Here is a 72,089-nt window from a genome sequence, read left to right on the forward strand (position 1 = left end):
CGTAAAGTAAAAGTTTTCTCAGTGTACGAAAGGACGTTCGAAAAATGGGAACCGGGACATAAGTCGAGTGACGACGTACGACTTATCGGTACAAAAACTACAAGTTAACTAGGCACATGAATATAATATAATATATAATTAATTAATATAAATTATATATATTATATATTAATAAATAAATATGTCAACGAGGAAGAGTTAAAATACATGTGTGAGCTGGAAAAGGGATCCATGTGATCGCATGGAATCCCCTCACATTAGTCGTGCGATCGCATGGCAGGGGATTTCAGGACATCTATAAAAGCTCGATCTGGTTCCAGTTTCTTTCCCCATTCATTTTACTACGTATCATTTAAATTATTTATATTATTATTATTATTATTATTATTATTATTATTATTATTATTATTATTATTATTATTATTATTATTATTATTAAGATTAATATTATTATTAATCCTATTATTATTAGTAGTATTAGTACATAAAATACTACGACGAGGCCATGAGCGGGTCACTTTTGAAATGGGTTTTCGAGCGGGATAGAGCTAAGGAAACTATGGGTTATAGCTATGAAGGTTATGGGTATTGCTTGGGGTTATGACCATGAGTCAAAGGTCAAACCTAGTGTTTACCATCTCTGTTGCGTCTACGTACTTTCCTGCAATATTGAATCACAATATTGATACGTGAGCATTCATATCTTATCTTTTATATATTAATTGTGTATCCATGTCTAGTGCTCGAGTATATATATTTATGCATGCTTGTATGCTAAATTCGTCGTTAAACAGTTTATGATGAATCACGAATTAAATACATATATTACTGATAAAAGGTATATGATATGCATGTTTTTGGAAAGCTGACGAAAAATTAATAACTTTTCATTTAGAAATCGCGTAATTTCGGTAAACGAATTAAAAGATATGATCAACTGAATTATGATTGACATTAATTAAAATTGCTTTTGAATCTGCAATTAGTATTTAAACAACTTGTATGTAAGATTGATAAATTGGATTTTTGAATATTACCAGCAGAGTAAATGAATCCTTATATAAGGCACGTCTTGTTTTGTTGAACAATTGTTAAAATTGATTATTTTATCATATTTTAAAGCCTTATAAAAACTATAGTCTAATTTTACAAGAATTGAGAAACTATGTGAAATGTTAAAATGTTTCGATTATCATAATCATTCAACTATAGTATTGAATCAGATTGACTATTTGAAATGACTTTTGATAACTTTTGTATGTCAATCTCGAGCATTAGGATTATGATACACTATGACCTGATCTAGCTTGATAGACATTTATTGACCAACATATGTTCTCTAGGTTGAGATCTACGGTTATTTGGTAATCCGAGTTTCAATCACATTTTGGTGAACGACTTTATATGATGCTAAGGTGAGTTTCATTTGCTCCCTTTTTAATTGCTTTTGCAATCTATATTTTTGGGCTGAGAAAACATGCACTTTATTTTAAACACAATGGATACAAGTACATACTAAATTCTACACTGAGTTTGAACCGAAAATCCCTTAGCTTTGGTAACTAGTAACTGCCAGTTATAAGAACTGGTGGGCGCGAGTAGTAGTATATGGATCCATAGGGCTTGATATACCCGTCCGAGCTAGAGCGCTAGCCTTTTAACGAACGTATGCTATTTGAGAAGCGTACACGTTGGTTTGCGTGTATTATTAAGATGATTATACAAAGGGTACAAATTATATATACGTTAAGTTTAGTTACCAGGGTGCTCAATTTCGTAGAATATTTTGATAAACGTTTCTGGATGAAACAACTGAAATCTTGTGATCCACCTTTATATACAGATTATACGATACATTAAAACTATGAACTCACCAACCTTTGTGTTGACACTTGTTAGCATGTTTATTCTCAGGTTCCCTAGAAGTCTTCCGCTGTTTGCTTATATGTTAGACAAGCTATGTGCATGGAGTCTTACATGGCATATTTTTCAAGGAAACGTTGCATTCACCAAATCATCACCATGTATCTTATTTTGACTGCATTGTCAACAGAAGTACTATTGTAAACTATTATTTACGGTGATTGTCTATATGTAGAAATCATCAGATGTCGAAAACCTTTTATTTAAATATTCATTTATGGTGTGTCTTTTCAAAAGAATGCAATGTTTACAAAACGTATCATATAGAGGTCAAATACCTCCCAATGAAATCGATGAATGACGTGTTCGTCCATATGGATTTGGAGCGATCGTCATAACTTATCACATTGAGGTAGTTTTTCTAATATTTCTATTATTATTATTATTATTATTATTATTATTATTATTATTATTATTATTATTATTATTATTATTATTATTATTATTATTATTAGTGATTGTTATTAATACAAGTATTATAGTTATAGTTATTATTATTATTATTATTATTATTATTATTATTATTATTATTATTACTAAAACAAGTAGTTACCATTTATTGTTATTATCATAATTATAATTACAAATATGATTATTATTATTATTCATGTTGTTACTAATATTATTATCGTCATTTAAAATATAATCTTATCATTTTTATGTATCATTTTTATGTATTATTATTATTATTATTATTATTATTATTATTATTATTATTATTATTATTATTATTATTATTATTATTATTATTATTATTATTATTAAGAGTATTGTTATTATATATTCATTAATATTGTTACTATTATTATTGTTATCTATATAAAAATCAATAAATGTAGTTTTATTAAAATCTTAAAAATTATTAGTATTATCATTACTAATATTATTATTATTAGTGCTATTATTATTGTATTATTACTGCTTGCATTATTATTATTATAAATATTATCATTTATATTATTATTATGAATTTTCATTATAGGTATTGTTACTACTAAAAGTTATTATCTTTAATATTTTTTTTACTAAAACTATCTTTTTGTAATCCTTAAAAACTATCATTTTCATTATTATCAGTAATATCTATATTATTATTATTATTAAAATAATTATAATTATGAAAATAAAAGTTTAAAAGACATGATTAAGATTATAAGTATAAAAATTGAACGTTATATATATAAAGATATATTTAATATACACAACTTAATTATATTAAAATTATTATGTACAAAAATGAAAATATATAAATAAACAATGAAATTTATAAAGTAATACATATACAATTATATTACTAATAATAATATATATATTTGTTCGATTACAAGTATATGTTTTAATATATATACAAATGATATAGGTTCGTGAATCTGAGGCCAACCCTGCATTGTTCAGTATCGTCGTATGAATATTTTTACTACAAAATATTGTATTGTGAGTTTCATTTGCTCCCTTTTTAAATGCTTTTGCAATATATATTTTTGGGACTGAGAATACATGCGCTTTTATGAATTTTTACGAAATAGACACAAGTAATCGAAACTACATTCTATGGTTGGATTATCAAACCAAATATGCCCCTTTTTAGCTTGGTAGCCTAAGAATTGGTGTTTATGATAATTGCCACCAATTGACGCGAATTCTAAAGATAGATCTATTTGGACCAACAAGCCACATTCGAATTACGGATGCTTTAGTACTTCGATTTATCATGTCTGATGAGATCCCGGAATGATGGGGATATTCTATATGCATCCTGTTAAGGTCGGTTACCAGGTGTTTAATTCATATGAATAATTTTTATGCAGATGCATGATATTTATGAGAAATGAAATGAAAATCTTGTGGTCTATTAAATTAATGGAAATGATTGTTTATGATAAACTAATGAACTCACCAACCTTTTGGTTGACACTTGAAAGCATGTTTATTCTCAGATTTGAAAGAAATCTTTCGCTGTGCATTTGCTCATTTTAAAGATATTACTTGGAGTTATTCATGACATATTTCAAAGACTTGCATTCGAGTCGTCGAGTTCATCAAGATTATTATTAAGTCAATTATAGTTGGATATATTATGAAATGGTATGCATGCTGTCAATTTTCGATGAAATGAAAGTTTGTCTTCTAAAAACGAATGCAATGTTTGTAAAATGTATCATATAGAGGTCAAATACCTCGCGATGTAATCAACTATTGTGAATCGTTTATAATGTATATGAACGGGGCATTTCAAATCTTACTTTCTCCTGATACGGTTTAAAATTCTTCATCATCTCCTTACTAGGATTAGCGTGGAATGATGCACCTGAATCCATGATCCAAGCTTCAACCGAATTTTCAACGCAACACACCAAAGCGTCATCCGTATCTCCAGAAGTAAAGTGCACCCTAGCGATATCCGCTTTTGGATTCTTACATTGAATGCTAAAGTGACCCTTTTGATTGACATTCCAACAAACCGCCGATTCTCGGTCCCTAGAGTTATACCTATTCTTGAATTTTTTTACCCTTATTCGTACCATTATCGTTCTTCCTGCCCCTGTTGTCAGTATTCAAGAGTGACCCTGACGATTCCCCGGGATTCCTCCTACGAGTATCTTCTCCAAGAATCAAATCCCGAATCCCCTCAAACTTGAGTTTGGAAGTTCCCATAGAACTACTAACGGCCGTAACAGTACCCAGCCAACTTTCAGGCAAAGACGAAAGCAAGATCAGTGCCTGAAGTTCATCATCAAATACAATCTCCACCGAAGCAAGTCTTGAGATGAGATTGTTAACATCATTGATATGATCCATAGCACTAGCACCCTCCTTCATCTTTGGTTGAACAATTGACACATGAGAAAAACATGATTGGCAGCATTAGGTTTCTCATACATGTTTGTAAGTGCGTTAATGCACCCAAACGTAGTCTTCTCGTTAATAACGTTATAAGCAACGTTTCTGGCAAGAGACATCCTAACCGCCCCCAAAGCTTGGCGATCTAGTAGATCCCAATCCTCTTGTTTAACATCATCAGGTTTCTTCTCCTTTAAAGGTAAGTTCAGTTTTTTTTATACAAATAATCCTCTATTTGCATCTTCCAAAACTCGAAATCCTTCCCATCGAACCGATAAAATCTAAACTTTCCTTCGTCCGCCATTGTGACCTTTAATCGAACCTATGCACTAGATACCAGTTGTTGGGAATTTATGGACCCAAACAACAATCACCAATTCAGATTTGGTGATCCCACAAACAACAAACGAACGATAATAAAGAAAAGTAGAGAAACGACACAAGAAATTACGTGGTTATATGCAATCGGTTAGATTGCTTTAGTCCACGGCCAACTAGAGTGATTTTTATTGATATTTCCGTGCATACACTTTAGGGTTACAATAAGATGTATTTATAGGCATAAACTAACAAAGAAACAACGTAGGGAGCAAGAAAACGCATTTTTCCTCGTCAGACTCCCGGATAGGCTTAAGCCGCGCCGCGGCTAAAGGAGCCGCACCGTGGCTTAAGGCATGATTTCGACCCCGACAGCTTTGCACTTTAGAACCTCAATCCAAGTGTTAAGTCGCGACGCGACTTGAGGAGCCGCGCCGTGGCTTAAAGCTGCAGCAAAATTCTTCTTTGTTTTGGATATCCTTCACACATCCAACACAAATAAATCAACAAATAAATCAATGTTTATGAAGGACAAATTCATGGTGACAATTAATTTATCTAAACTTTGATTATGCATTCGTGGTTGCGCTTATTGAGATTATTGAAGCTATGAAGACCTTTGATGATGTAAATGATGAAGATGTAGATAACATTGTTTAAACCATTGGAGTTATGGATCAAGGTATTAGTACAACCTTTTCATAGTGGTTAATGCGTATACAAGAAGATGCAGTCTTGTTGGTTGCAATCAAGCAATAGTCTAAATTGTATCATAAGTGTATCAATAATCCTTTACATAGTGCATTAGTGCTTAGGTAAACTTTTACTTAGTGGTTACGTGTGAATATGGCTATCAAAGCTTAGAATTTCATTAAGATTATTTAGGATGCAAGTAAACTTGAGTATTTCACAATTAGAATGGGAGTCAACTCCTAGAAGATTTGGTTTCTGTGTATTTGTAAATGGAATTAAGTCGTGTTAATTATGTTCTGATTTCATGATGAAAATTCAGACGATGATGCATATCATAAATTAATCGAATGTTAACCACCGATATATGGTTGAAAAACAAATTACAAACACCAAAATTCAATAAACGAAACTTGTTTATATTATTCCGAAAAGATTGGGTCCTTTTTAATTTAGTTAATGTATGCTTGTTCAAGTTATTTGGAGAGTAGCATATTTTTACTCGAATGATGGCGTTATTGTGTCATTTCATTATCATTTTCGACCACCCTAAGATATACTACTAGCAAAGTTTGAATCTTTAACTCACCCTAAGATATACTACTAGCAAAGTTTGAATCTTTAACTCTTGTGAAAATATACCCCAACTACTATATACTACTCGTAGATGATTACATATCAAAACTAATAAAACTAAATTTACAAATGCCAAATAGTATATCCATTGTTTTTTTCTTTTTGTACTAATAATATACAGTAGTACGATATATCTTGTTTGACATTATTATTAAAAGAGGCAGTTAGTGGGCAAATGGAAACAAGATTGTGATTGCAAGTAAAACACTTGTTTGTGGAGTTGGGTTCGGATTTCTATCCACCACAATTTTAATGAAATCTTCAAAGCAAAGATTGCATAATGACATACCTACAACAAGAATCGCATTACTTGATTTCTTAATTTATTCATTTATTTTTCTGTTTAACAGTTGTTTCATTTCAAATAAAGTGCATAATCATTTGTTAATATCAAATGGGTGTATATATGTATATAGGTTTATTTACTGTTTTGTATGTACATGGCTTTTATTGTTATGGACCTTATGGTACATCTTTCATGGTTTATTAGGTACCTTGTGGTTTATCTTTATCAAATTCCAAAATTCATCAAATTACTTTTTTAGAAAAACATAATATATTTATTTTTCTATAATTATGCGATAGTATAGACTATAGAGTACGTCAAACAAGGTATATACAATCCATCTATAATGCATTTTTTTACCTGATATACAGTAATGATATTTGATAACTTAATACACGAACACTACGTTTATACACTATGCGAGTACTAACTCCATACACGAACACTGCAAAAACTCGACACTTCCAAAGCCAATTATCAAACTATTACATCATCACTTCACCACAATACTCTATAGTTTTACAGCTATTGCTTCTTTGCTTGTTGTAACAACTTACATAGGTATATAACCTACTAAAATAAGGACTAGAAGCATCATTCAATTTATCTTTATTACTCCCCGTTGTCCTATTATAAGTGTACTATTTTAACTTTTGAAAATTTTTCTACGTTCTTCACTCTACATGTCCTTTATTGGTTCCAAATTCCAATTAGCGACTAAGCTGGAATTTACTAATTTAGGTATATGGACTTTGTGATCATAAAGTTTTTCTACTTTGTTCACTCTACATGCCTTTATTGGTTCGAATACATCATAAGTTTTTTTTTTTTTTTTTTTTTTTTTTTGTAATATTCATGGGATCCTCACCATCAAGTTCCTCTATTTGAGTCAACTACAGTTTATTTATTTATTTGATCATCTGATTTGTTGAGGAATCGGGTGAATAAATGTGGTCAAGCTATTTCTACTTATATAGATCGAGAATTTAATAAGAACTAGGTTTAGATTGAAATATCTTTAAAAAAAAAAAGGTTTAGATTGAAACGAGTGAAAAAATAATTCACACGTTGCTTTGAGAAATGATTTCGTTCGGTAATATTACCTTATTATTTTTACCTATTTATTGAATCAGAATATTAATTTGGGTCAATTCAAAAAGAAAAATTGAACTATTAAATTACGACGAACATAATACAATATTTAAATGTAGAGTATGAAAAAAAGAGAAGTTATTATTCTATATTATTATTATTATTATTATTATTATTATTATTATTATTATTATTATTATTATTATTATTATTATTATTATTATTATTGTTATTTTTTCCAATTATTATTATTGTTATTGTTATTTTTTCCAAAGGTAAGAATATATTAATATCACTAATTATATACACATGAAGAGTATATCCTTACCCAACATGACTTCAAACATACCTATACAATAAAAAACAACAACTAACACTAAATCAACTGCAATTTGTGATCAACCGACTTCAAATCACACATGGATGCAGCCTTTGTAACATTCTTATTATTTTTAACCTTCAAGTTGGTCATCTTAACCCGAATAAAATCCGTAACCTCCTGGCATACAACATCCACAAACTTCTTCAAATTCATGAACAGTCTCTTATTTATTTTTTTCATCCAGACAAAATATACAGTTGCAACAACGTCTATTCAGAACATTCCTTATATCCTTCAAAGCATGGTATCTTGCAATGTTATTGTTATTATTTATTTTTTAGCATTATTGATTTTTATTAGTATAAAATAAATTGTACCCCAACTTTTGTAACTAAAATTAACCAAGCACGGTGTGAACCGTCAATATTATCACAATCGAAAATATTCACAATAACCGTTACTTTAAGGGCTAAAACGTCATTTGACAAAAGTACAAGGGCATAAACAGATTTAAAATCATACACAAATAAAATAAAAATACAGTTTTTTCACCGAGAAATCATTCCTTCTCTCTCTATACATATAGCTGTATATTCATTCCACAATCCACACCCTTCACTCTACTTTCTCTCTCTAAAAAAATTCCTTCAATTCTTAAACATTTATGAACTAATTGAAATGCATTCTAACAATTGATCAACATAATGATATATACATGTATATATGCGTACACATGTAGATATAGCCTGTGATTATCGAAACTGTATAGACATTAAAGATGCCGATGACTAGATACGAGATAAGAAATGTATATAGTTTAGCTGATCCAGAGCTTGTCAAAGCAGCTGATAAAGATGATCCTGAAGCTTTGCTTGAAGGTGTTGCCATGGCCGGTCTCGTTGGCGTTCTTCGTCAACTCGGTGACTTAGCAGAGTATGTACTAAATAATTTTAATTTCATTTCTTATCGATATTATGTTATACGTGTATCATTGCAGTAATTTGTTTCGTTTTGATAATTTATATAACATTGCAATGGAGGCGTGAAACTAGGGTTTTATTTCTGTTATTGAGTAAATAGAATTCAGTTTGCTTAACGTTCGTCAAATTTACGGTGAGAAATTGGAGTTGAAGTAAGATATATTCGAATTTGAACGTAATGCGATTTAGTTTCGATATAAAATCATGAATGACGTGAATGAGGAATTTGTGATATGGAGTTCTAAGTTCTTCCTTTAGTGATACGAATTTAGCTAAAATAGTGATATATAATTAAGTAGAATCAAGTGTCGGATTTAGGTACGAAAATCTGTTAATTATGTTTAATCAAGTCTACTTAGTATTTAAGTTCTCACTAATGGAAATACAATTGAGCTGACAAACATTTTAACTGTAAGATCAAGCTCAGAATTGTTGTCTTGTAGGTAGAAATTCTGCTAATATATTGAATTAAGTCATTATTTGGATTTCACGTTTTGAAGTGTACTGAACTAAATGTAGCTGAATGTTGAATGACATGGTATGTTAAAGGAAATAATCGTACTTTTGATTTATAAGTCTGGATGTGTGTTAGGGTTCATATCTTGTATGAAATCAGAATCGTGAGAGACATTTGGTGAATCGAATTATGTTTCATGTAGAAAGCTATTTTGATACTCTTTAATTGGACTCGAGATTGGGGAGTGTAGCAGCTTATGGTATTTCGTTTTCTCATAGCCTTTGTGTATCGAAATGAGGTAATATTAGCGTTACAGTGTGAGGTTGTAGATTTCAGATATTAACATGGATATAATAAATTAGATGTAGCTTTAAACTCCTCCGTTCTCTTGGTACGGTATTCTACAAAAAGTCCATTTCTGATTAGTAAGTAGAAGAATGATATAACTGATTGTTCTTCGTTACAATTGCTTTCCCCCAAGAAATTGCACGTGAGTATAAAGCTTGACGACTTTACTAAAGATGATAATGAGTATCTATTGTTTAATAACAATGGACTTACTATATCATCAAAAGATTTTTGGAAATTTATGGTAGCTAAATCAGGCAAACCATGCTTCTTAAAACCAAAAATTGAGTATCGTGATTAGGAAACAGTTCTTGGGGATCGTAAGGTCAATGTATACTAATGTTAAGAAACCAAAGAACTCTAATGGTTGGGGTGTATACTCTAGATAGAAACAATTGTCAAGGTACACACATAGTGCATCTAAACTTAATACTCCATGTTTAACAACCCCAAGGGGTGGCCTAGTGGTTGGATGCTTGAAAATTCAAAGGAGACCCAGGTTCAATCCCCACTAACTACACTTTGGGGTCTTGCTTTTCAAATAAATAATAAATAAATAAATCCATTTTTAACATCATGTAGCTTGGCTCAATTTGAAAGCATTAACAGAAGCATTAGTGCACTCTCATGGAAAAATCAGTGGGGCACAAACTTGCTGCAACTTCTATAGGGCTCCTGATTATAGCCTTTGTAGGTGCTAGTACAAAGTTGTAGCAGACTTGCGACAAATTATAGTTTTTATAAGATTGTAGTCACACTAGACTGAGATTGTAGTCACACTAGACATCATATGAGTATGAGTGTTGTGGCCTTTGTTAGTAATATGTTACTGTTAATCTTACGTAAGACATTGTAAAAGAGCTGCAATGAGGAAATGTGGTGTGGGGTCAAACATTAATCCAAGAGTGTATGTAATTACTACAAGCCTGATTGTGTTTTAGAGATGTTAAATATACTTTTATCATTTACTGTACTTTCATTTATCCTATGAGTCTAACAAAAGCTCACATCAATTTCTGGAGGTTTGCTGCTGAAATTTTTCATGGCTTGCATGAAGAAGTTATGGCAACAGCCATTAGGGGCCATGGTCTACTGGCACGTGTTCAGAAGCTTGAGTCCGATATCCCTTCAATTGAAAGGGAATTTCTGTCCCAAGCACCTCATTCAGACTTCTTTCTCAATTCAGGTAAGATAGTTGCTCCCAAATTTCTCATATACCGTCTTATCTTGAAGTGCCACCTCCAACTCTCATATTTTTCTACTGCTATTTCTACCAACTTCATCGTTAAGGATGTGCGCTTATCTTCTTATTTCTAAATTATGTAGTAACTTCAAATAAGTGGATCAATGTCTTTGCTTTCTTACAAATGAAATCATGTTTAAAACAATTTGTAGTTGGTTACTACTAAAATAATCTAATATTTACTGATCATATCAGACACACTTCTTAATTATAAGAACTTCAAAAAGTTGACAAAAGTTGTTTCTGGTCAACGAACCCTACCCAACCTATTTTGACCCGTATTAAATATTGCTGGTTTTGACTCGCCACTCGACCCACCCATTTTACCACCTCAACCTAAAAACTGCCTAGTATTTAGCATTACCAGGATGCTGAGCCATTTGATGTGAAAAATTTACTTAGTTAAAAGGCCATACTTTACGTGACCAATTCCTGTGAAAATTTTATGCTACAGGTATTGATTGGCATCCTAACCAACAGTCACAACAAAATCTTATCACTAAGGGAGATGTACCTCGATTTATCTTGGACTCTTATGAAGAATGTCGTGGTCCACCTCGATTATTTCTTCTAGACAAGTACAGTCATTGCCCCTTGAATATTCTGGCATGCCTTCTACACCTTGCCAAATTTACCAACTTATGCGGCTCTTAAACAGGTTTGATGTTGGTGGTGATGGGGCATGCTTAAAACGCTACACTAATCCTTCGGTGTATAAAGTGGACCCATCTTATGAAAATGAAACTGCCGCATATCAAAGTGATAAAAGGATCAGAAAGACAGAGGTAAGTTCAGTTGAAGTCAATATTTTGTCTTGGACTTGCTGGGAACGGGAAATTATTCATAGTCTTGCTTCTTATTTTATCTGTGAAGCTAAGCATTAGGTAGCTATGGAAGCTTCCACGCATTCAGGCATTCACTTATGACCGGGGTCTATTTTCGTTTTGATCACTCTAATCGGTCAAATGGCTAAAAATAACAGTCAAACAGGGATAGTTCAAACGTCCTCCAAAACGTATATTCAATTCCTAGTAATGCAATCCTACAGTTATACCTAATATCCATAGCTACCTAATTAGTTAAATAATTGCTTGGAATGCCTATCAGTCGTTTTTTAGTGAAAGCATTTTACAGAAACAACTATTTATCTCATACTCAAGTATTTATTAATACTGAACAGAAAAAAGGATCAAGATGGATTGGGGGAGAGACTTCAGATGCTTCACATGCCAAGTAAGACTTTTATTTTCATATTTTCATTATCCCCAATCAATTTTGCTACTCAAGTTTATGTTTCATCTCAGTGGATCAAGTATAAGAGCTTAACTTTAAAGGAAACAAGTCAAATGGGTCAAATATCCCACAAAATGTTTTTAATGCATAAAACCCCCTAAATCTTTTCATCCGAGTAATTAGAATAATGTTTAATATTATATCTATATGATAATACCTTGATGGACTAAGTTTTTGTTGAAATATTTTGATTTTGGACATATGTATTGTTGGTCAGCCCATCTTGACCTGTTAACTCGCCTGCATGATCCAATCAATTATTTTTAGTATTTTATGATCTACAAGTCTTCCTGCATGAACCTAACTTATTTGGAATTGCAATATAGCAGACTCCATCAGTTATTCCTAGAGGAACGAGTGCAGACTGGTCCAACCGTACCTGCACGTCGTGTAAAACTGAAGAGAAGGACGCACAAATCTCCATTGGAATCTGAGTGTGGAGAAAGTTATGTGAACAAGTTACAAAGTTCTCCATTAGACTCTGAAAATGGAGAAAGTTGCATAAAAAAGTTATTCAACTCTCCATTAGACTCGGGAAGTGGAGAAAGTAGAATAAACATGCAATCAAAATATCCGTTGGACGATAAACATGTCCATGCTGTTCCTTTTGGTGAATCATCTTTGACGTTAGCTTCTGATGCTATTAATGAATCAAGGCCTGGAGTACTTGATAATATGATGAGTGCAGCTTTGGGTTCACCAATGCAAAGTAGAAGTCCATGTGTGTTCTCAAATCTGCAGAAAGCTGCATGTGAGGGTTCTACTAAAAATCATCAGAACATTAAAATTCAGGAAGAGGTAGATGAGAAGCAAATAGTAGTTGAAGAGGAAATTAAAGCAGATGCTCTTCAAAATGGTTTCTCATCTGATGATGTAGCAAGTGAGACGGATAATTACATGGATGCACTAGCTACAATGGATTCAGATACTGAAACGAGCATGAATCAGGGAACATGTTCTGATGCATACAAAGATCAACTTCAGTCTCAGTTATCAGATTCTAAATTTACAGAAGACTTGACTGCATCTGAGGTCGGGAATAACTCAATCAAGCAGAGAATAACTCTGTCTGTGGATTCTGATACAACAAGCACTTCAACTGATATTGCATCCCCAGTTGGTACTGAATCTCCTCCACGACCCTTTGCATGTTCCGAAATTCCTTTCCATCCACGAGTTCCTCCACTTTCTGAAAATACTCCAAAAACCAAACTTTCAGAGGGTGATGTCATGTTAGATACATGTAATGATGCAAGAAAGGAGCCAAATGTTAGCTCGGATATTGGTTCAGCTCCTGAAATTGATCAACTAGCTATTTTGGAAGAAGTTACATCAAATGAAAGAGATTCAAATCCAGTGTCCTTAAACCATAATGAAACTATTTTCAGTCCTAGAAGAAGTGAAGGTCATCAAGCAGATCATAAAGGAACTTCCGATTGTACATCTGAACAGTCAGAATGTCTTCCAACAGCTGTTCATGGTCTATCTTCATTCTCATTTGTTAGAAATCTCAAAGGCGATGTAGACAACAAGCTTCTTAAGGACACCTCTATCCCTATGATTCCTATTCCCCACATTTTGGACCCAGATAAAGTTGATTATGCAGAGAAGAATCATAGTACTGGTTCCGTTGTCAGTAAATGTAGTCCACCGCATGCAATTATTTCACATGAGCATCCTAGAGACGTTCATGATGCAGATGTAGAACCTAATGGAACTTCATTTACTGATGATGTTCCTGTAGCTGAAGAGAATGCAAAAAATTCTGACATGTATCCTCTACCTGAGTTGCAGATAAGAGAAACGGGTGATGGGGTCTTGTGTGAATCTGACTCGGTGGAAGAAACAAAGTCAAATAACTCAGAAATTGAAGTTGTCACTCGTGCTGTTTCTGGTCTTGCTGTCGAAGTGGAAACAGAATTAGATTTGAATGAAACAGAATCAGTCAACATTGTGTCTGTCCCTAATAATGTTGATAAAAATGATGGTAAAGATCTTGAAGAAGATGCAGAATTGAAGAGGGTAGATGAAGACTCAATTAACTCGGAAATGGAAGCTGTTGTTCTTCTCTCTAGTGATTTTGATAAGGATGAGGATAATGGTCATTCTACTTTTGAGGATCACTCAGTTATTAACCAGTTATGTATCATTCAAGAATCCATTGAATCCGGTGAACAAGTCAAAGGCAACAAGCTTTTGGTTCCTTCTGAGACTTGTGATGATCTGAATAATGTTGTGCATGTTCCTGATAATGTCGGTAAATATGATGGTGAGGATCTTGAAGACGACACGGAATTGAAGAGGAGAGAAGAAGACTCTGTTAAGTCGGAAATGGAAACGAGTGTTATGGTTCTTCTACCGGTTGATATTGATAAGAATAAGGGTAATGATCATTCTACTTTTGAGAATCACTCAGTTATCAATCAGTTATGTATTCATGAATCCATTGAATCTGGTGAACATGTCGAAGGCAACAAGCTTTTGGTTCCTTCTGATACTTGTGATGATGATTATGTCCTTAGTAATGTTGATAAAATTGATAATAAGGATCTTGAAGACGGTACACATTTGAAGGGTGGTGTAGATGAAGACCCTCTTAAATCGGAAATGGATACGAGTGTTGTAGTTCTTCTACCAGTTGATATCCCTAAGGAGGATGATGGTCTTTCTACTTTTGAGAGTCACTCAGATATCAATCAGTTCTGTACTTTTCAAGAATCCACAGAATCTGGTGAACATGTTGAAGGCAACAAGCTTTTGGTCCCCTCTGATGTTTGTGATAATCTGAATAATGATGTTAGTAGCCCATCTTCAAATCAAAAAATCCTGTTGGGAGATGGTCGCTCCTTTTTTGCTGATACAGAACAGGTTGTTATAAATGATTTGGGCTCTCAACCTGTTGACATTACACCTTGTGATGTTTCAAATGTCAAATTGATTGATAGTACTTCTGAATCAACTTTGTTCAATGAAGCCGATCATAACGTAGAATCTAAGTATCTGGAAGATAAGATTGACCAACCAAATGATCAGATTGATAATATTGAGGCTCTAGAGTCATCCCCTCTAGAAGGTATAGTTGACCAACCCAATGGTCAACTTTGTGCTGGGGGCTCTCAGCTATCCCAGTTGGATTCTCCGGACCATTTTGTTTCTCATATGAAGGGTATAGAAGAAGTCACTCTTAAATCGGAAAAGGAAGCGAGTGTCGTGGTTCTTCTACCAGTTGATATCTGTAAGGAGGAGGATAATGGTCTTTCTACTTTTGCGTCTCACTCAGATATCAGCCAGTTCCGTACTGTTCACGAATCCGATGAATCTGGTGAACATGTTGAAGGTGACAAGGTTTTGTTTCCCTCCGATGTTTGTGATAATCTGAGTAATGATGTTGATAGCCCATCTTCAAATCCAAGAATCCTGCAGGGAGATAGTCATTCCTCTCTTGCCGAAACAGAACGCGTTGTTTCACATGATTTGTGCTCTCAACCTGTCGACATTACACTATGTGATTCTTCAAGTGTAAAATTGATTGATAGTACCTCTGAATCAACTATCTTCACCGCTGCCGATCATAACTTAGAATCCAAGTCTCTGGAAGTTAAGATTGACCAACCAACTTATCAGTTTAATATAATTGAGGCTGCAGAGTCATCCGACAAACCCAATGATCAACCTTATGCTGGGAGCTCTCAGTTATCACATTTGGATTCTCTGAACCATTTTGATTCTCATACCGACTTGGAACTTACAAGCCAACATCTAGTACAGAATGATAATCAAGTGATACCGATACATGAAGAAGACTTGCAATCCACTCCTGAATCTTATTCAGTACCAGTTTCTGAAATGCCACCTACAATGGAGTTGTGTCAACCAGGCAGTCATGACATCAACCTCTCTGATCAAGCCAAAAGACAATCAACTCCACCATTTTTGGGTTTTGGCATACTTCCTCAGATAGCTCCAGTCAAACGGGTCAATATGCCACCATCACCCCCTCTTCCACCTGTGCAATGGAGGATGAGAACACACCCAACAGATGGTGATCAACATTGTGATGATCCATTCGCATCAACCAACGTAGAGCCTCAAGAGGTAGGTCACTCAAAAGTAGACGAGATTGGAAGCCTGTATGGCGACAGTCAGAAATCTCAACATGATGTGGTGATATCGAGTCAAATGTCATCACCAGTGTCTTGCTTACATACAGAAGATCATGACAACTCATCTGTATCATCTGAAGCCATGGCCCCACAAACAGACTCATGTAGCATCCCAACAACTTGTGAAGGAAAAGTATTTTCGCCATCTGCGAACACTTATTCACCTCCCGTTGCTGATAAAAAACCTGATAACATCCCGCCAATTTATCCATCTACACCCAATGAACATCCCGAAGTGGTTGATCACTCAACAGAAAATCAGACATTTGAACATGGTGAAGGCAGTTCCAGTAAAATGTCAGTGCCCAACTCCAGCTTACTCACTGGAGATCATGGTAATTCATCTGTTTCATCAGAAGCCAAGGTGATACAAGCAGCAGTTAAAATCGAGCACTCTAGTATCATTACAACATCTGACCAAGAAGTGTTTTCGCCTTCCTCTAACCCTAGTTCACTTCTTCCTGTTGTAAATAAAATGCATCATAACCTCTCACCAGTTTTTTCATTTCCACCCGCTGAAGATCCCCAAGTAATTGCTCGCGCAACAGTAAATCAGATTAGTAATCTGGATACAAAAAATCAGAAATCTACCAGTCTCATGTCATTACCCAAGCCCAGGGTGCATACCGAAGTTCATGACAGGCCATCTGCATCATCAAAAGCAAAATTTGCTGAAAACTCGGTGCTGCAAGCAGCTGTCTCAACCACCTGGGGACAGGAAAATATTTCGCCGTCATCAAACCCATATTCATCTCATCCCGTCATTGATGAAATGCCAAATAATATTCGTCTTATGAAGATACAGCAACCTCGTAGTCCTCTCATTGTCGACAAAAACCAAGTAATACCAATTTTTTTAATAGTCAACAAGCTAATATTTAGTAATAGATCTTAAACTAGTTTGCTTTGATATGAACAGTTGAAGAAGGTCACAGATGGAGCCATGACACTGACACCACCAAAGGTAGAGGAACATGACTCGATACTGGATCAGATACGAGCAAAGGTTAGAAACAGTTGGAAAACTCGTTTCATTCTTTCTAGAGGTGGAAATAATGACCCATTAAGTTATGAATGAAAGTATTGACTTGTTTTTTTTCTCTTTAACTGCTCAAAGGGACAAACCAACTTACATACAAGAGTAGACCAAAACCGTAATTTTAATGTATTACTGCTCATAGATCATTTCATTCATAATTTTAGATTATTTTCCAAATATACTTTTTAGTCACATTTATCACTCTAACTATTTGTTGGGGTCAACTCAACCTCTTTTGAAAAGTTACCCACCCGTCCAAGGAAACTTGTTCATTATTTTCTTTTCTCTCTTTAAAGGCTGCTGTTTTTGTTTATTTGTTGTTTCCTTAGTTTTGATTTGATTCTGACAGTCCTTCAAGTTGAAACCGGCAGTCCAGACTAGGCCAACAAACATTCAGAGTCCTAGGACCAATTTGAGAGTAGCTGCTATTTTGGAGAAAGCAAATGCGATTCGCAAGGTATGTTTCTCTCTATTTAATACTATTGGTATGGCTCCACAGAGTGGCGAAAGATGGTGCAGAATGGAGGCCCCCCCCCCACCCCCCCCTCCCAAAACCCACCCACCTACCCAAACACACAAATAATTTAGTAAGTTTTTGAGACAGCTGATTGACTCTTTGAACCATTGTGCTTGCCTTTTTGTTGTAAAATGTACAAAACTTGTGAAAACTGAGGAAGTTAGAAATGTACAAGACATTGAACTTGGGAATTGGATAATTTGTTTTCCAGTGTCACAAAAAATAAAGGTTGCTTTCTATGAAAAGTAAGTGTGATGAAAACCTCAACTTGTTCTTAACTTGAGGCTCAGTAGCATTAGGTTTGTCTGGTTTATGTTTTTCCCTTTTGGTGAAAACTAGTTTTCGAACCCTCGCCAGAGGTTCAGTTTTCAATGTATTTTATTGCGTTTAGTTTATAAAATTATTTCGTGGCTAACGATGATGTCGTTGAACCGCAACTCGGGTCGAACTAAAAGGTATAACCCGTGAAAGATTTAAATGTTATTTTAAATTAACAATATATGTGCATCTCCGCGTTTCGCTATGGAATTGTCGACTTTTAAAAATTTAACGCAAAATCAACGTGTATGAAAAGTACACCAAATATTTAGCGTTTTTTAAAAAGAATCCGTTTTGCGTATAGTTAGTGACATTGTGTTCGTAAAATTATTTCGAGTTTAACGATGATGCCGGAAAAATTTAACTCGTTGCGATCGAGAAGATATGACCCGTTGAATATTTGAGTGGAGTTTATTTAAGATTTTTTATGAAAATATTGATTTGGCAATTTACCCCCCTGTTTGGGGGCCGATTTTAATGTTTGAACAAAGTGTGGGGTTTTTATTGACAAAGAGGAAGTTAGTTAAAAAAAAGGCAAAATGAAGAAAAATACCCCTTATACTATTCAGCATTTTTGTCTAATAGTTAATTTGGTAATTTTGACCCGCTTGATTACAGATGGGTTTTACTGCATACGACCTAAAACTTCTTTCTTCAAAATATTAGATTATACTATTGCAACAGAATAATTTGTTAAAGCTTGTGTGTGTGACCATAAAGTATCAACCTGACGTCAACCCATTTGACCTGCACAAATATTACCTGCTTTTATTTGCGCAAAGAAATATAACAACAAGAATATATATGTTTCATTTACAGGCATTTGCTGGAAGTGATGATGATGACAGTGATGATTGGAGTGACTGATGAAAAGAAACATCAAGTGTCGTTCTCAAGTCTGCAAGTATTCGCACCATTAAATTCCATCAATTTTTACAGGTTACCACAATATCTAATATTCTCAATGGCAGTTTGAGGTACGCTGCCTGCACCGTTTTCCTGATCTACCGCTTCTCTTACTGTGTTTAGTACAGTGTTCTACGTTTCTTATAGATATAATTCTCAATTCTCATATACATGTCAATAAGTAATCTGTGAGTCTAGTGTGTGTATGAACGATGTCGTTTCATTTAGCTGTATATGTGCATTATGGTAAACTCGATAATGATGCAAAGCTGTGTTGGAGTAGTCACCTGGTTTAATGGTTTAGTACTTGTGTTGCGTGCAAATATTATGTTTCAACTAGAATTTCAAGTGATGTGGTATGAGATCTTATTGCTTGTTACTATCATAACTGGCGGTGCTGTAATGTCAGGTTTGCAACAATTTTGATATCAGTCATAGATCATAGATGTTTGATAAACAAACAATTTGGACCTATTTACTTCTAATCTAATATCTAATACTACATGTACATCTTAATTTGAAGTTGCTTTTTTGCTCCTTTGGATTCATGTTTAGATGAAGATGAATCAACGATCTTATAGAAACTGAATGCAGATGATATAAATTCGAATAAATGAATTGTATATGGAAATTCGATCCCAAAAAAAAAAGGCAAGAAGCCTCACAAACACTCACTAATAAGTAATAAGGCTCGGTAGAAGCAAGCCTAATACAGATGCATCGACCAAAATAGCAGTTCCATACACACATGACACACACAAATCACAAAACACCAATAAAACGCCAAATAAAAGACCTAAACGCCTATACACCTTTTAGGAGATGAGTGCTAGCTGTCCAGATCACCCAACACTTACGCCTCAATCTTATTCTCTTTAATTTTAAATATGTAATTTTAGGGAGTATTTTTCACTCTCACTCTCATTAGCTGGAACGGCAAAGTAGATTATGGCTTTTAGATAATGACTCTTACAACATTATGTAACAAACATAATGATAGCACACACTACGCAATTTTTCCACTGTGAAGGGCGGTTAACTATCTCTTATTTAGCTTCATTAACCGAAAAAAAATGTTGATAAGCATAGATTGGATCCCAAGGATTCGGTCTATACTTGTCGACGAACGAGGGGGATTTGATGGTCTTTCGAGTTTAACTCTCCGGTTCGATGCACCGTGAATAACCCCGATGTGAGATGATGAAGATCTCAACAGAAACGTCGACCCATCATCATCGGGCTAGCCGGCGTTGATGGCTCAAAGGGAATGTTAGAGTTTATGTTCATAGAACGTTAAATTAAGTAGAGCTTAAGAAGCTGTTAAGATAGCGTGGGTTAATTGTTGGGTGATGATGATACCGTAATATGTTAAGTATATTCCGTGATATATAAATGCCATTGTGTGTGTGTGTGAAACACGTGAGAATCCTGCTCTTGAATGAGGGTTTAATGTTCTATTTATAGTCAATAATCTTTGTCCCATAGTGTCATGTAATAGGACAAATGTAACATGTTCTTGCCATGTCGTACTATTTGACCTGTAGAGTTGAAAAAGTGCAAGTGGTCCCCTCGCAGTTTGTCACCTGTCTTCCACATTTGTCGTGTAGACTGACGCACGATTTGGTGATCATACAGTGTTGGGATCGTGCCAACCACATGTATCTTTTGTTGGTTTGTGCTCTGCATGTAAACTATACGTTATATGATCATATACATAACATTGTATATGTATATTTTATTCGTTTAAGGCTAAAAACAGAAGGTAAGCGAAGTATATTCGAAAGCTTTGGAATATTTGCTGAAATTAAAGATAGCGGGTGGTCATTTTCAGCGTAAATAAAAGATCGCGGTTTACTCCGCTAAGTTTTCGCGGATAGTAGAACAATTCGCAGACCGCGGATATTTCGAGTACTATAAATAGGGAGCATGACCTCTCATTTATGGGTTGTTGATTCTCTGCCATTTGCCCAAGCCTTTGTGATTTTCACTTGTGACTTTGCCCAAGGAATTTCTACATTGTGCTAAGGTGAATTATGCTAATTGACAATCAAGACCGGGTCGGGGTGGTTGATCACTTGATTGATAAAGTGAAAGACGATCATCAGGGCCCAAAATAATCATCAAATATCCCATCCTCCATCTTAATCTCATTGCACTCAATCAATAATTAAGTAACTTATTAGGGATTGATCAATTGGCGTCATCCGTGGGACACGTTTAGAGAATTAAACTTGAAATTTTTTGTTTTGTGCTATCAAACGATTAATTGGCTTGTTTAATTCTAATCGTGTGTTATTTTGATGATTCACAGGCGAATACGTTTGTAATTGGCGGTAAATTGCTTGATTAATTGAAATAATGAGCAATATCGGAATTGATAGTGGTATTGCTGTCGCTGTGCAAGCAAATGCCCAAAAAAGAGGAAGAAAGCGAAAGTCGGCAAGAATGTTTCAAAATTGGCAGTTTGCGCCGATTAGTTTTCCAAAAATGCAGAGCGAAGATTTCTCCGAAATGCCGATAGTAGTATCGTGCAAAGTCGCGGAAACTGGAATCACAATCATGAAAGTTCATGTTGATAATGGCAGTAGTGTTGACATTGTTTATGAACAATGTTTTGTTCAACTGCCGGAGAGTATTAGAGCAACTTTACAACCAACCGCAGCCTTGCTAACCGGTTTTTCGGGAGAATCCTCATTGCCTATGGGCGTATTACCTTTAGATGTTGAGCTTTTTGATAAAAATGATGATAGTTTAGTGCGGCGAGCACGGCTAGACTTCTATGTTATGCGGACCTCATCTCGCTATAACATGTTGTTAGGCCGAACTGCCTTAGGTAAATTCGGAATTGTCCCATCTACAATTCATGGCATGATTAAATTCGCAACGCATAAAGGTGTTGCGACAATAAGTTCAACGAGCATCATGCCCATCTGTGCGGCTGTTAATGTAAAAAGTGCAGTGCAAGAAACCGCTGATGCCGCGGACAACATGGTAGTGGTTAATCCTGCATATCCCGAGCAAAAAATTAAAGTGGGATGCAATGTTAGTGCGGATACTAGGAAACAAATTGTGCAGTTACTTGTGCAGTACATGGATGTTTTTGCATGGTGCGAAAATGATATGACTGGTGTTCCGCGTCATATTGCGAAACACAGACTTAATGTAAATCCAGCTTTAAAACCTGTAGTACAGAAGCGTAGAGGCATGGCCCCAGATCGCGTGAAGTGGCTGTGTGAAGAGGTAACAAAATTGGTGAGAGCTGGAATTTTATGCGAAGCTCAATACCAATCATGGATTGCGAATCCAGTTTTGGTGAAAAAGCCTGATGGCTCATGGAGAACGTGTATTGACTTCAAGGATTTAAATAAAGCGTGCCCTAAGGATAACTATCCACTTTCAGAAATTGATTTGAAAGTGGAATCTTTGCATGTTTTTCCATATAAATGTTTTTTGGATGCGGCAAGGGGATATCATCAGATCCCAATGGCTAAAGAAGATGCAGATAAAACCGCTTTTCATACGGGCAAAGGCATATTCTCTTATATAATGATGCCCTTTGGATTAATCAATGCGGGTGCAACATATCAACGCTTAATTGACACTGCGTTTGAAAAAAAAATTGGGCGAAATCTTGAAGCTTATGTAGATGATTTAGTAATTAAAAGCACAGCACAAGAGCGAATTGTTGATGATATGCGGGAAACATTTGACACATTGCGAAGGATAAACATGAAGCTTAATCCGCTAAAATGTAGTTTTGGCGAAACTGAATGAAAGTTTTTGGGATATCTTGTTACTGAATAAGGTATTCAAGCTAATCCAAAGAAAATTGCGGCTATTGAAAATATGACAGCACCAAAAACGGTCAAGGAAGTGCAAAGTTTGACGGGAAAATTGGCCGCATTAACGCGTTTCTTGTCTAAAGCCGCTGAAAGACAGTTACCGTTTTCAAAACTTTAAAAGGCTGCTTGAAGCAAAAAAAGTTTTGTTTGGACAAATGAAGCTGAGACTGCGTTTCAGGAAATGAAGAAGTTATTAAAAACTTTGCCTACGCTAACTGCGCAATTGATGGCGAAATTCTTTACCTTTACATATCGGTAGCAAATGAAGCTTTTGGCTCAGTTCTAGTTGCGGAAAGGGATAAAATACAAAAACCTGTGTATTTTGTCAGTAAAGCTCTTACAGGGAGTGAAATAAACTATGCGCCGATTGAGAAATTTGTGTATGCGCTCATATTAACATCGCGAAGGTTAAGAAGATATTTTCAAGGGCATCCAGTGTACGTGCTAACTAATATGCCGATCAAGCAAGTCTTAACAAAACCAGAGATATCTGGTAGACTCGCATTATGGGCAGTAGAGTTAGATGCTTATCAAATTTCTTACCTTCCGCGCAGTGCTGTAAAGGGCCAGGTTTTGGCGGATTATCTCGCTGAAATGACTGGGCAGTTGGAGGTGATTAATGAGCGAACAGAGTTAAAACCAGCGGTTGGAGAAACTTGGGATTTATTTACCGATGGAGCTTCATGTGCAGAAGGCGCTGGTGCAGGTTTAGTGTTAGCAAGCCCAAGTGGTGAAGAGCATACATGAAATGTCCCGTTCTTATTGATTAAAAACGTTCCATATTAATTGATTTCGTTGCGAGGTTTTGACCTCTATATGAGACGTTTTTCAAAGACTGCATTCATTTTAAAACAAACCATAACCTTTATTTCATCAATAAAGGTTTAAAAAGCTTTACGTAGATTATCAAATAATGATAATCTAAAATATCATGTTTACACATGACCATTACATAATGGTTTACAATACAAATATGTTACAACAAAATAAGTTTCTTGAATGCAGTTTTTACACAATATCATACAAGCATGGACTCCAAATCTCGTCCTTATTTAAGTATGCGACAGCAGAAGCTCTTAATAATCACCTGAGAATAAACATGCTTAAAACGTCAACAAAAATGTTGGTGAGTTATAGGTTTAACCTATATATATCAAATCATAATAATAGACCACAAGATTTCATATTTCAATACACATCCCATACATAGAGATAAAAATCATTCATATGGTGAACACCTGGTAACCGACATTAACAAGATGAATATATAAGAATATCCCCATCATTCCGAGACACCCTTCGGATATGATATAAATTTCGAAGTACTAAAGCATCCGGTACTTTGGATGGGGTTTGTTAGGCCCAATAGATCTATCTTTAGGATTCGCGTCAATTAGGGTGTCTGTTCCCTAATTCTTAGATTACCAGACTTAATAAAAAGGGGCATATTCGATTTCGATAATTCAACCATAGAATGTAGTTTCACGTACTTGTGTCTATTTTGTAAATCATTTATAAAACCTGCATGTATTCTCATCCCAAAAATATTAGATTTTAAAAGTGGGACTATAACTCACTTTCACAGATTTTTACTTCGTCGGGAAGTAAGACTTGGCCACTGGTTGATTCACGAACCTATAACAATATATACATATATATCAAAGTATGTTCAAAATATATTTACAACACTTTTAATATATTTTGATGTTTTAAGTTTATTAAGTCAGCTGTCCTCGTTAGTAACCTACAACTAGTTGTCCACAGTTAGATGTACAGAAATAAATCGATAAATATTATCTTGAATCAATCCACGACCCAGTGTATACGTATCTCAGTATTGATCACAACTCAAACTATATATATTTTGGAATCAACCTCAACCCTGTATAGCTAACTCCAACATTCACATATAGAGTGTCTATGGTTGTTCCGAAATATATATAGATGTGTCGACATGATAGGTCGAAACATTGTATACGTGTCTATGGTATCTCAAGATTACATAATATACAATACAAGTTGATTAAGTTATGGTTGGAATAGATTTGTTACCAATTTTCACGTAGCTAAAATGAGAAAAATTATCCAATCTTGTTTTACCCATAACTTCTTCATTTTAAATCCGTTTTGAGTGAATAAAATTGATATGGTTTCATATTGAACTCTATTTTATGAATATAAACAGAAAAAGTATAGGTTTATAGTCAGAAAAATAAGTTACAAGTCGTTTTTGTAAAGGTAGTCATTTCAGTCGAAAGAACGACGTCTAGATGACCATTTTAGAAAACATACTTCCACTTTGAGTTTAACCATAATTTTTGGATATAGTTTCATGTTCATAATAACAATCATTTTCTCAGAATAACAACTTTTAAATCAAAGTTTATCATAGTTTTTAATTAACTAACCCAAAACAGCCCGCGGTGTTACTACGACGGCGTAAATCTGGTTTTACGGTGTTTTTCGTGTTTCCAGGTTTTAAATCATTAAGTTAGCATATCATATAGATATAGAACATGTGTTTAGTTTATTTTAAAAGTCAAGTTAGAAGGATTAACTTTTGTTTGCGAACAAGTTTAGAATTAACTAAACTATGTTCTAGTGATTACAAGTTTAAACCTTCGAATAAGATAGCTTTATATGTATGAATCGAATGATGTTATGAACATCATTACTACCTTAAGTTCCTTGGATAAACCTACTGGAAAAGAGAAAAATGGATCTAGCTTCAACGGATCCTTGGATGGCTCGAAGTTCTTGAAGCAGAATCATGACACGAAAACAAGTTCAAGTAAGATCATCACTTGAAATAAGATTGTTATAGTTATAGAAATTGAACCAAAGTTTGAATATGATTATTACCTTGTATTAGAATGATAACATACTGTAAGAAACAAAGATTTCTTGTGGTTGGATGATCACCTTACAAGATTGGAAGTGAGCTAGCAAACTTGAAAGTATTCTTGATTTTATGTAACTAGAACTTGTAGAATATATGAAGAACACTTAGAACTTGAAGATAGAACTTGAGAGAGATCAATTAGATGAAGAAAATTGAAGAATGAAAGTGTTTGTAGGTATTTTTGGTCGTTGGTGTATGGATTAGATATAAAGGATATGTAATTTTGTTTTCATGTAAATAAGTCATGAATGATTACTCATATTTTTGTAATTTTATGAGATATTTCATGCTAGTTGCCAAATGATGGTTCCCACATTTGTTAGGTGACTCACATGGGCTGCTAAGAGCTGATCATTGGAGTGTATATACCAATAGTACATACATCTAAAAGCTGTGTATTGTACGAGTACGCATACGGGTGCATACGAGTAGAATTGTTGATGAAACTGAACGAGGATGTAATTGTAAGCATTTTTGTTAAGTAGATGTATTTTGATAAGTGTATTGAAGTCTTTAAAAAGTGTATAAATACATATTAAAACACTACATGTATATACATTTTAACTGAGTCGTTAAGTCATCGTTAGTCGTTACATGTAAATGTTGTTTTGAAACCTTTAGGTTAACGATCTTGTTAAATGTTGTTAACCCAATGTTTATAATATCAAATGAGATTTTAAATTATTATATTATCATGATATTATCATGTATGAATATCTCTTAATATGATATATATACATTAAATGTCTTTACAACGATAATCGTTACATATATGTCTCGTTTAAAAATCATTAAGTTAGTAGTCTTGTTTTTACATATGTAGTTCATTGTTAATATACTTAATGATATGTTTACTTATCATAGTATCATGTTAACTATATATATATATATATATATCCATATATATGTCATTATATAGTTTTTACAAGTTTTAACGTTCGTGAATCACCGGTCAACTTGGGTGGTCAATTGTCTATATGAAACATATTTTAATTAATCAAGTTTTAACAAGTTTGATTGCTTAACATATTGGAAACATTTAATCATGTAAATATCAATCTCAATTAATATATATAAACATGGAAAAGTTCGGGTCACTACAGTACCTACCTGTTAAATAAATTTCGTCCCGAAATTTTAAGCTGTTGATGGTGTTGACGAATCTTCTGGAAATAGATGCGGGTATTTCTTCTTCATCTGATCTTCAAGCTCCCAGGTGAACTCGGGTCCTCTACGAGCATTCCATCGAACCTTAACAATTGGTATCTTGTTTTGCTTAAGTCTTTTAACCTCACGATCCATTATTTCGACGGGTTCTTCGATGAATTGAAGTTTTTCGTTGATTTGGATTTCATCTAACAGAATAGTGAAATCTTCTTTAGCAAAACATTTCTTCAAATTCGAGACGTGGAAAGTGTTATGTACAGCCGTGAGTTGTTGAGGTAACTCAAGTCGGTAAGCTACTGGTCCGACACGATCAATAATCTTAAATGGTCCAATATACCTTGGATTTAATTTCCCTCGTTTACCAAATCGAACAACGCCTTTCCAAGGTGCAACTTTAAGCATGACCATCTCTCCAATTTCAAATTCTATATCTTTTCTTTTAATGTCAGCGCAGCTCTTTTGTCGACTTTGGGCGGTTTTCAACCGTTGTTGAATTTGGATGATCTTCTCGGTAGTTTCTTGTATAATCTCCGGACCCGTAATCTGTCTATCCCCCACTTCACTCCAACAAATCGGAGACCTGCACTTTCTACCATAAAGTGCTTCAAACGAAGCCATCTCAATGCTTGAATGGTAGCTGTTGTTGTAGGAAAATTCTGCTAACGGTAGATGTCGATCCCAACTGTTTCCGAAATAAATAACACATGCTCGTAGCATGTCTTTAAGCGTTTGTATCGTCCTTTCACTCTGCCCATCAGTTTGTGGATGATAGGCAGTACTCATGTCTAGACGAGTTCCTAATGCTTGCTGTAATGTCTGCCAGAATCTTGAAATAAATCTGCCATCCCTATCAGAGATAATAGAGATTGGTATTCCATGTCTGGAGACGACTTCATTCAAATACAGTCGTGCTAACTTCTCCATCTTGTCATCTTCTCTTATTGGTAGGAAATGTGCTGATTTGGTGAGATGATCAACTATTACCCAAATAGTATCAAAACCACTTGCAGTCCTTGGCAATTTAGTGATGAAATCCATGGTAATGTTTTCCCATTTCCATTCCGGGATTTCGGGTTGTTGAAGTAGACCTGATGGTTTCTGATGCTCAGCTTTGACCTTAGAACACGTCAAACATTCTCCTACGTATTTAGCAACATCGGCTTTCATACCCGGCCACCAAAAATGTTTCTTGAGATCCTTGTACATCTTCCCCGTTCCAGGATGTATTGAGTATCTGGTTTTATGAGTTTCTCTAAGTACCATTTCTCTCATATCTCCAAATTTTGGTACCCAAATCCTTTCAGCCCTATACCGGGTTCCGTCTTCCCGAATATTAAGATGCTTCTCCGATCCTTTGGGTATTTCATCCTTTAAATTTCCCTCTTTTAAAACTCCTTGTTGCGCCTCTTTTATTTGAGTAGTAAGGTTATTATGAATCATTATATTCATAGATTTTACTCGAATGGTTTCTCTGTCCTTCCTGCTCAAGGCATCGGCTACCACATTTGCCTTCCCCGGGTGGTAACGAATCTCAAAGTCGTAATCATTCAATAATTCAATCCACCTACGCTGCCTCATATTCAGTTGTTTCTGATTAAATATGTGTTGAAGACTTTTGTGGTCGGTATATATAATACTTTTAACCCCATATAAGTAGTGCCTCCAAGTCTTTAATGCAAAAACAACCGCGCCTAATTCCAAATCATGCGTCGTATAATTTTGTTCGTGAATCTTCAATTATCTAGACGCATAAGCAATCACCTTCGTTCGTTGCATTAATACACAACCGAGACCTTGCTTTGATGCGTCACAATAAATCACAAAATCATCATTCCCTTCAGGCAATGACAATATAGGTGCCGTAGTTAGCTTTTTCTTCAATAACTGAAACGCTTTCTCTTGTTCATCATTCCATTCAAATTTCTTCCCTTTATGCGTTAATGCAGTCAAGGGTTTTGCTATTCTGGAAAAGTCTTGGATGAACCTTCTGTAGTAACCAGCTAGTCCTAAAAACTGGCGTATGTGTTTCGGAGTTTTCGGGGTTTCCCACTTTTCAACAGTTTCTATCTTTGCCGGATCCACCTTAATACCTTATTTGTTCACTATGTGACCGAGGAATTGAACTTCTTCCAACCAAAATGCACACTTTGAAAACTTAGCGTACAATTCTTCCTTCCTCAATACTTCTAACACCTTTCTCAAATGTTCACCGTGTTCTTGGTCATTCTTTGAGTAAATAAGTATGTCATCAATGAAAACAATGACAAATTTGTCAAGGTATGGTCCACACACTCGGTTCATAAGGTCCATGAACACAGCTGGTGCATTAGTTAAACCAAACGGCATGACCATAAACTCGTAATGACCGTAACGTGTTCTGAAAGCAGTCTTTGGAATATCATCTTCTTTCACCCGCATTTGATGATACCCGGAACGTAAGTCAATCTTTGAATAAACAGACGAGCCTTGTAGTTGATCAAATAAGTCATCGATTCTCGGTAGTGGGTAGCGGTTCTTGATGGTAAGTTTGTTCAACTCTCGGTAGTCGATACACAACCTGAATGTACCATCTTTCTTCTTGACAAACAAAACAGGAGCTCCCCACGGTGATGTGCTTGGTCGAATGAAACCACGCTCTAAAAGTTCTTGTAATTGGCTTTGCAGTTCTTTCATCTCGGTGGGTGCGAGTCTGTAAGGAGCACGAGCTATTGGTGCAGCTCCTGGTACAAGATCTATTTGAAATTCAACGGATCGATGTGGGGGTAATCCCGGTAATTCTTTCAGAAATACATCGGGAAATTCTTTTGCAATGGGAACATCATTGATGCTCTTTTCTTCAGTTTGTACTTTCTCGACGTGTGCTAGAACAGCATAGCAACCTTTTCTTATTAGTTTTTGTGCCTTCAAATTACTAATAAGATGTAGCTTCGTGTTGCCCTTTTCTCCGTACACCATTAAGGGTTTTCCTTTTTCTCGTATAATGCGAATTGCATTTTTGTAACAAACGATCTCTGCTTTCACTTCTTTCAACCAGTCCTTACCGATTGTCACATCAAAACTCCCTAACTCTACTGGTATCAAATCAATCTTAAATGTTTCGCTAACCAGTTTAATTTCTCGATTCCGACATATATTATCTGCTGAAATTAATTTACCATTTGCTAATTCGAGTAAAAATTTACTATCCAAAGGCGTCAATGGACAACTTAATTTAGCACAAAAATCTCTACTCATATAGCTTCTATCCGCACCCGAATCAAATAAAACGTAAGAAGATTTATTGTCAATAAGAAACGTACCCGTAACAAGCTCCGGGTCTTCCTGTGCCTCTGCCGCATTAATATTGAAAACTCTTCCGCGGCCTTGTCCATTCGTGTTCTCCTGGTTCGGGAAATTTCTAATAATGTGGCCCGGTTTTCCACATTTATAACAAACTACATTGGCATAACTTGCTCCGACACTACTTGCTCCGCCATTACTCGTTCTGACACCATTTGTTCCTTTCGTTCTATTAACCCCTGGTCCGTAGACCTCACACTTCACCGCGCTATGACCATTTCTTTTACACTTGTTGCAAAATTTGGTGCAGAACCCCGAGTGATACTTTTCACATCTTTGGCATAGCTGCTTCTGATTGTTGTTGTTGTTGCGGTTATTATTATTGTTGGGATGATTGTTGTAGTTGTTGTTGTTGTTATTGTTGTTGTTGTTGTTGGGCCGTTTGTTGTAGTTGCGATTGATGTTGCGATTGTTGGGATAATTGTTGCGATTATTGTTGTAATTGCTGTTGTTGTTGTATTGGTGATTCTTATCACCATTTTCCTCCCACTTTCTTTTGACTTGCTTCACATTGGCCTCTTCAGCAGTCTGTTCTTTAATTCTTTCTTCAATCTGGTTCACTAGTTTGTGAGCCATTCTACATGCCTGTTGTATGGAGGCGGGCTCGTGTGAACTTATATCTTCTTGGATTCTTTCCGGTAATCCTTTCACAAACGCGTCGATCTTCTCTTCCTCATCTTTGAATGCTCCCGGACACAATAGGCACAATTCTGTGAATCGTCTTTCGTACGTGGTAATATCAAATCCTTGGGTTCGTAACCCTCTAAGTTCTGTCTTGAGCTTATTGACCTCGGTTCTGGGACGGTACTTCTCGTTAATCAAGTGCTTGAATGCTGACCTCGGTAGTGCGTACGTATCGTCTTGTCCCACTTGCTCTAGATAGGTATTCCACCATGTTAACGCAGAACCTGTGAAGGTATGCGTAGCGTACTTCACTTTGTCCTCTTCAGTACACTTACTTATGGCAAACACCGATTCGACCTTCTCTGTCCACCGTTTCAATCCGATCGGTCCTTCGGTTCCATCAAATTCCAAAGGTTTGCAGGCAGTGAATTCTTTGTAGGTGCATCCTACACGATTTCCTGTACTACTAGATCCAAGGTTATTGTTGGTATGTAGCGCAGCCTGTACTGCGGCTATGTTTGAAGCAAGAAAGGCACGAAATTCCTCTTCGCTCATATTCAAGGTGTGTCGAGTAGTCGGTGCCATTTCCTTCAAATAGTCAAATGAAACAAGTTAATCATACAGAATATTAAGAGTAGTCAATAGTATCTTGTAGCATAATATGAACTCATTTATAAAAGCTTTTTCTTCATATTAGCGTTTTATAAGTTTAAATTCGGGTAGTACCTACCCGTTAAGTTCATACTTAGTAGCTAATATACAATTCAACTACTACAATTCTATATGAAAAACTGATTATAATAATATTTCGCGTTCAAACTTTTACACAATATTTTACAAACTTAAAATACCGCTTATTTTACATATAGCATGAAATATAGCACACAATAACTTTGATACAAGATAGTTGTGAAGATAATTCTAGCAGTACACAAGTCGTTCAGCAAAGGTAATAAAGACACGTAATTCATACATCCAGAAACAAGTCATGCATTCTGGTTTTACTAGGACAACTTCCCATCCTTGGTCTTGTGGAACATAACCGTTATGGCCGTTGATAAGACAGCGTGTTGTAACGTCGTTAAAGGGACGATGGTTACGTAATGTCCAACAGTCCTGTAACAATCTAAAAACCTCATTTCTTACCCCAATTACCGACTCCATCACTTGTGGGAACGTTTTGTTTAATAGTTGTAGCCCGATGTTCTTGTTCTCACTTTGGTGAGAAGCGAACATCACTAACCCGTAAGCATAACATGCTTCTTTATGTTGCATGTTAGCCGCTTTTTCTAAATCACGAAGTCCTATATTCGGATATATTGAGTCAAAATAATTTCTTAACCCGTTGCGTAAAATAGCATTTGGGTTCCCCGCAATATATGCGTCAAAGTAAACACATCGTAACTTATGGATTTCCCAATGTGATATCCCCCATCTTTCAAACGAAAGCCTTTTATAAACCAAGGCATTCTTGGAACGTTCTTCGAATGTCTTACAAACTGATCTCGCCTTAAATAGTTGTGCCGAAGAATTCTGACCGACTCTAGACAAGATTTCATCAATCATGTCTCCGGGTAGGTCTCTTAAAATATTGGGTTGTCTATCTATTTTGTGTTTTTATACTGTAAAATAGACAAGAGTTAGATTCATAAAAAAAATACTTATTAATACAAGCAATTTTTACATATATCATAAAGCATAAGCACACTATATTACATATATTACACCACACGAATACAACTATCTTATTCCGACTCGCTTGTTTCTTCTTCTTCGGTTTTGGTTCGTTTTGCCAAGTTTCTAGGGATATATGATGTTCCCCTAATACGAGCCGTCATTTTCCACATTGGTTTAGAAAAACCTGGTGGTTTAGAGGTTCCCGGGTCATTGTTACAACTTAAGGACTTCGGGGGTTGACGATACATATAAAGTTCATCGGGGTTGGAATTAGATTTCTCTATTTTTATGCCCTTTCCCTTATTATTTTCTTTTGCCTTTTTAAATTCAGTTGGGGTAATTTCTATAACATCATCGGAATTCTCGTCGGAATCCGATTCATCGGAGAATTGGTAATCCTCCCAATATTTTGCTTCCTTGGCGGAAACACCATTGACCATAATTAACCTTGGTCGGTTGGTTGAGGATTTTCTTTTACTTAACCGTTTTATTATTTCCCCCACCGGTTCTATTTCTTCATCCTGTTCCGATTCTTCTTCCGGTTCCGATTCTTCTTCCGGTTCCGACTCTTCTTCCGGTTCCTCTTCGGGAACTTGTGAATCAGTCCACGAATCATTCCAATTTACATTTGACTCTTCATTATTATTAGGTGAGTCAATGGGACTTGTTCTAGAGGTAGACATCTATCACATAATATCAAACGCGTTAAGAGATTAATATATCACATAATATTCACATGTTAAAAATATATAGTTTCCAACAAAATTTGTTAAGCAATCATTTTTCAAGTAAACACGGTCGAAGTCCAGACTCACTAATGCATCCTAACAAACTCGATAAGACACACTAATGCAAAATTCTGGTTCTCTAAGACCAACGCTCTGATACCAACTGAAATGTCCCGTTCTTATTGATTAAAAACGTTCCATATTAATTGATTTGGTTGCGAGGTTTTGACCTCTATATGAGACGTTTTTCAAAGACTGCATTCATTTTAAAACAAACCATAACCTTTATTTCATCAATAAAGGTTTAAAAAGCTTTACGATTATCAAATAATGATAATCTAAAATATCCTGTTTACACACGACCATTACATAAAGGTTTACAATACAAATATGTTACAACAAAATAAGTTTCTTGAATGCAGTTTTTACACAATATCATACAAGCATGGACTCCAAATCTCGTCCTTATTTAAGTATGTGACATCGGAAGCTCTTAATAATCACCTGAGAATAAACATGCTTAAAACGTCAACAAAAATGTTGGTGAGTTATAGGTTTAACCTATATATATCAAATCATAATAATAGACCACAAGATTTCATATTTCAATACACATCCCATACATAGAGATAAAAATCATTCATATGGTGAACACCTGGTAACCGATATTAACAAGATGCATATATAAGAATATCCCCATCATTCCGGGACACCCTTCGGATATGATATAAATTTCGAAGTACTAAAGCATCCGGTACTTTGGATGGGGTTTGTTAGGCCCAATAGATCTATCTTTAGGATTCGCGTCAATTAGGTTGTCTGTTCCCTAATTCTTAGATTACCAGACTTAATAAAAAGGGGCATATTCGATTTCGATAATTCAACCATAGAATGTAGTTTCACGTACTTGTGTCTATTTTGTAAATCATTTATAAAACCTGCATGTATTCTCATCCCAAAAATATTAGATTTTAAAAGTGGGACTATAACTCACTTTCACAGATTTTTACTTCGTCGGGAAGTAAGACTTGGCCACTGGTTGATTCACGAACCTATAACAATATATACATATATATCAAAGTATGTTCAAAATATATTTACAACACTTTTAATATATTTTGATGTTTTAAGTTTATTAAGTCAGCTGTCCTCGTTAGTAACCTACAACTAGTTGTCCACAGTTAGATGTACAGAAATAAATCGATAAATATTATCTTGAATCAATCCACGACCCAGTGTATACGTATCTCAGTATTGATCACAACTCAAACTATATATATTTTGGAATCAACCTCAACCATGTATAGCTAACTCCAACATTCACATATAGAGTGTCTATGGTTGTTCCGAAATATATATAGATGTGTCGACATGATAGGTCGAAACATTGTATACGTGTCTATGGTATCTCAAGATTACATAATATACAATACAAGTTGATTAAGTTATGGTTGGAATAGATTTGTTACCAATTTTCACGTAGCTAAAATGAGAAAAATTATCCAATCTTGTTTTACCCATAACTTCTTCATTTTAAATCCGTTTTGAGTGAATAAAATTGCTATGGTTTCATATTGAACTCTATTTTATGAATCTAAACATAAAAAGTATAGGTTTATAGTCAGAAAAATAAGTTACAAGTCGTTTTTGTAAAGGTAGTCATTTCAGTCGAAAGAACGACGTCTAGATGACCATTTTAGAAAACATACTTCCACTTTGAGTTTAACCATAATTTTTGGATATAGTTTCATGTTCATAATAACAATCATTTTCTAAGAATAAAAACTTTTAAATCAAAGTTTATCATAGTTTTTAATTAACTAACCCAAAACAGCCCGCGGTGTTACTACGACGACGTAAATCTGGTTTTACGGTGTTTTTCGTGTTTCCAGGTTTTAAATCATTAAGTTAGTATATCATATAGATATAGAACATGTGTTTAGTTGATTTTAAAAGTCAAGTTAGAAGGATTAACTTTTGTTTGCGAACAAGTTTAGAATTAACTAAACTATGTTCTAGTGATTACAAGTTTAAACCTTCGAATAAGATAGCTTTATATGTATGAATCGAATGATGTTATGAACATCATTACTACCTTAAGTTCCTTGGATAAACCTACTGGAAAAGAAAAAAATGGATCTAGCTTCAACGGATCCTTGGATGGCTCGAAGTTCTTGAAGCAGAATCATGACACGAAAACAAGTTCAAGTAAGATCATCACTTGAAATAAGATTGTTATAGTTATAGAAATTGAACCAAAGTTTGAATATGATTATTACCTTGTATTAGAATTATAACCTACTGTAAGAAACAAAGATTTCTTGAGGTTGGATGATCACCTTACAAGATTGGAAGTGAGCTAGCAAACTTGAAAATATTCTTGATTTTATGTAACTAGAACTTGTAGAATATATGAAGAACACTTAGAACTTGAAGATAGAACTTGAGAGAGATCAATTAGATGAAGAAAATTGAAGAATGAAAGTGTTTGTAGGTGTTTTTGGTTGTTGGTGTATGGATTAGATATAAAGGATATGTAATTTTGTTTTCATGTAAATAAGTCATGAATGATTACTCATATTTTTGTAATTTTATGAGATATTTCATGCTAGTTGCCAAATGATGGTTCCCAAATGTGTTAGGTGACTCACATGGGCTGCTAAGAGCTGATCATTGGAGTGTATATACCAATAGTACATACATCTAAAAGCTGTGTATTGTACGAGTACGAATACGGGTGCATACGAGTAGAATTGTTGATGAAACTGAACGAGGATGTAATTGTAAGCATTTGTTTTAAGTAGATGTATTTTGATAAGTGTATTGAAGTCTTTAAAAAGTGTATAAATACATATTAAAACACTACATGTATATACATTTTAACTGAGTCGTTAAGTCATCGTTAGTCGTTACATGTAAGTGTTGTTTTGAAACCTTTAGGTTAACGATCTTGTTAAATGTTGTTAACCCAATGTTTATAATATCAAATTAGATTTTAAATTATTATATTATCATGATATTATCATGTATGAATATCTCTTAATATGATATATATACATTAAATGTCTTTACAACGATAATCGTTACATATATGTCTCGTTTAAAAATCATTAAGTTAGTAGTCTTGTTTTTACATATGTAGTTCATTGTTAATATACTTAATGATATGTTTACTTATCATAGTATCATGTTAACTATATATATATCCATATATATGTCATCATATAGTTTTTAAAATTTTTAACGTTCGTGAATCACCGGTCAACTTGGGTGGTCAATTGTCTATATGAAACATATTTTAATTAATCAAGTCTTAACAAGTTTGATTGCTTAACATGTTGGAAACATTTAATCATGTAAATATCAATCTCAATTAATATATATAAACATGGAAAAGTTCGGGTCACTACAATTATGCGGATGAGTTACTTTTGGCCATCCCTATATCGCGATGTTGCAAAGATTGTTAAGTGTTGTAAAAGTTGCCAAAGGCATGCTCCGCAAAATCGGATGCCAAGGCATGATATGATTCCTGTTAATTCACCATGGCCATTTCACAAGTGGGCTATTGACATTGTAGGGCCATTTCCCGTAGGACCTGGTAATGTCAAATTCCTGATTGTGGCAATTGACTATTTTACAAAATGGGTTGAAGCTAAGGCGGTTCGCACTATCACTGGTGTGCAAGTGCGAAATTTTGTGTGGGAGTATATTGTTTGCAGATTTGGTATTGTACGTGAATTAGTTAGCAATAACGGTGCTCAAATAGCGAAAGATCCTTTTAAAACATGGTGCACTGATTTAAATATAATCCAAAAGTTTACATCAGTGGCACATCCACATGCTAATGGCTTAAGCGAAGTAACCAACCGTGATATTGTAAGCGGTATTAAAAAGAGGTTATGCGAAAAGCGTACTGGTTGGGTGGTTGAATTACCCAATGTTTTATGGGCACATCGCACTACTTTCAAGAAAAGCACTGGGGAAACACCCTTTAGTTTGGTGTATGGCTCTGAGGCAGTAATACCCGCTGAAATTCTTGTGCCAACGCATAGAGTCGCTAACTTTGAGGAAGAAGCAAACGATGATGCATTGGGCGAGAATTTGAATTTCATTGATGAGCGAAGGTTAATGGCTGCTATCAGAGAGGCAAATAATAAACAGCAAATTACCAAGTATTATAACAAAAGAGTGCGCGCTTTATCTTTTGATGTAGGCGAGTGGGTAATGCGAAATAATGATGCAAGTAGAGCAGAAAAACTTGGCAAATTAGGACCTAACTGGGAGGGTCCTTATCAAATTGTGACAATTAATGCAGCAGGTTCATATAAGCTCGCAGATGTGGAAGGACGACCTTTACCTAATGCATGGCATGCCGCTTTATTAAAGCAATACTATGCGTAATTCTGCGAAAATAACATGAAGGCCAAAATGTATATGTATAAAGTGCGGAATTTGTTGCAAGGCCTATACTTGATATTCTTTCTATGTGTTTTTATTTTTAATTTTTGCAAGTCTTGATCACACTTGTGAGAGTATAAAACGTGGACACTTGTAAGAATATGCAAAAAGTTTGTTTGAGAAATGCCAAAAGTTCATGAAATGTTTTGTATTTTGTTTCATAGTGCTGAGGTGTTTCGCAACAATTACGTGGCGAAGTGATGAAATTGCCCACTTTCGCAGAAAATAACTATTGGGAAAGGAACTTAAAATCCTAAGTATTTGATTTTGCCAATACTTAGATGCTTCGCAATGCTAATTGATTGCCTAAGGATCGCTTTGGCGGACTTAGAAGATTCATAACATATAAGCATACACGCATACAGATTGTTTCGCAAAAGTACATACTTATTATGTGCAAAGGACAAGTCCGTGTTATGAATATTAATTGATGAAAGCGCTATATAAATAAAAGTACTTGCAAATATAAGAACAGCGAAAATTTTATTAATAAGGACGCAGAGGCAGCTGCGCGCTGTTATACAAAGCGAAATTCTATTCCTTAGATAAGTCAAGCTTGATGATGTCATCTGCAGTGGCATCCTCCTGCTCGCTTATCGCTGTTATCTTAGGGAGGGGAATTTCGGCTATGCCTTCTTGAGCGACAGAAAATGCTGATTGCGCCTCTTCTAACAAACAAAGGCGATCAGCTATTGCAGTTGGTAGTGGTTCTGGCAATAGGCAGTTGATAGCAATCTGATCCATAAACTCTACCCTCTCGCGTAGTTTTAACGCGGCAGCGAACGTTGAAAAATTCGCAGAAACAGGCTTGGAGTTGAGAATTTTCCTAGCCAAATCGGGGAGATGTTGGCGGAGCTTGGTGAACTCAACCTTCGCAGAAGCTTTAGAAGCTAGAGCGTTGTCCCGCTCTGCCGTTAGCTTCGCCACATCCTCTGACAGCGCTTTAATAGTGGCCTGAAAATTGTTTTCTTTCTCGGCCGTAGTAGAAACTGTTGGTCCCTTGATAACAACATGAGTATTGTAGAGGGGGGGGGGGGGGGGGTGAATACAATTTCTTTTCAATTAACTAAACAGTTAAACTCGATTAGTATTCAAGCATGCAAATAAATAGAGTCACAGGTAAATTTCAACAGTTATTCTTTATTGATTGAATCACAAAGAATCACAACTATCCTTGGCGGAATGATAGTTGGTTGATACAGATTACCTAGATTATAGCTAAGAGGTAAACTAACAGCTATTACACGTTTTGACTCTATAAAATAAACCCACACCACTAGTTGTAACAATAGTGGATACAACAATTTATAGTAGTCCTATTAACCGTGTAATGGTTCTATTGTCCACTGGTATATAGGATGTCTGTACTTATGGAGACAACTATATCAGAGAGCATGCTCTCTTCTTTCCTCTTTGGTAGCTATTTGTAGGAACACCCCAATTCGGTTTGGCACCACTATTTGATTAAACAAATAGAATGTTGTGTTCCCTAGGTGATGACAAAGTATAACCCATGTCTGCACATGCGTTAACCTTCTGCATTCCCACGTGGTCTTGTAAGGTCACTTGTCAGCCGCCGACGCGTATCCTTTTCTGTTCAACTTTGTCTTTGACTTCTGTTGAATAGTACCATTGATGTAGACCACTCGGGAAAACGACTATGCTTATAATGGAGCATAGCTATCTTGTGTAGTGAGCTGCATTCCAGCTATGCTGGTTCTTCATTGCTGAGCCACTTCATGTTCTTAATTTGCTGAGTACACATTCTGTGCTGATTGAAGAACACTGTCTACCTTGTGCTGGTAGACTGAGCAGCAAACTAAACACTCGACACAGCTACATCTGCTGTCTATACATGAACAAACTTGTGCTTACTGCACATAACACTTTAGTGCAAATAAATTACAGTTTTGTCATAATTAAATCCTTAATTATTTTGGGGACTCAACAATCTCCCCCTATTTGATGATGACAAAACCTATGACATGTAGAGAAAACACTAAAGTCAGCACGGAGGGACAAAAAAAAATAGGCAGTAAATTTGTCCCTTTTTAATTTGTTTTGGGATCTTTTGCTAAGTTATCCATATCTTATAATTTGATATGATTTTGAAGATAAACTCATTTCACTTTCATTGTAACACAATATGTACAGTAATTACACCAACAGCAGAATGAAAAGTGAATTAAACAAAAGCTACAATTTGATCACATAGGCGACTATCTATCTTTATCTTTTTCTCGTTCTTCTTCAGATAGCTCCTCTTGTTTGATTCTCCAGGCTTCAGGGAACAGATAAGGTACATCAGCAGGGTCAAACACAGGGATATGAGGAGGTAGAATGATGGGGCCTTTTTCGGTTGGTCCTTCACCAGTGGATTGCTTTCCTTTAGGTTTTTGAGAGAGGACTTCATCTACATTCACCACTGGTGCATTCCCAAACCTTGTTGCTTTCTGGAAGAGCTGTTGGAGTTCAGATTTAAGTGTATTTTTGATAGCACTTTCACCTTTACCAATGAAATACTCCAAGATCTCCATCCATTCACTAAATCCAAGGGATCTTAACTCATCATAGTTTATTCTTTCTTGAACTTTATTCTCCCTTACAATATTGAACGCTCTTTTTGACCCTCTGTTTACTTTGATGATCCTGCTGGGATTGGATCTTTTATTCATCACATCACCATACCTACTTCTATAATAATGATCAGGAAATTCACTGGTACGAACAGATTCTATAGGAGCAGTAGCAGGTGCTTTCTCAGCAGCTTCAATCTTATCAAATGCCTTATCCTGTTCTTTGACAATGGCTTTGGCTAATTCTAGGGACTCAGCCTCTTGCTTTCTATCAGCAGCCAATTTGTCTTCTATATCCTGGAGCCTTACCCTCTCAGCGAGTTCAGCATCAGCAGCCTCCCTTCTTTGAATTTCAGCTTGTAGACCCAACAAATACTCGTTGGCAGTGATTTTTAGGGATTTGGCTGTTTCAATCATCTTTCTACCCTCTTCAGTTCTAAGGGCAGCACGACACTTCCTTAGATCCATACCCAGCTGGTGAGCCTCTTGAAATTGAGCTTTCTCCTCATCAGTAGAGAGCCTTTGACCACTGTTGTTTAAGAATACACCAATTTCAATGCCATAAGTCAAGGCAGTGATGTAGAGTGGCTGATCAAGGGGATGATGCAGCAACCTAACTTGGCGTATCCTTTCATTGATAGCAGCTTGTCTTTGCTCAAGTAATTCCTGTACAGTGATCTCCAGCCGGTAAGCATTTCTTTCATCTGGATTCATTTTAAATAAGTCTGGCTCACCATGGGTAACTGAATCATCTTCCCAAGTTCTGTGTTTACCATGACGTTTTGGGGAAGATGGAGGATACATGATTGATTCACCTATGCCAGATGAATTCACTGGAAACTGATTGACACGATTATCCTTTGTTCTGTTAAAATAGGTGAGAGTCTGGGGAGAGATAGGTGATTGAACAAATAAATGATCTCCACTACCCCAGACTGTAAAGTCAGCAGGATTAACCGTATCATCATCTTGATTAGCACCCAGCTCAACCACCTTGGCTGGGTCTTCAACACTTGTAACACCCAGCAGCACACTTCTGGCTGGGTCTTCATTCACAGCACTCCTTGTTGTGTCTTCAGTACCAGCTGACTGATTAGTATCAGCTGGTACAACCACCTCAGTATCTTCATCAGCTGCCTCAAATAAGGGTCCTTTCCTTAGGGGTTGATTGTCCCTAGGAGCAGATTTCACCCTTTGTTTATCTATGGGCATGGGTTCAGCTGATGGTTCTTGTGTTGATACTGGCTCAAGTGGAGGCAGGTAGGGAACGATAGCAAGATGCTCCCCCTGAATATCATCATCATCAAGATTGATTGTTTCTGCTGGCTTATGTTGTGTAGCTGGCTGTGTAGAAGATGTTGGGCGGGAAGATGAGCTGGTTTCTAACATAGCATCTAACCACTTCATAAAAATGTCAGCTCTAACTCCTCTCCCTGACTCAGTAGATGCAAGATAATCTTTCATTTCTTCGGGAGTCATCCGTTTGATCCTATCTGCTCACTCAGCATACAGTTTTTCCCTCTTTTTGTCGTATTTGACCATGAATTTGGCATTTCTTTTTCGTGTATCCTTTTTGAATTTATCAATGCCAATCAAGTCATCATCAATGTCCCTCTTTTTCGGGGTCAGCCATCTCCTATGCTCAATTCTATGGCGTTTAAGAGCAACATAGGCATTCCATTTGACATTGAAGGTATCATTTAATTCTTACTGTCTCTTCTGATGTCTCTCCAGTTTTCTTTTCATTCTTCTTTCAATAGTTTGAGAAACAACAAAAGCTTCAGCAACAGCCAGTGCAGAAACATCTCTAGGCTTACTGCCAGAACCAATATCATCCATTGATGTGGCAGACACACTGGGTTGAGATTCACCAGCTGCCTATACACCAGCTTCAGTATGAGCGTTGCTGGGCTTAGTGCCAGAGTCTTGACCAGTAGAACCACCATCACCATCACCATCACCATCACCATCACCATCTCTCCTTGGTTGTTTTGGAGCCTTTTCATGCTCATGCTCCCCCTCTGATTGTTTTCTCTTTTTGAGTTTCTTTTTAGATTTCTTCTCCCCCTTTTTGTCATCAGCAGGGGCAGAAAGGTGAACAGGGGAGACCTGTGCATCAAGGTCACTATCTGAATCTGGAACAGAGAATGCAAAATTGTTCCAGTCAGCAACTTCAGGAGTAAGATGGGCACCAGGATCCACGCCAAATTGTCGAAGAAGGAGGTTGGAAGACCTAACTTCATTCCTTGCAACACCCATAGCCATCTGCTCAACCATGGCCCTAACATCACCCTGTAGGGTAGCCAGTCGATGCATATTTTCAACCATTTGAACATAGGCAGAAGTAGGAATCATGTTAGCCATTTGCTGCTCCTGTGAATCCAATCTCTCATGTAACACTGCATTTTCTTCATTAAGAAAAAGAATTCTGCGATTAGCAGCATCTAAATCAGCTTGAAGACGGGTAATGTCCTCAGTATATTCATTGTGAGATATGATTCGTTTCTTTAAGTCCTCCTCCTCTTCATGTTGTTTAACAATGGCAGCCACCGTAAGATCTGCAAAGGTACATACTTGTTTGAGCTAGGCTTCAATGTTGGAAGTGGTAACTTGCCCAGCGTTACGTATGGCTTCAGTCACACTATCAATAATAGCAGTGCGAATGGTGGCCTGTAGATCCGGTGTAACCTCGGCGAGTGTCATATAGACAGCCAGGGTGGAGATGTCAGCCACCTCATCAGCATTAAATTTAACATAGCTGGTTGAGGGGTGGTCAGAAGCAGCTAATATAGAACTACCTCCGTGGGGTGGTGGAGGTGGAAGGTCATAATCTGACTCGTCACCATGATCACCATCATTTTTACCTTCACCCGAAGGTTTAGAACCACTGATATTCTTGTTAGCATCATGAACAGCATCATCAGTGAGATCCACTGGTTTATCTTTGGTACCAGTCACATTATCATGAGTGACTGGTTTATCCTTACCAGTACCTTTATCAGCATCACCATCAGAAGAAGATGATGAGGAAGAAGCTGATGAATCAGAAGGTACTGGTGAATCAGGAATATTCTGCATAATATATTTACCAGTAGAGGGATCTCTGATGAACTTGAGAGGCCTCCATGTACCAGGCCATGGAGAAGCAGCTGGAGCCTTGCCAAAAAAAATGATAATATGGCTGCTCGTTGATCTATTCTAAAGTAGCCAACCTCTCATAAACTTCTTCTCTAGCTGGTCGATCAAGCTGAAACAATAGTTCAGCCAGCTCTTCGCGAGGCAATTTGCTGGCTGAGACTATGGCAGTTTGAGGATCAATAGTTAGCTGATCCACCAGCAGAGCAACTCTGGGAGTAATAGACGCTCCTCGATAGATGAAGTTAGGGACAACTTCATCAGGATCTGGCACCTGGCACACATAAGGTTTCTTCTCAGCAGAAACAGTAGCCCGAGAAGAGTCAGTAGTGGCAGAAACAGAGGTACCAGCATCCATAACGGATTCCGTAGAACTAGTAGCAGCGGTAGGTAACTGTGCAGTAGGTGAAGAAGCATCATCTTCAGTAGTAGCAGCAGTATCCACCGTTGGCTCTGTGGGAACATAGCCAACATAGCCAGCATTAATAAAATCAAGACCCTCCAGAATAGTATCACCCTGTGAACCAGAATCTGATGGAAAAGTATCACTTTTACCAGCATCCATGACAACATCAGATGGAAAAGTAGCACTTGTACCAGCTTCCATGATAACATTTTGTGCATCGGTAGCAGCAGCAGACGCAATGTCACCCTTTGGTTCAGTGACAGGTTCATCAAGTAGAACATCCTTGACAATATTGTCAATTACCTTTTTAAGAACAGGAGGATCCACTATGATTTCATCTTCCACTTCAGGTGTAGTAGTGGAAGCAGCAATACTGGGAGCAGTAACACCAGCAGCTGTAGAAGCAACAGTACTAGCATCAGCACCACCAGTAGGAGAAACAGTAGCACCAATACCAGTAGCAGAGGCAGCAATTTGCTCAGTAGGAATAATATCATCTTTAACTTGCTCCCCCTCTGCCTGTTCATCTACCCTGCTAAGAACTGAAACAATAGAACATTTTATGTTAACAACTGTAGAACCAAATAAATTTGACTCAACAATTGCATCTGTTGTTGGTCTCTGGGGACAGACTGGTGATTTGGTAAGCCCTTCGAATGAGACAGAATAAGGTGTCTGTAAGTACAGCTATGACTCTGCTGACTCGTTGGCGACACATGTTGACCCAGATAGTGTAAGAGATCTGCCTGGTAAAGATGTAGGAGTGAGACTCTTATCATGATCCGAGTAACATAATGGTTGTGCAGTATCCTGAGCTGGTTCAACACGATGAGGACCCAGCTCAAGTTTGCTTTGGGGGACAGGTATGTGCTCTGTTGATTGTACTGGCAGCAAAGGATATAGCATTAAGTTCAATTTTAAAAAATGTGGAAGTGTCTAGCTAGAAGAGTATGGGTTGCTACTCTTCTCAACACTAGTTTTAAAACCAGTCAGCTTGGGAGCCAGGGTTATACCTTAAACTCCACATTCATTTTTCAAGTCAGTAGATAAAAGATTTTTAATTATGTTAGAATTTTCTGCTGTTTGGTCTAGAAACGCACCAGGTTCTATAGCCACATCCTTTGCAGGAGCAGCAGTTGAGACTGGTGCAATCTCCTATGTGGTGAGCCTGGAGCCAGCTTTTGCTCGTTTGGATTTGCCTGTTACCAAGAAATAGTTAAGCAACGGATTCCAATACTAGAAGTGGATAGTCAGTATATAAGACTAGGGCTGTTCTTTATGATAAGAGAGCACTAGATTCTAATACAACTACTGCTTTACCAGTATGTGAGACGGTGGTTGTACTAGTTGAGGTAGTTGGCTTCTTCCTTTTTACTGCTGGCTTTCGCTGAGGTCCCTCCCCCTCAGCTGGTGCAGCACCAGAGGTAGCCGGTTGGTTCACTCCACCTCGAGCAGCAAGATACTCAAGCATGCCTGGTGTCAGGACATTATATGGAGCAGCAGGAGTATCTTTTGGCATTCCCCCTTGTTTTGGTGGCAGGTCGAATGATTCATCAGCAATCTGCTGGTAAGCTTCACCCAGCTCATTTTCAAAAGCAAGGCTCAAAAACCTTGGAAAGGGTATTAAGTGTGTTCGTTTAGGTGCAAGCACCATTTCCCTTAGCCTTAAGTAAATTTCACCGGCATAATCAATATTTCGATTGAACAACATCCCATGACCAATCTTCAGCTCAAAATCTGAGTACTGATCAAAGCTCCCGGACTTCTGACTGATGCAATGAGTCAGCAAGCCAAAGAAATAGTTCCACAGAGGTGGCATCTGCCTCCTTAAGGGCGTATGAGCCACTGGTCCATCAAACCCTATAATCTCCAGTACCTCTCTTCTAAACTCATCACTGGTTGGTGAATTAACGAACGGACCAATGGGTAATTGGAGAGCACGTCGGATGACATCAAAAGTGATGGAGCAGGCTAGGGTTTCAGTCACCATGCCACGAATACATGGAACGTTCTGTTGAGTGGTGGCCGTGGTGGCAGTATACCAGAATCTAGCCAAACAAGCCGGATAAAGACGAGAAGGTACGCCGGTAATTGCTCGAGCCAGTGGTGATTGTCTTATGTAATCGATAAGCGCATCATAACCCAAGTTGGATTTGGTTTTGGGAATTGAAAGGGCATGAGCAGCATTTCCTCTTGATAGGCGAATGGAAGAGTGTTCTGGTGCATTTGCAGCCCTAACAAGGCTTGGGTGCAGGCTGAACAGAGGGCCCTGCACCACATGTTCTTCGATGACCGGTGGTGGTTGCTGTTCCGATTGTTGTGGTGCTACCGGTTGTTGTTGCTGTGGTTGTTGTTCCTCTGGCTGGTTTGTAGCAGGTGGTGATTGATGTTGTTGTTGTTTTGCCATTGATGATTTCGTAGAAGATGGATGTATGAATTGATTTGAAGATTTGGGGATTTTTAGAGAGAAGAGTGTGAATTTGAAAACTGAATAACCGAAGGTTATTATGGAAGATAAAACACTCTTTTAATCGTTGTGATTGGGTGAAAAAGGCAGGAGAGAGAAAATGACAACTGCCATTAGCAGGCGCGTGGGCAGATGTGACAGACTGGCACACTCGAGGGGACACAGACTGATGATTTGACGTATATACGGCTTGAACACTCATACCTCCCATTCAACATTAAATGCAGCAGGTTTTAATTTTTAAAAAAAAAAAATTAAACACCATAAAATAAGTTTTGTATTAAATACAAAATACTTTGTTACATTTAATATGTCATGAATTTAATTTAAATCATTGGAAGTAAATGAGTTTCAGATTTAAGGAATCATTTAATTTTGTGAGCTATTTATTATTTCAATTAAAAATATTTTGAGTAACCAAAATATAAAAGACCTTGTTGTGCTGAGTGTTTTATATGTAGGCAGTAAATTAACAAAAATGGCTTACTGGTTTGCCTTACATGTTGTAGAGCCAGCACACCAACAAAAATTGTCTTTTATTTAAAGTTCAAGTATACCCAGCTCAGAGATGAGATAGTTAAAACGTTTCTCATCTAAGGGCTTTATGAATAGATCTGCTAACTGCTGGTCTGTTGAAATAAAATGTAGCTCCACATCTCCTTTTTGAACATGATCCCTTATGAAGTGATATCAAACGTCAATGTGCTTTGTTCTTGAATGCATCACAGGATTGTTGGTGATAGCTATTGCATTTGTGTTGTCACAGTAGATTGGAGTCTTTATAACATGAACACCATAGTCTTTCAGCTGGCTTTGCATCCACAGTACTTGAGCAGTACAACTACCAGCAGAAACGTATTCTGCCTCAGCAGTAGATGTGGACACAGTATTTTGCTTTTTGCTCGTCCAGCTGACTAGCCTACCACCCAGTAACTGGCAACCACCAGTAGTACTTTTCATGTCTATTTTACACCCTGCAAAATCAGCATCTGAATACCCAATTAGCTCAAAATCCTGGTCTTTAGGATACCAAAGACCACGTTTAGCAGTAGCTTTCAGATACCTAAATATCCTTTTTACTGCTAGCAAGTGTGACTCTTTAGGATCAGCTTGATATCTGGCACAGAGACATGTGGCAAACATAATTTCTGGTCTGCTGGCTGTGAGATAAAGTAGGGATCCAATCATACCTCTATATTCAGTGATATTGACTGGTTCACCATTGGGATCAGCATCTATTTTAATAGTTGCTGCCATTGGAGTCCCTATATCTTTTAAACAGGTCAGACCAAATTTCTTTAGCATATCTTTGATATATTTATCCTGACTTATAAAAATTCCATCATCAAGTTGTTTAATTTGCAATCTCAAAAAGTATTGCAAGTCTCTTTGTAAGCTCATTTCATATGTCTTTGACATAAGTTTTGAAAAATCTTGACAGTGTTTCTCATTTTTAGATCCATAAATAATATCATCCACATATATCTGTACCAGTAAGAGATCACCATCTGTCTCTTTTGAGAACAGAGTGGTGTCAATTGTTCCAACTTTAAAACCTATACCAGTGAGATACACATGAAGTGTCTCATACCATGCTCTTGGAGCCTGTTTGAGGCCATAAAGAGCTTTGTCTAGCTTGTAGACAAGGTCTGGATATTTACTGCTTACAAAACCAGGAGGTTGTTTGACATAAACTTCTTCTTGCAGCTTCCCATTTAGAAATGCAGATTTAACATCCATCTGGAAAACCCTAAAGTTTATCTTAGCAGCATACGCCAAGAACAGTCTGATAGCTTCCATCCTAGCCACTGGAGCATAAGTCTCTCCATAATCCAATCCTTCTTCCTGTTTAAAACCTTGAGCTACCAATCTAGCTTTGTTTCTGATCACAATCCCATCTTCATCCATCTTGTTCTTGAAAACCCACTTGGTACCAATGATTTTCTTAGTTTCATCATCAGGTTTAGGTACCAATGTCCAAACCTTACTCCTATCAAACTGGGAGATCTCTTCTTGCATAGCTCCTGCCCAGCTTGGATCTTTGATTGCTTCATCAGGACATTTAGGTTCAATGGTAGACACAAAATTTACATGCATACAGAAATTGCTGGTTGCATGCCTTCTTGTTTTAACACCACTAGCCAGATTACCAATTACTTGCTTAATTGGATGCTCTTTTGTCCATCTAGTGTTATGAACAGGTGAGCTTGTCGTGAAACACACAGCATCTTGATCATCAGCTGGTTCAAAGGTATGAGCAGCAATTGGAGACAGCTGTTCAGTATTATTGTAACCAGTACCAGCTTGTGATCCTTCAGAACCAGTAGACCTATGCTCAAGTTGTAGGACTTCAGTAGAGCGAGTAGGTCCACTTGGTTTACACACAGATGGAACAGAGTGTTCCATCTCATCATCAGAGAACCCAGCAACATGGATTGGTGAGGGATTTGCAGCTGGTTCCTCTTCATCATCGAGACCTTGCTGAGTAGGCTCTTCAAACAATAACTCTTCATCTTCTTGACTGGAAGATGAGGCTGGGGCAGTTTCATCAAATGTAACATTAATCGATTCTTCAAAACAACCCCTTCTTTTATTGAAAACCCTATATGCCTTTGACATGTTGGAATATCCTAAGAATATACCTTCATCAGCCTTAGCATCAAACTTGCCCAACTGATCCCTATTATTTAGAATGAAACAGAGAGTGCCAAATACATGAAGAAATGAGATTGAGGGTTTTCTTCCTTTGAGAACTTCATAAGCAGTTTTCTGATGTCTTTTCACGATTAGAGATCTATTCTGGGTAAAACATGCAGTGTTCACAGCCTCTGCCCAATATGAATTTTTCATCCCAGACTCAGCTAACATAGATCTTGCTGCTTCAATGAGAGTTCTGTTTCTTCTTTCTGCAGTACCATTTTGTTGAGGTGTTCTCACAGCAGAAAAGTTATGTGAAATACCTTTATCAGCACAAAATTCTTCTAATGTAGCATTTCTGAATTCTGTACCATGATCACTTCTTAGCTGTTTCACCAGTTGCCCATTTAAAAGCTCCATTCTTTTGATAAAATTGATAATTTTATCAGCAGCTTCACTCTTTTGCTTCAAAAAGAATACCCAGGTGTATCTGGAATATTCATCAACAATAACCAGTGTATACTTCTTCCCACTACAGCTAGCCACATTAACAGGACCAAAAAGATCCATATGAAGTAAATGAAATGGTTTCTCAACAGATGAGATTTGCTTTGATTTGAATGAGGCATGGTGATGTTTTCCTTTTTCACAACCAGGACACAGTCTGTCCTTTACATAAGACATGGTGGGTAGCCCAGACACCAAACTTCTACTGGATAATTTGTGAATATCTTTGAAGTTGAGATGTGAGAGTCTCTTGTACCATAACCATTTTAGGTTGTTTGCTACCTTCGAATAGAAGCAAGTATCAGTTGTTGTGACTGCTGTGTTCATGTCAATTTGATACATGTTTTCATGACGTTTTGCAGTCTGCAGTGGCTTCCATGTCTTATCAAAAATAGTGCCAATTTTCTTTATGAATTGGACTATCTTGTTCTTGCTTGTCAGTTGGCTTATGCTGAGTAAATTATGTTTAAGCCCAACTACATATGCAACATTTGAGAATGTGACATTCCCATTAGTCAAAGTACCAAAACCCTTTGTGTAACCCAACGAATTATCTCCATACGAAACAACTGGACCATCTTTTTCTTGATAGTCCATTAGCAGGGACTTACATCCAGTCATATGTCTCAAATATCCACTATCGAGATACCAGATTTGCTTGTTTTGAATGCCCTGCACAGTAGCTAAGAGATTAGTTCTTTTTGGGAACCCATCCAAGGATGGGTTCTGGAAGGGTCATCTTTGATGATCTCTTCCTGTCTGCTGGTTTGCTTGAAGAAGCATCAGTAGGCGGGGTTGGGGTAAAAGGACACCGATTGGCTAAGTAAAACTTGCTGCCACATTTGTAGCATTTTCTCACATTTGGTATCGGTGATGGGTCATACACATTGTAAAAGGGATCGGGGCGATGTTTGGTTACTGCCTCAATAAGCTGGTCAAGTTTGACTGTCATAATCTAAGTGATAGACAGCTCTTCATTCGAGTCCACTTTTGCTTTTCCCTTAAGGGCAGCTTTCTTCTTGGAACCAGTATCATAGTCATGACGTATTGCTTTGCCTTTATCATTTGACGAGCCAGCGTGGGAAGTTACTGGCTTGTCTACTGAAGCTGATGAACTAGAAGATGTTTTTCCTGCTGCCTTGGACTTGCCAGTATTATGTTTGACTGGCTTGTCTGCAGCTACTGGTTGACCAGTAAGTTTGTCATCAGCTGGCTCAGCACAATTGGAACTCGAACACGAAGGGGAATCAGTAGATTTAATTTTTCTAAGATTATTTTCAGTGATTTCCCTTTTGATACGTCTTTCTTTTGGAGTCATGTAGTAGTTGCTTGAGGGGTCAGTAGTCTCATCAATTGAGGTACTGGCTTCTCTTGCTCTAACCTCATCCTCCAAAATCTCTTTCATGGCAGGTGATGGGGACACTGTAGCAGGTCTAACAAATTTATTTATCAAGACCTTTTTACCTTTAACTATCTTGGCAAAAGTATTTGGCAAGACAGCTTCAGGATCTTTTTCAAGAATTGGGTCCATAAAAGTAACCTCTGCAATAGCAGCGGCAGCAGCATAGTCACCAGCAAAGAAAGCTTCAACTTGGGCAGGCACCTGCTCGTTAACACACTTGGCTGTGCGTTGAGCAGATGTACACCATGAAGCGACAACCTTTTTAAGATTATCCAGCTGGTTCTTGACTTCTGCTGCCTCAGGGTGAAGAGACCTTAAAGCAAAATTTTGTTTTTCGAGTTTTGAAATATCATCTTTCAAGATTTTAACTTCATCATTTTTGCATTTAAGTTTCTTATTTAAAGATTTGTTGTCTGATATCAAAACTTCTTCACGTTTGCTGCCTCTAAATAAGTCAACTCTTAGCTAGTCAAACATTTCGGCCTTTTCATCATCAGTATAAGTTCGAAAATTATCAACCTTATACATCAATTCAGTTTTCCATTGAGGAGAATCTCTTTTCTGATCAGCTTCCCTCATATCAGCCAAAAACTTGCTACCACTATCATCCTCATCAGACTCCCTGACCTCCTTGGCCACTAAACACAGCTTCTTTTCTGGAGCATAACCAGCACCATCATCATCAGTATCACTATCAGAGGAAGACGACGAGCTGGTTTCATCCCAATCATGATGCTCAGCAACTAGAACCTTTTCTGGCTTTTTACCCTTCTTATCAGTCTTAGCACTTTCCTTCATCTGAGCTTTCATAGCTTTGTACTTGTTTTTGTACTTGTCAGCTTTTGAGAAAGAGTTAGCATGTGAAGTTGAAGGTTTCCTGGACATGCATTCAGCAGTAAAATGTCCAACCTTTCCACAATTATAACACTCAGATTTATGATTCTTGACTGACTTGTTGCTATACCTAGCACTCGGTTTCTTACTCCCTTTGTATGACTTGCTAGTTCTATTACGATTGAACCTTTTGAACTGCCTAGCCAGCAAAGCCATACCTTCAGCAAACCCTTCTGCATTACTTTCATCATCACTGCTTTCTTCAGACTCAGTACCACTATCCACATCACTCCCAGCTAACTCTTCTTCTGCCAGTAACTTTTGAACCAGTAAAGCCTTTTGAGCTTTCTTTTTAGCAATAGCAATAAGAGCAGTATCATCTGTTTTAGAAGATTTTGAAGTGGTGGGGGCAGACCTAAAGTTTTCTTTCAAGTTAAGTTCAAATTTAGCCTCTGCCTTCTCATGGTTCCAAAGTGAACTGTAGAGAGAAGACATGTTAAAGTTCTTTAGGGTCTGAGTGGTTCTTAAGGGGTTAGTAACAGATTTCCATTTAGTGGGCAGTGAATCTATAAATTTGTTAACTTGTTCAAACTCAGTATAGGTGACATTCAGAGTGATCAGGTCAGCAACCAAGGAGTTAAACCTAATGAAGGGTTGCTTAAGGGTTTCGTTTTTGTAGGCAAAGAACATTTCATATTCTCGTTTTAAAGCAATTATTCTGTTCTGCCTAACTTCTCCCATACCCTCATAGGTAACATCTAGATAGTCTAACATAAGCTTGACATTTTCTTTTCCCTTAATCAGTTTGAACAGTGGGTTAGGCAAAGTTATAGCTAACAAGGTTCTGATTTTAGGGTCAAGTCCAACACGACGTTTATCCTCAGCATCCCATCTAGAAGGATTGAGAATAACCTCTCTGCCAGGAACAGTAGGAGTGTCAGCTGTAGCTGGTGCACTACTAATAGTCTCAGTAGGCACAAATGGACCATCTGTGGTGATACCAGGCATGAGTGTGTCAATAGACTCAAGGTGAAGCATGAATCTTGCCTTCCAAGTTTCATACTCATCTTCATCAAATTTGGGTGGTCTATTGGATGAGCCATTTTCAAGGTAAGCTGTATTAGTATATGCAGCCATGAGAGAATTCAGATCCAAGATATTAATTATCAAGACTGATGCTCTGATATCAGTTGTTGGTCCCTTGATAACAACAGGAGTATTGTAGAGGGGGAGTGAATACAATATCTTTTCAATTAACTAAACAGTTGAACTCGATTAGTATTCAAGCATGCAAATAAATAGAGTCACAGGTAAATTTCAACAGTTATTCTTTATTGATTGAATCACAAAGAATCACAACTATCCTTGGCGGAATGATAGTTGGTTGATACAGATTACCTAGATTATAGCTAAGAGGTAAACTAACAGCTATTACACGTTTTGACTCTATAAAATAAACCCACACCACTAGTTGTAACAATAGTGGATACAACAATTTATAGTAGTCCTATTAACCGTGTAATGGTTCTATTGTCCACTGGTACATAGGATGTCTGTACTTGTGGAGACAACTATATCAGAGAGCATGCTCCCTTCTTTCCTCTTTGGTAGCTATTTGCAGGAACACCCCAATTCGGTTTGGCACCACTATTTGATTAAACAAATAGAATGTTGTGTTCCCTAGGTGATGACAAAGTATAACCCATGTCTGCACATGCATTAACCTTCTGCATTTCCATGTGGTCTTGTAAGGTCACTTGTCAGCCGCCGACACGTGTCCTTTTCTGTTCAACTTTGTCTTTGACTTCTGTTGAATAGTACCATTGATGTAGACCACTCGGGAAAACGAATATGCTTATAATGGAGCATAGCTATCTTGTGTAGTGAGCTGCATTCCAGCTGTGCTGGTTCTTCATTGCTGAGCCACTTCATGTTCTTGATTTGCTGAGTACACATCCTGTGCTGATTGAAGAACACTGTCTACCTTGTGTTGGTATACTGAGCAGCAAACTAAACACTCGACACAGCTACATCTGCTGTCTATACATGAACAAACTTGTGCTGACTGCACATAACACTTTAGTGCAAATAAGTTACAGTTTTGTCATAATTAAATCCTTAATTATTTTGGGGACTCAACAGAAACCTGTTGTTTTAAGTCATCAACGATGGTTTTTGCTGCGGTGAGTTCGTAAGAGAGGTCAACAAAGCGTTTTTCGCTGTCCGCAACTTTGGCCTTCTCGGTGTGGTACTTTGCTTTTTTAGCCTCAAGAACATTAAAGAATTGTTCTTGGCGGCAGATCATGTCATAAGCAGAATTGAAGGACATGTAAAAATTCTGCACAAAACTGTTATGCGCATCAAGCGCAGATAGTTTTGAAAATTCGTGGCGAAGCTCGCATGGGATTACCATCTTCATTTGTTGACGCTGATCCAGTGATGCAGCAGAAGAGTTATAAGTGTATCCCGATAAACCGTCAATCCTTACTCCATAAGAGTCGGGTGGAGTGCAGAACAACTCTGTGATTTGGTCAAGAGTGTTTGGGCTCGCAAAAATGAGGTCACCAGTGGAACCGCCTGCAAAAATAAGATCCGCAGAAAAATACGAGCATTACAAATGTTGTAATTATGTGATAATGTTCAGGACTTACCCGTTTGCTGATTCGCTTCATAATCCGATATAATCATATTATCGTAAATAGTGGTGTCGGGTTGCTTTAATTTTTTACTTTGTGATTGTGGCGGCGTCTGGTATGGTCGTTTGGTGGAGCTTGGCTTCGTTAGGGTAGATTTGGAGGTCAAGTCGACGACCGGAATTGTTTGCTTCTCTTTTAACGCCGTCGATTTCGCCTCCGGGTTTGTTAATGGCTTCGTGATCAAGGTTTTTGGGTTAACCTTGCTATCAACTTTGTCGAATTTCATTTTCGATTGGAAAAGAGTTGCGAGTAAAGTACAAAGTTGTAAAGGTTGATTGAGAATTTGAATGACTGCGAAATATCTCAGAGAAGCGAGTAGGAAGTTTGTGATTATGGATAACGATATATATAGGGGGAGTAAGAGTGACAATTAATTGTGTTTAAGTATCCGTTGTGGTAATTCAAACGGTAATATTTTAGACAACGGATAAAACACGGTAACTTTGCTTGCTGTAACGGTAACAAAGGCAAAGCGAGAACGTTTTAATGCGGATAATGTTCAAGTTAACTGCGAATTTTTTGAGTTTATCATGACACATTTACTTTGCAGAATGTATCATAATAAACTGGGGGGACTTGATCATATACATAGCATTGTATATGTATATTTTATTCGTTTAAGGCTAAAAATAGAAGGTACGCGAAGTATATTCGAAAGCTTTGGAATATTTGCTGAAAATAAAAATAGCAGGTCATTTTCAACGTAAATAAAAGATCGCGGTTTACTCCGCTAAGTTTTCGCGGATAGTAGAGCAATTCGCAGACCGCGGATATTTTGATTACTATAAATATGGAGCATGGCCTCTCATTTATGGGTTGTTGATTCTCTGCCATTTGCCCAAGCCTTTGTGATTTTCACTTGTGACTTTGCCCAAGGAATTTCTACATTGTGTTAAGGTGAATTATGCTAATTGACAATCAAGATCGGGTCGGGGTGGTTGATCACTTGATTGATAAAGTGAAAGACGATCATCAGGGCCCAAAATAATCATCAAACATCACATCCTCCATCTTAATCTCAATGCACTCAATCCATAATTAAGTAACTTATTAATTAAGGATTGATCATTATAGTCCTCAATTCAGCCTTTCTGGCATGATAATCTGTGTGGACCTGGATGGTATACTTACGTTTTTTGATTAATAAACCGTTGATTATGCATTGTTAATTATGTGCCACCCACGTGTGATTAGTGCATGTAAAGCATGTGATTATAAGCATATTAATTAAATATATATTTAAGAAAATAGCTTTATGAATACTTTGATTTAACGTTTAGTCATTTTTTAATCAATAAAAATATAAGAAATTGCTGATTTCGGTCTGCTTGTGAAATAACTAAAATAGTGAGCTATGTTTAGAAAATTATTTGTTGTAGAATTAGGGGTGTTCTTAACACCGTCAAATCGTGAAAACTGGTCGGGCCATATTATTTTAATTGGTTCGGTTCAGTTTTAGATGTTACCACTCCGGTCGCCGGTTTGAACATCACCAAACCAAAAAACTTAATCCGGTTTACAGTGTTAGTACGCCTCCAACCGATTTAACCGGATCGGACCGGACTCATATTGAGTGTTTATATTTATCAATTATGGCTCATTGAATAAATAATACACCACATGATTGTATAATTTATATAATATAGCATCAAATCACCAATCGAATGTGTACCATTTATATATAATTTGTAAAACAACGCAGTATGAATGTATATTAAACAAATCGCCTCTTGTACTGAGGTGCACTAAGAAATTAGTTAATGATCTTAAATAAACCACTTTTAATTAGCAAAACAAACTATTTAACTAAACTTAGTTAACATTTTAGCATAACCAATATTTAGTTATTATTTCAAACTTGTAGTCGAGCCAATGCTAGGAGATTAGTCCTCAAATTCTTGACATAAACCAAGACAATATACACAATTTTATAGAAACAAAATAACGAAAAAAAGAAATCAAAACTGTTAAACTGGTCAAACTGGACCGTGTCAAACCGGACTAAACCGGTCCAATCAGACAATTACTTGGTCTAATCTGGTTTGATATATATTCAAACCGAGTATGCCGGTTTGGTTCGAGATTTAGTAAAACCGGACCGTGAACACCCCAATGTAGAATCACGATGTTTTCAATTGTGATAGACCACAGATAATGGTGACGCCTACGTGAAGTGAAAGAGGTGCACTTTTTGGGGCATGCCAGTGACTGGACCATGCCATTTTAGGGGGAGCTGTTAGGTGAAAGGACCCGTTCATATACATTATAAACGATTCACAATAGTTGATTACATTGCGAGGTATTTGACCTCTATATGATACATTTTACAAACATTGCATTCGTTTTTAAAAGACAATCTTTCTTTACATCGAAAATTGACAGGCATGCATACCATTTCATAATATCCACTATCCAATTATAAATTGATTTAATAATAATCTTTGATGAACTCAATGACTCGAATGCAACGTTCTTCGAAATATGCTATGAAAGACTCCAAGTAATATCTTTAAAATGAGCAAATGCACAGCGAAAGATTTCTTTAACACCTGAGAATAAACATGCTTTAAAGTGTCAACCAAAAGGTTGGTGAGTTCATTAGTTTATCATAATCATTTATTTCCATCATTTTAATAGACCACAAGAATTTCATTTCCAGTTCTCATAAATATACGTCCCATGCGTAGAGACAAAAATAATCATTCATATGGTGAACACCTGGTAACCGACATTAACTAGATACATATAAGAATATCCCCTATCATTCCGGGATCCTCCTTCGGACATGATATAAATTTCGAAGTACTAAAGCATCCGGTACTTTGGATGGGGTTTGTTCGGCCCAATAGATCTATCTTTAGGATTCGCGTCAATTAGGGTGTCTGTTCCCTAATTCTTAGATTACCAGACTTTAATAAAAAGGGGCATATTCGATTTCGATAATTCAACCATAGAATGTAGTTTCAATTACTTGTGTCTATTTCGTCAAACATTTATAAAAGCGCGTGTATTCTCAGTCCCAAAAATATAAAAGGTAAAAAGGCAAATGAAACTCACCATACTGTATTTCGTAGTAAAAATACATATAACGTCATTGAACAAGTGCAAGGTTGGCCTCGGATTCACGAACCTAAATTAATTATATATATTTATATGTTGGTCAATATTTGTCTAACAAATTAGGTCAAGTCATAGTGTACCACAATCCTAATGCTTGAGACTAATATGCAAAAGTCAACAAAAGTATATTTGACTCAAAATAATTTCCAAAAATCTATACATGATTAATATATAGTTTAAATATCGTCATTTTATATTTTTAAATATTTTTAAAAGATTTATTAGAGTAAATAATATAATTTATTTATTAATAAATAAAATTTTATATTAAATTTATATAATAAAATATACTTTTATATATATTAAGTAATAAAATTTATAGGGTTCATTTAATATTATAAAGATAATATGATAGGTATTATTAAAGTAAGTTATTACACGTAGTAAAATATGTTTGTATCACATATTTATTTGATAAAATAATATCTATAATGAAAGTAAGTAAAAGTTGTATTATTTTGTAATAATAATAATTATTATAAAAATATCAATATTTATAATTACTAAGATGACATTATGATAAAACGATAATTCTAATTATGATAACTTTAATATTTACGATAATTTTTAATATTATCTTTAAAATAATAATTCTATTTAAAATAATAATAATAATGATATTTTATAGTAACAATGACATGTCTATTAAAATGATAATTTTTGTTAAAATAATAGTTTTAATACTAACGATACTTTTAATAATAATAGTAATGATAAAAATAATAAGAACGATAATTTTATCTAAATCAATATCTTATAATATTTAATTTCATCATGATACTCTTACCCATTATTTCCTAATCGTTTCGTTTAATAGCTTTTAATCGTCTTTTATATCGTGTTCATAATAATGATAATAATAGTAATCAAAATAATTAGGTGTTACAAATATTTGTTTTAATTACACTAATATTAATAATGATAGTTACTATAACATTATTAACGATAATACTATTAATTATCTTAATGATAATATAGTAATAATAATAATAACAATAACAATAACCATTTTTAAATAATGATATATATATTAATAATGATAATAATAATAATAATAATACCAATAATAATAATAATAATTGGATAATAATAATAATACTAATTATAACTTTAACGATAATAACGATAGTAATAATAAAAAAATAACAATTTTTAATGATAAATTCCTTTTATTGATAAAGATAATAATAATGATAATAATAAGATAAAACTAGAACGAAGATAAAAACGACGATAATAATAATCATTTTTAATAAAAATATCGAAAATTCAATTGATTATAACTTCTAATCCGTTCATCGAAACCATTCGATATCTAAAGGAAAAGTTCTTAATTTTTCGCTAGCTTTCCAAGGACATGCATATCTTATACCTTATCTCAACCGCAAGCAGAGGCGAAAATGATGAAGGGCAAGGGGGGGCGGGCGTCCCCGGTGGATTTTTTTTTTCAGTGTAAAAATTTTGGGTTTTTCGACTTTGCCCCCGGTGGAATTTTTTTTTTTTTGCCCCAAACCTACATATTTTGCCCCAAAACCTTCAAATTTTGCCCCAAATTCTCCAACTTTAGCCCCAAAATCTTCAAATTTTGCCCCAAAATCTCCAACTTTTGCCCCAAAATCTTCAAATTGTATCCAAAAAAATTGCTACGGTTTAAAAATTTTTTTTTGCCCCCGGTCAAAAAAATCCTAGTTTCGCCTCTGACCGCAAGTGTAACTAATTCAAGATTCAACCTAATCTGTCTAAGGGCAATATCAAAAGTACAAGCATGCATAATCCTGAATACTCGAGCACTAGTCAGGGATACACTATTAGTATGTAAAAGTTAAATTATGAGTACTCACGTATCAATATTGAGATTCAATATTGCAGGAAAGGTACGTAGACGCAACGGAAATGATAAACACTATATTGACCTCACGAGCATACCCATAAACCATACTCAATCACCTCCATAGCTATAACCCATAATTTCCTTAATCATATCCCACTCGAAAAACAATTTCGAAATCACTCGGACAGCACTCCGTAGTAATATTTTATGTATACTAATAATATCTTGAAATAATACGGAGTAAATATATATATGTATATCGATTGAGAGAGTTTAGAGAAAAATATTTTCAAGTTTCTATGAAATAATGAAACCTATTGAATTCTATTTATAATAGATTTTTGAATTATTAAAGTGAATTATTAAAGTATGAATTATTAAAGTGAATTATTAAAGTATGAATTATTAAAGTGAATTATTAAAGTATGAATTATTAAAGTGAATTATTAAAGTATGAATTATTAAAGTGAATTATTAAAGTTAAAGTAAAGTAAAAATAAAGTAAAGGTAAAGTTTAAGTATAGTAAAAGTATAAAACTATGTACGTATAATACGCGTATAAATATATATAATATTAATTTAAATCGTTATATATATTTAATAAAATAAAATATAAATATCGTTATCTTTATCATACTAGTTAAGTAATGAGTTGTCAAAAGTGGTTCTAGATATTTATAAAAGTTATATACGTTTTAATAATAAAGTTCTTTTTAAACTAAAAACGTTTTTTGTACGTTTGAAACTAAATAGATCAATCGAGTCTTTATGAAATTCAATCTTCCACTATCCTTTGTCTAGTTCTCAATGATTGACAATTTGTTCTTATTTATAAATCACTTTACCATTTTTCGAATATTGTTAAAATGGAAAGATTTCTCAAATCAACGTGGGCCTTTCAACAGAGACTTGTAATCATAATTCAATATATCTGATAATTCAATCATTTGATCTTATCTTCTAATTCCATTGATAAACATTTTGAAACAGATACAATCATATAAAGTATTTAATCTAATATTTTATTTACGTTTCAAGTTATAATATATATACACATATACATATATAATCATATTCGTTTAATGGTTCGTGAATCGTTGGAACTTGGTCGAGGTTGAATGAATGTATGAACATAGTTTAAAATTCTTGAAATTTAACTTAACAAATATTGCTTATTGTGTCGGAAACATATAAAGATTAAAGTTTAAATTTGGTTGGAAATTTTCGGGTTGTCACAGTACCTACCCGTTAAAGAAATTTCGTCCCGAAATTTGAGTGGAAAGGTCGTGAATGATAATAAATATGTTTTCTTGATGCATACGGGCTTAAAATTAGAGTTTTATCATCAGCGAATAATTTGGATAAACAATCCATTTATATGAAGAGTACGAATGAAGCTAACATAGAAGAGTGAAATGAGTAAGTGTAGATTCATCTTATCATTTGACATAGATATGATTGATTCCCAGATTTCAAGGGATTTGAAGAAAATCTTCTTAATAAGATTTGACTCTCCGGTAATCAAGGGAATTAGGATCCGCTTTAAATGCGATCGTCCATTTTAATTGTTCTGTCGGAGATTTTCTTATAAATTCACCTCCTTCGTTTCCTTACAACTCACACCTTCCGTTGATGCATTTTATGCAAGTCCCTAGACATCTACCCACGTCCATTGCAGGTACAACAGTTTACAGGCCACCATGATTGCTCGTTATTTTCTTATCCGTGTTTGTATGTGGTTACAAGAACCGCAGGAACGAGATTTAGATGTTTGACTATATTAGACTTAGTCAGACGTACGAGTGAAGCCTCACTAGTACGACTGACAGGCTCATACGCACAGTTGATGCTGAGCTAAGTCACAATTACAACCTAAATGAGAAGACACGAGTGAGTGATCACCCGTACGGCTGATGAAGCCAACTCGTACGTGTGATGAATGAATCGTATGGATGAGTCAACAGCAGGGGTATATAAAGTCTTATGTTCTTCATTTTAGGTTAAGCCTCTCATTTGTTACACACACTCAGATCTAGTGAGCTCCTCCGATTCTCTCTCAGTCCAAATCACCCAGGTGGTGAATAATAGCTCTAGGTGTTGATCTAATCACACTTGATTTAGTTGTGGTTTGACTAAATTAATCAAAAAAAAAAAAAAACTTAACCTATTCACTAGAGGGTTTGATTCACTTATTCCGCCATTGTGTGAGTTAAATCTGTTGATTTCTAAGTTCCTAGTCATGTTTCATCACCTTCTATTCTTTCCCCCTCAACTCATACTTTAAATTATTCATCAATATGCTCCATCCAGTTCTGATTCTCGATATACTTCTAACTTTCATATCGGTCATTCTTCTTTTTCATCTACCGCCGGAAGAATCTATTTACTTCTACTATACTCTTGGGTTTATAGTGTTTCTAGTTCTCCCGTGTCTTTATATTGCTATATGCATCGATATATACGGTTTATAATTTCTGGTTTATCGTTGAGCTTTATATGTTCCCTTATATTTCAAAGTCTCTGCTTCTGTCTTCTATAATCATTATCATTCACAGTTAATGCTCTCTTTTATTTGCTGCAATTTATACCCCAATTTCTATTTCGGAGTTTTGTCCTTTCGTTTCTTCTTCTTGCGATTAAGCACCGCTTGTAATGGTCCAGAATTCACAGATATGAATTTCGGAATGAACATTGTTAATGTTCTAGGAAGGAAATTGTGATGGCACGATCTTGACTTGTCAAATTACTAGAATACCTTGGAAAAGGCCGAATCATCAAGAGAATATTTTCTTGATATTTTAGAGGTTAAATAGAATACAAGAGTCATATAACATGGCACATGATGATGTTATGATCCGTGAATCATCATGTTCCATTTAGAAACTCAGCATGACTTACTGTAATATAATCACGTTGATCAAGTGTCATTATATTATACTAATTCATGCTTCAGTTCCCAACACTACTTCAAAATATTCCTATTTTAAACTTGAATGTTTCAGAATTTAGAAACTAAAATAGTTTCTTTTATGATGTAATACAGATAGCGCGAAGAGGTAAATGATTTCAAATAAGAAAAATTAAGAAAATATCTTCTGAAATATGGAGGATATTTATAATGAAAGATATGATGATATTTTAGAATTTCTAATATCAGAGGATGATGAAGAATATTGTCCGCAGGGGTTTAGAGTCAGGAGCAAGGTATTCGTTAATGACTTCAGCAGGTACTGAATCATTTGGATCCTTTGAAGTCAGGTTCAGTCTTTGTAATTTGTCCACAGCCTCCTTCCTACTTTGCTCAATCCGTTTTCCAGTTCCAAAACTTCTCTTTTTCTGCGCTTTGCCAGCACACTTCATTATTATCATCCAACTTTTACCGTTTAAAGTCGTTTATAGTTTTTGCTGCTTCATCAGTATTTTTTTTTTCCATTTTCGGAGAACCAATTAGTAGTTCGGAGTGTTTTTCAGAAACTTCACATTCAAATTAAGTCCAGAAGATAGACGTTATATATACACATATAACTGTTGGCGTAGACATGCTGCGAGATTTCAAAATACTGATTGCTAATTCCCAATGATTCGTATGGTAATTCTCATTACAAGATGCGAATGAGTAAATGATGGGGTTTCAATAAATAATTATAATGACTTTTTGGAGAGGCTAAAGTCAAAGGGTAATGAAGTTGTTGGTACATCTGCTAATAATGTGGTGGAATGTAAAAGGTTCCCTGGTAACGATGGTGTATATCTCAAGGTTATAATAAGGTTAGTCTGACTGAAAAGTCGAAGTTGACTTGCTGGAGCTGTGACAAAACTGGCTACTTTGAATAGGAGTCGCCAAGTTATTTTTGCTAATAAATGCCAAAGAATCTGACGCGGATACGTTGTTTAAACTTTTACTTTGGTTTCAAGAGTTTTTTGGGTACATAACTATGGGTAACATGTGGTTGGATCCTCATCTCGATTGCTCATCATTCGAAGTGTCTTAAAAAATTTTCGAAGGGTTTGAACACAGATTGTAATCGTTAACATACATTTGATGTTCTAACACAGTTTTGAAGTCAAAATATAGCTTGTGAAAGATGTAAGGATCTAAGAGTGATGATTTTGGTCATATCTCGAGTTGAATTTTGAGATTTCAAGATCAAAATATGTAATTAAATTTTGAATGAGTATGGTTGTTTTGATTTCTATAAAAGAATGTATACTGTTGTGAAAGTAGGGAGTATAATGGATGATTTGCTGAATCAAATTCGAAGAATGTAACATATTATTTGTGAATTTATATATCTCTTGGGTATTACCTACCCGTTAAAAAAAATTTTCACAATTAATATTTTGTACAAAAGAATTTTATTACAGTCTTTATGAAAATATATATATGTATATTTTCTTCAGATGTAACATAGATTTAATGAGTTAATGTTAAATTAAACTCATTTGATTTACGGTTGAAACTAGAATTGAATAATCCCTAAAGGCTTTAAAAAGTACATAACTTTTACGCAGTATTTCTTTAATGAAATTGAAATTATGAATTAATACTTCGTTATTTGTTGATGTATGATGTTCGGTTCGTGGAATTCTTGTGAATTTCGCAAAGTACGAATGATGTTATCTGAAAAGTTTCGGGTACATCGATGATGAAAGTGTAAAATCAAATATATACTTGATTTATTATGAATTGGAATTTGTTGAATTGCGACAGAGATTGTAGTTAACGCTGGTTAAGTTGCAGCCGAAGGACGTACATTATTGCATATTTGTAATATGAATTAACCGAGTAGTTAAGATTCACACACAATAGCTTAGCACGGAAAGATTTATTTCAAAATATATATATATAATATACATATAATTTCTTCAGAGGGAATGACTTAATTCTTCATAACTCGTTGATACAATATACACGTTATTGATTCGTAATGATGTCCACAGTGATTCTTGAACTGATGGAGTTTGTGATGTTATCGGTGTTGTTGATTCAGATGTTGACTGTACTGACGATGCTGGTAACGCTGACGGTACTGTTGATGATGTTGGTAAGGCAAGTTTAGCTTGTTAATCACACACCATTTTTGTCAGGGTTTCTACTCTTCCTTCTATCATTTTGGTACACTTAACTGATTTATGGTTAGGGCTAGATTAGATAATCTCTAAGACTTTAGAGATTACATAATCACCGCGGAATGTTTCTCCAATGAAGTTATGAATTAATACTTCGTCAGTTATTGTTGTTGGTACTCCTTGGTATCTATGGTGCGTATGACGTTGATGCTCGTGGGACAGATTGTGAAGTTGAGGTTTACGACGCGGTTGTGGTTGGAGGTGGTAATGGTACTGTTGGCGTTGATGATGGTGGTACTGGTTATGCTGCTGATGCTGCTGCTGGTGTTTGTAATCTCTGCACCATATTCTCCAAAGCCACTACCCGAGCGCGAAGCTCGTTGACTTCTTCTATTACACCGGGTTGATTGTCGGTTCGGACGAGCGGATAAATAAAATCTAAAATTTGATGTAATATATAATCGTGATGAGATACTCTGGAAATGAGCGAGAACACGATATTTCGGGCAGGTTCGCTGGTAAGTGCTTCAGGTTTTTCGTCAAGAGGGCAATGTGGTGGATGGAAGGGATCACCTTCTTCTTGTCTCCAATGATTGAGGAGGCTACGAACCCATCCCCAATTCATCCAGAATAGGTGATGACTGATTGGTTGATCTATTCCGGTCACACTGCTTTCGGAGCTTGAATGGGATTCCATTTCGGAATCTGAGTGACTTGAACTGATGACGAATTCCATTTCGTACGATTGGATAAAGGATTTTTTTTTATATGAAATGATTTTGGCTAACGGATGGTATTTTAATTACATAGAATATATATATATATATATATATATATATATATATATATATATATATATATATATATATATATATATATATATATATATAGATCAAAAGATTTCCTAGATTACGGAGGACTTTGCGGGATATGTCAGGCAAAGTTTAAAGTAACAGATACGATAAGATATGATTTAGCAGATATGCTAAGATATGAATTTTTGTCTATACACTATTCATGCAATCAATGCAGCAAGACGTGTCTTAGACTAAAAATGATAAGCAGGTAATTTCCTGAGGATGATAAGTAGTTAATTTTCAACACAAAATGATAAGCAAAACTTTTGACATGCAGACACGGTCGAAGTCCAGACTCACTAATGCATCCTATCGACTTATCAGTTAGACACACTAATGCAGACCTGGTTCGCTAAGACCACCGCTCTGATACCAACTGAAAGGACCCGTTCATATACATTATAAACGATTCACAATAGTTGATTACATTGCGAGGTATTTGACCTCCATATGATACATTTTACAAACATTGCATTCGTTTTTAAAAGACAATCTTTCTTTACATCGAAAATTGACAGGCATGCATACCATTTCATAATATCCACTATCCAATTATAAATTGATTTAATAATAATCTTTGATGAACTCAATGACTCGAATGCAACGTTCTTCGAAATATGCTATGAAAGACTCCAAGTAATATCTTTAAAATGAGCAAATGCACAGCGGAAGATTTCTTTAACACCTAAGAATAAACATGCTTTAAAGTGTCAACCAAAAGGTTGGTGAGTTCATTAGTTTATCATAATCATTTATTTCCATCATTTTAATAGACCACAAGAATTTCATTTCCAGTTCTCATAAATATACGTCCCATGCGTAGAGACAAAAATAATCATTCATATGGTGAACACCTGGTAACCGACATTAACTAGATACATATAAGAATATCCCCTATCATTCCGGGATCCTCCTTCGGACATGATATAAATTTCGAAGTACTAAAGCATCCGGTACTTTGGATGGGGTTTGTTAGGCCCAATAGATCTATCTTTAGGATTCGCGTCAATTAGGGTGTCTGTTCCCTAATTCTTAGATTACCAGACTTTAATAAAAAGGGGCATATTCGATTTCGATAATTCAACCATAGAATGTAGTTTCAATTACTTGTGTCTATTTCGTCAAACATTTATAAAAGCGCATGTATTCTCAGTCCCAAAAATATAAAGGGTAAAAAGGTAAATGAAACTCACCATACTGTATTTCGTAGTAAAAATACATATAACGTCATTGAACAAGTGCAAGGTTGGCCTCGGATTCACGAACCTAAATTAATTATATATATATTTATGTGTTGGTCAATATTTGTCTAACAAATTAGGTCAAGTCATAGTGTACCACAATCCTAATGCTCGAGACTAATATGCAAAAGTCAATAAAAGTAAATTTGACTCAAAATAATTTCCAAAAATCTATACATGATTAATATATAGTTTAAATATCGTCATTTTATATTTTTAAATATTTTTAAAAGATTTATTAGAGTAAATAATATAATTTATTTATTAATAAATAAAATTTTATATTTAATTTATATAATAAAATATACTTTTATATATATTAAGTAATAAAATTTATAGGGTTCATTTAATATTATAAAGATAATATGATAGGTATTATTAAAGTAAGTTATTACACGTAGTAAAATATGCTTGTATCACATATTTATTTGATAAAATAATATCTATAATGATAGTAAGTAAAAGTTGTATTATTTTTTAATAATAATAATTATTATAAAAATATCAATATTTATAATTACTAAGATGACATTATGATAAAACGATAATTCTAATTATGATAACTTTAATATTTACGATAATTTTTAATATTATCTTTAAAATAATAATTCTATTTAAAATAATAATAATAATGATATTTTATAGTAACAATGACATGTCTATTAAAATGATAATTTTTGTTAAAATGATAGTTTTAATACTAACGATACTTTTAATAATAATAGTAATGATAAAAATAATAAGAACGATAATTTTATCTAAATCAATATCTTATAATATTTAATTTCATCATGATACTCTTACCCATTATTTCCTAATCGTTTCGTTTAATAGCTTTTAATCGTCTTTTATATCGTGTTCATAATAATGATAATAATAGTAATCAAAATAATTAGGTGTTACAAATATTTGTTTTAATTACACTAATATTAATAATGATAGTTACTATAACATTATTAACGATAATACTATTAATTATCTTAATGATAATATAGTAATAATAATAATAACAATAACAATAACCATTTTTAAATAATGATATATATATTAATAATGATAATAATAATAATAATACCAATAATAATAATAATAATTGGATAATAATAATAATACTAATTATAACTTTAACGATAATAACGATAGTAATAATAAAAAAATAACAATTTTTAATGATAAATCCCTTTTATTGATAAAGATAATAATAATGATAATAATAAGATAAAACTAGAACGACGATAAAAACGACGATAATAATAATTATTTTTAATAAAAATATCGAAAATTCAATTGATTATAACTTCTAATCCGTTCATCGAAACCATTCGATATCTAAAGGAAAAGTTCTTAATTTTTCGCTAGCTTTCCAAGGACATGCATATCTTATACCTTATCTCAACCGCAAGTGTAACTAATTCAAGATTCAACCTAATCTGTCTAAGGGCAATATCAAAAGTACAAGTATGCATAATCCTAAATACTCGAGCACTAGTCAGGAATACACTATTAGTATGTAAAAGTTAAATTATGAGTACTCACGTATCAATATTGAGATTCAATATTGCAGGAAAGGTACGTAGAAGCAACGGAAATGATAAACACTATATTGACCTCACGAGCATACCCATGAACCATACTCAATCACCTCCATAGCTATAACCCATAATTTCCTTAATCATATCCCACTCGAAAAACAATTTCGAAATCACTCGGACAGCACTCCGTAGTAATATTTTATGTATACTAATAATATCTTGAAATAATACGGAGTATATATATATATGTATATCGATTGAGAGAGTTTAGAGAAAAATATTTTCAAGTTTCTATGAAATAATGAAACCTATTGAATTCTATTTATAATATATTTTTGAATTATTAAAGTGAATTATTAAAGTGAATTATTAAAGTATGAATTATTAAAGTGAATTATTAAAGTATGAATTATTAAAGTGAATTATTAAAGTTAAAGTAAAGTAAAAATAAAGTAAAGGTAAAGTTTAAGTATAGTAAAAGTATAAAACTATGTACGTATAATACGCGTATAAATATATATAATATTAATTTAAATCGTTATATATATTTAATAAAATAAAATATAAATATCGTTATCTTTATCATACTAGTTAAGTAATGAGTTGTCAAAAGTGGTTCTAGATATTTATAAAAGTTATATACGTTTTAATAATAAAGTTCTTTTTAAACTAAAAACGTTTTTTGTACGTTTGAAACTAAATAGATCAATCGAGTCTTTATGAAATTCAATCTTCCACTATCCTTTGTCTAGTTCTCAATGATTGACAATTTGTTCTTATTTATAAATCACTTTACCATTTTTCGAATATTGTTAAAATGGAAAGATTTCTCAAATCAACGTGGGCCTTTCAACAGAGACTTGTAATCATAATTCAATATATCTGATAATTCAATCATTTGATCTTATCTTCTAATTCCATTGATAAACATTTTGAAACAGATACAATCATATAAAGTATTTAATCTAATATTTTATTTACGTTTCAAGTTATAATATATATACACATATACATATATAATCATATTCGTTTAATGGTTCGTGAATCGTTGGAACTTGGTCGAGGTTGAATGAATGTATGAACATAGTTTAAAATTCTTGAAATTTAACTTAACAAATATTGCTTATTGTGTCGGAAACATATAAAGATTAAAGTTTAAATTTGGTTGAAAATTTCCGGGTTGTCACATTAGGGGGGGGGGGGGGGGGCTTTTGTCATGGGATGACAGTGACGTGACATTTACTTTTTATTTTATTTTTTAGTTATTTTAATTAGTTTTTATTTATTAAATAAGATAAAATGTAACATTTTTCATATATATAAAAAAATATAAGTTACATAAAAAAAGTTACATTAATAAAAAAAGTTACATTAATAAAAATAAAAGTTACAATAATAAAAATAAAAGTTACATTAATAAAAAATAAAGCTTAAATAAAAAAAAAACATTACAAGAATTAAAAAAATAAAAGACTAGTTTGTAGATCGAAAGTTCGGTGTGAGGTCCCAAATATGAGCCGTTAAATCTTCACGTAGTTGATCGTGTACGGCTCGATCACGAATTTCCTTTTCTCGTGATCTTCGATCTTTGACTCTTCTCCTAATATTACGACGGGGCCTGTTTTCTGGTTTATCTAACCATTCTTGTTCCCAAGTACTCAAGGCAAAACCGTTATCTTCTTGTATCATGTTGTGCATAACAATGCAACTGTACATTATCCTTCTCATCTTGTTAACGCTCATAACTCGTGCCGGAGTTTTCAAAATTGCAAACCTACCTTGTAAAACACCAAATGTACGCTCAACATCCTTTCGAGCACTCGCTTGAAATCTAGTAAATTTGACTCGTGGCTCATCAATAGGCGTCGAGTATCCCTTTATTAACGTTGTCCAATCAGGATATATCCCGTCCGCCAAGTAGTAACCAAATGGATACACGTGTCCGTTTACTTCAAACGGTGATGGTGCAGCTGTATCCTTTTTTAGTGAATCAAACAACGGAGAGTGATTCAACACATTTATGTCGTTGTTTGAACCAGCCATCACAAAAAACGAATGTCATATCCACATATCGTATGAAGCAACCGCTTCAAGCATGATCGTAGGGTGACCATGATCACCTCTAATATACTGACCTTTCCATCCAACGGGGACAATTTTTCCAAGCCCAATGCATACAGTCAATACTACCCAACATTCCTTTAAAACCATGTTTCTCCTCGTGCGCCGAATACAACCGAGCAACGTCAGTTGCCGTCGGCTTCCGCAAATATTCTCGGCCATATAAATCAATTATACACTTGCAAAAATTATTTAAGCAAACATATCCCGTTTTCTCCGCCATTTTTATATATTCATCAAAAATATCAGCGGATGTTCCATACGCCAATTGGCGTAACGCACAAGTTATTTTTTGATACGTAGTAAAACCAAGACGTCCGAGTGCATCCGGATGTTGTTGGAAAAATACAAAGTGTTTAGGAGCATTATTAGTATAAGAGTGATTGAGAATACCTTCTTTGATACGTATAAATAAATTAATTCGCATCCGAAACCGTCTCTTTAAAACGTCGTCTGGAAACGTCGGATTTTGCGAAAAGTAGTCGTTCCACAAAAGAACACCCGCAGCTTCACGATCTCTATTAATAAAACGTCGTGGGTTCCGTTGCACCCGATTTCTTCTAGGTGGACTTTCCTCCTCTTCGTCGGACGAGGTGCTATCGAATAGCAAATCTATACTAGCGGCTAAAAACTTCATTTTTTATAACAACGAAAGTGTTTTTGTAATATAAATTAAATTGATAAAGTAGAGAGTATAAAGAAAGGTGTGGAAAAAAATGGTTAAATATGTATGTATTTATAGGGGAAAAAAAAAAAACAACGGTTATAATTTCCAACACTTTAAAAACCCAACCAATCACCACCCGCCACGTGCCAAACCCGCCCATCCTCAAGCCCGTGATCAGGCGACAAACGCCGTGGGACAAACGCCCACCGCCGCCCAGTTCCGGCGTTTGTGGTGGCGTTTGTGGCGGCATCCGGCTCTTTGCCGCCGTGATCTAAAACCCTAGCCAAATTACCATTTGTGCATCAATCATCATCTTCTTCTTCATCTTCTCCACTGGACTACCAATCATCCAGAAATTATTTAAGTAAGTCATTATTTCCTCGTGCTTGTTTAAGTCAAAGTTTGATATATTACGTATATAAAAATAAAGCTTTTATTTTATTCGGTCAAGTTTATATCATGGTTGGAAAATGGCATGAAAAGCAATAAATAAATTATGAACGTTTATACAGAGATCAAGAATCGTCTTCATCAAGGCTTCAAATCCTTGTATCACCTCAAACATGTACATGCTCGTCTTCTAAAATTCAATCTCTTAAATGATGATTACCTCGTCAACATTCTGTTACGTTCCAGTTTCCATTACACTAAAAACACGAATTACTCTCAACTTCTTTTTACTCAACTCCAACATCCCAATGATTATGTATGGAACACCTTCATCCGTGGGCTCATTACGCACGATCGGTTCAATGAATCCATTAAATGTTACCATTCGATGCGTCGAATTGGTTTCTTACCCAATTACTTTAATTTCCCCCTTGTGTTAAAAGCATGTAATATGGTTTTGGATTTGAGATTGGGTGTGGAGTTGCATA

At 35.3% G+C, this 72,089-nt stretch overlaps 4 protein-coding genes across 4 annotated transcripts in view; 3 read left to right on the forward strand and 1 right to left on the reverse strand.

Moving 5' to 3' along the window:
- Positions 1 to 8,886: 8,886 nt before the first annotated feature.
- LOC139845047 (uncharacterized) lies at positions 8,887 to 19,707 on the forward strand. Its single transcript, XM_071835274.1, has 9 exons — positions 8,887 to 9,041; positions 10,916 to 11,079; positions 11,591 to 11,714; positions 11,795 to 11,921; positions 12,317 to 12,369; positions 12,759 to 17,433; positions 17,512 to 17,598; positions 17,981 to 18,088; positions 19,286 to 19,707. The coding sequence occupies exons 1-9, from the start codon at positions 8,887 to 8,889 to the stop codon at positions 19,331 to 19,333; spliced, it is 5,541 nt and encodes a 1,846-aa protein (XP_071691375.1). The 3' UTR covers positions 19,334 to 19,707.
- Positions 19,708 to 21,730: 2,023 nt separating this feature from the next.
- Positions 21,731 to 38,055, forward strand: LOC139845057 (uncharacterized). The gene is made up of 5 exons (XM_071835286.1): positions 21,731 to 22,901; positions 23,178 to 23,252; positions 23,393 to 23,651; positions 23,769 to 23,920; positions 37,481 to 38,055. Exons 1-5 carry the CDS (start codon positions 21,731 to 21,733, stop codon positions 38,053 to 38,055), a joined length of 2,232 nt encoding a protein of 743 aa, XP_071691387.1.
- Positions 38,056 to 69,896: 31,841 nt separating this feature from the next.
- Positions 69,897 to 70,466, reverse strand: LOC139845066 (uncharacterized). The gene has a single exon (XM_071835294.1). The coding sequence runs from the start codon at positions 70,464 to 70,466 to the stop codon at positions 69,897 to 69,899; it is 570 nt and encodes a 189-aa protein (XP_071691395.1).
- Positions 70,467 to 71,707: 1,241 nt separating this feature from the next.
- LOC139881796 (putative pentatricopeptide repeat-containing protein At3g08820) overlaps positions 71,708 to 72,089 on the forward strand; it is a 2,346-nt gene continuing 1,964 nt past the window's right edge. The window contains exon 1 of the mRNA XM_071866207.1: positions 71,708 to 72,089. This exon is cut by the window's right edge and continues 1,964 nt beyond it. Coding sequence (XP_071722308.1) covers positions 71,708 to 72,089 — 382 coding nt within the window.

Source organism: Rutidosis leptorrhynchoides, chromosome 1, assembly GCF_046630445.1.
Source record: "Rutidosis leptorrhynchoides isolate AG116_Rl617_1_P2 chromosome 1, CSIRO_AGI_Rlap_v1, whole genome shotgun sequence".
Lineage (NCBI taxonomy): Eukaryota > Viridiplantae > Streptophyta > Magnoliopsida > Asterales > Asteraceae > Rutidosis > Rutidosis leptorrhynchoides.

Excerpts from the sequence above, each read along its gene's own strand:
- LOC139845047 (XM_071835274.1), top strand. The coding sequence starts at position 8,887 with ATGCCGATGACTAGATACGAGATAAGAAATGTATATAGTTTAGCTGAT. Across the intron at positions 11,715-11,794 it reads CGATTATTTCTTCTAGACAA|GTTTGATGTTGGTGGTGATG; the intron begins GTACAGTCATTG and ends GCTCTTAAACAG. Across the intron at positions 18,089-19,285 it reads AAGCAAATGCGATTCGCAAG|GCATTTGCTGGAAGTGATGA; the intron begins GTATGTTTCTCT and ends TTTCATTTACAG.
- LOC139845057 (XM_071835286.1), top strand. The coding sequence starts at position 21,731 with ATGAGCAATATCGGAATTGATAGTGGTATTGCTGTCGCTGTGCAAGCA. Across the intron at positions 22,902-23,177 it reads CGCTTTTCATACGGGCAAAG|GTATTCAAGCTAATCCAAAG; the intron begins GCATATTCTCTT and ends TTACTGAATAAG. Across the intron at positions 23,652-23,768 it reads TATTTTCAAGGGCATCCAGT|TGCTGTAAAGGGCCAGGTTT; the intron begins GTACGTGCTAAC and ends CCTTCCGCGCAG.
- LOC139845066 (XM_071835294.1), bottom strand. The coding sequence starts at position 70,466 with ATGGCTGGTTCAAACAACGACATAAATGTGTTGAATCACTCTCCGTTG.